Raw genomic sequence first — 60,948 nt, forward strand, 5'->3', positions numbered from 1 at the left:
ACCTGGAACACCTCCTCCACTCTTTATTCCTTAATGTGATTTTCTTCAAGTCTGTTTCCCTCACATTTTTTCTCACTCTTCTCTCTCAGTTGGCACTCAACACTATTTAACCTTTGCATTTGGATCTTCATTTTCTCTGTCAAAGTGCTCATAATTTTTGCCTCCCATCCTTGGTTGTGAAGGCCATGCAAAAGACTGCATATTAGCAGACTGCACAGAGCACACAGTGTAACTGGCTGACATGAAAGTTATACGGGCTTCAGCAAAGCATGAAACAAAGCACTGAGATGCTCCACCTGCACAAGGCACATTACATACTTTGCACATTACACACTTTTGTTGATGTAACAACATCAGTCCAAGGAGAAGGTTCAACCACTGTGAGACCTGAACTCCATCTTTCAGCACTGCTGCAGAGCAGTCAGTTGCTGCCAGCTCTGTTGACATGGGTACTTAGTGATCTGCTTTAACACTGCCTGAACTAAGAGTTTTGCTTTTTTCCTTTTAAAGATTTTATATCTTTGCCTCTTCTTGCTTTTCCTCTTGAATACCTAATCTACTAATGAATCATAGAATCATAAAGGTTAGTAAAGAACTCCAAGATCGAGTCCAATCTTTGACCAAATTCCACCATATCCACAAAACCATAGCTCTATGTGCCATGCCCAGTTTTTTCTTGAACACTTCCAAAGATGGTGACTTGCTCTCTAGACACCCTCACCAGCTCCCTTGCCCATCTCTAGATATGGTCTAGCACCTCAATGTCTTTCCCAGAGTGAGGGCCCCAAAACTGGACGCAGAATTTGTGGTGTGCCCTGAGCAGTGCCAAGTACATGGGGACAATCACTCTCCTGGTCCTGCTGGCCACACTACTTTTGATACAGGTCAGGACGCCATTGGCCTTCTTGCCCTCTTGGGCACACACTGGCTCATGTCCAGTCAGCTGTTAAATAGCATCCACAGGTCATTGTCACTGAATAACTTTTCAGCAGCTCTTCTCCAGCCTGGAGCATTCCATGGGCTTGTTGTGATCAAATGGCAGGACCCAACATTAGCCTTGCTGAACGTTTTATCAGCGGCCTTGGCCCGTCTATTAAACCTACCCAGATCCCTTAGCAAAGCCTTCCCACCTTCCAACAAATCAACACTTCCACCAATGTAGTTGCATCCACGAAATTACAGAGGGTGCAAGGCGATCCTGTGCTGCAGGGGCACAGCTGCTTCACAGCTGCTGCTCTGGTTGTAGCACAGACTGGAGAGGAATCTCATCTCCAGCATCTGGAACACCTCCTTTCTCTCCTCCACTGACCTTGGTGCCTGCAGAGTTGTTCCTCTCACATGTTCTGACTCCCCACTCATCTGGCTACAATTCTATCTGCACAAGAACTTTATTTTTCCCCTCTTAAATATGCTAACATAGGGGTGTTACCATTTCTAATTGGCCCAGCCTTGGTCAGCCGCATGTCTGTCTTGGAGCTGGCTGGCATTGACTCTGCTGAGCATAGAGAAAGCTTCTGACAGCTTCTCACAGAAACCATCATTGCTGCTCCCCTGCTCCCAAAACCTGGCCACAAAAACAAAACACAAAAACATAGCAGGCAAGTACAGAAACTGAGACAGAACTATTAAAAAAATAAAATAAATATTTATATTTGGCATGTAAAATTAAGTTATTTGTATCTCCATGGTAGCTAATTGCTACCCTCCACTTGATTGATGACAGGTTTACTGTCACAGATATTTTTTAGTTTTACTTGTAACTAATTTTGTGAAACATAAGTATTGCATTCAGACCTCTAATCACTTATTATGAATTTGTAGAGATATAATTTGAAAACAAGCCTATAAGAGTTTTCCCCTTATTTTAAATGCAGTTAATATAGCAGATCTGAAAAACTGTTTTTTCTGCATTTGTACTGTTGATTGCGGTAATAATAAAACTAATTGCCTGTAATCCAGTAAAGTATAATTACACCTAGCTTGATTTGGACAAAGATGTAGATATTTCATAATTAGATCACATTAAGCATTATATGAATAATTCATAAGAAAATATGATTAATGAGATCATTTTGTAGACTTAGTTAAAACAAATATTCCAACTGAGTTATGGGCACACTGTGTGAGATTCACATTATCTGACTTTATCTGTCTAACAAATAGTAATCTAGGTCTACGTTAGTGTCTTAACAGAGTCTCCATCACTAATGAAGAGTAGTCAACAACACATGAAACTGGTCACATGAAAGAGAAATTACTGGTCAAGTCTCTTGTTCAGTTTAAGACAGCCTTAATTAGCACATCTGCACTGTAAAAGCATCCAGTCAAACTTGGCACCAGCATTAAGCAACATTCTCCAGAGCCTGTGTAATGCTCATCAAGAACCTGAAAAGTATTACTTGACTGGTCTATAGAAATCATAGGATGTTTTAGATTCATCTGTTCAGTATTTGATAAGTGCTTATTATCACAATTAAAATTAAGTAAAGAATCATCCGTTATATACTCAATTTGAGTATGATAACTGATATTAGTGATCATAATGTAGGGTCAAAAGAAGCAGCTATTTTCAAAGGAGCCTTTGTTTTTAAGATAAGATTCTTTACATGAGGTATGTAATACAAGATACTTTGCTATAAAACTTGTAAAACTCAAGTTTTTTAAGCACATTTTAATATAAAGTTGTCTCTGTGTCTAAAGAAATAAGGTGTTTGCTTGCTTCTGTTAAAGTTCTAAAGGAAAATAATTACAAGGTGTGGGGTTTTTAGATTTTATTTTCTAAATAAAGTAGATGACACTAACATTATTTTAAGGACAACTAATTTTAAAGTTTTTGATCTCTTGATTATATATTGAATCAGTTTCTAAGGATGTTAGAAAGGTGACAGAAGATATGGCAATATGCTAAGTCTGTGGAAGCATAATAAACATAATATTAGGTACAGATGAGGTAGGAATAACAACTTAAATAGGCAAAGGGGTCAGCTGCAGTATTTTGGCTGGAACTTTTGCTTTCAAAAATGTATGTCTATAATTTCTTTTCTCCATAGCTGTAAAAATTAAATCCCTCTTCCAACCCCACAACACATTTCTGATTCCTTTACTCTTTATTGAATGATTTATTTTTTATGCTTTGCTTAACTTAAAAAAAAAAATCAGTTAATGCAGTTGAAAAAAAATGGGGCTTTTTTTCAAATATTGTTAAAAATATCTGGGGGGGATGATTTGCACTTCTTACAGGAAGAGAATACAAGGTTTTCTGCTTTTGTCATTAGCTATAGATAATCATAAAATCATTCAGTTTAGAAATTTTTTTTGTTTATTTTGCATGGATGTTCAGCTGTTTAGAAAGTCTGAGCATAAGTAGGTCTGTCATATTCAAATGTGTGGAAAGTGAAGAAAATCTGTTATTACCATTACTGAGGAGGGTGAGAGAAGAAGCCTGTAGCCTCTTTATAAGCAGCCCTAGAGCTGAAATAGATGAGAGCTTTGAGATGGAATTTGGCTTGGAAATAATTCTCATTTAAAAGAAGTACCTTGCTTTCAGACAAAATTGGTTTTGACTTTGCCGAGATATAAGGTTTTGAATATTGAATACTGACTACAGTGATAAGGTTTTAAGCCTTTCTTTCACCTTCTTCCTTCCTTCCCTCAGTACATGAAATTTTCCTTCCATATGACCACTGAAAGTGTAAAATATTTCTACAGTAAGCAGTGAAATATCTTATATTGCTTCAGATTGGAAGTATCTCCTGTTTATTTCCCAGATATTAAATTGCCAAAACCAGTTTTGATATTTCTGGTGGTTTGGTTTATTTATTGTTTGTTATAACATTTACAATTTACATTCTTCACCTCTTTACTGTCATCAAGGAATAACTCTCTTTTATCCAAAATGCCTCTTTAGTTCCAAAACCTGTCAATTCTGTATCACATGTGTCTAATTTGCAGGAGTGTAAACATTGACAAAATTGCAACTCATACTAGTATTATATGATCTCAACTGCAAGACCTCTTTTCTCCAGAGACTTTTATTTCTCTCACATAATCCTAGATTGGCTTCCAATTATCCTTCTAAATCAATATAGCTATTGCAGCAAACTCTGGCAGCCTTGGTTAACTCTCAATCATTAAGAGTAAAGCACTCCTATTAAGTGATTTCATAACTGATAACACTCTTGCTATACAACAGGGAGATAGGTTAGATTCAAATTACAGTTTCAGAGGGCTGAAAAAAGTGACCTTTCCTGTTCATTCTTTATTGTATCAAGACTTCTCTGTGTGAATCAGTTAGGACAAGACAGCATTTTATAAGTTTCTCTTGCATGAGAAACTTTAAAAGTCTGACGTCTTTCCAATTGAGGACCCGAGATTACCTCATATTGACTGGACTTGTCGTTTTCCTCTTAATCAGATTTACCATTTGTCAAGAACTTTGAGAACTTTTACTTTCATTGATTACTTCATTTAAAGTCTTCTAGCATAACTTTTTGGGACTGCAGTATTGTAGCTGCTGCAGCCACTAAGTTATCCATCTTTTACACATTTTGCAGAGTATTTGCTCTTTTTCTTCCAAATGTGCATTTTCCTTTAAATAAACAAAAAATTAGTTGATTTTAATTAATTAAGCATACTATGCCTAAAGATTCAAATGAAGACTTTCAAATAGAGACTAAATTAGATGGACAAAATCACAGCACAAAAGTTATAATCTGAATTTCTGTCAATATATAGGATTTTTTAAATTAAATATGAAATATAATGTCAAAGTGACTTTTTTTTTGAAAACCATTAAAATTTTAAATAATTTTAGATATAAGGTTATTTTTTCAGATAATCAAATGCCAATAAAGTCTGAGGCTAAACTCTAGAGTCTTCCAGACAAGCAGATGACTGTGGGTCATTTAAATTTTTTCAAGGTTCCCTGCTGTGGTGCTTGTTTAAGATGTGTTCATTGAACTGCAAGACAATTAGTGTAGGCAATAATTTGCACAAGAGCTTTTCTCTAAAAGGCGTTAACAGATGGTTAAGAAAAAACTGTAGTTGGACACTCCTCACATCACTGATTTATGACATTAGACTAAAGATTTGGTTCCCTCAGTTCAGTACATAATACTGAGGCAGAGAAAAGCAGTCCCACATCTACCCCTTTCCTCGTCTCAGTCATCAGGGTAAACAGGTCCTGCTCCTCTTGAAAGCATAGGTCCTTTCCAGTCCACAAGGAATTCAGGGAGCAGCACAGAGAAACTAACAAATATTTGCCTACTTTTGCTCTGAAGCATCAATACACACACAAGTCTTGGTTGCTTTTTTAAACTAGACTTATTTGACATAAGACTCAAGTGAATATTCTCTGGGTAAACAGAATAGCCATTGCAACTTCCCTCTCTGCTTCCCTGGTAACATGTTCTTTTTGTTACTCTTTTTAACTACAACAATCTGTTAAGGACAGGATCTTCAAAAGCACATAGGTGCTTAATTCACTTTGTTAGTTAAAAGAGACACCTAAATATGACTGAGGGGTCTGAGCCAATGTTTGCTTCTTTTCCCTTATTCCTACCCTGCATTGCATGCTGTCATTCCAAAACCTTATCCTGGGGGTGAAATTATAGACATAACTGATACAAAAAATAATAGTTAGATTTTTACATTTAAAATTCCCATAATGGCTTCTATTCTGAAATAAATAATGATTAATGATTTAAATAATTTAGTGGGAAAAGGCAACACCCTTTTTAGGACTCATAGTGAAAAGAAACAAACTTACTGTGAAAATTAATGGGCCTATTTTGGCTCAGAAAACTAAACTTGTTTAAGTTTTAATGGTGCTGAGACCTCTAATTAGTCATTACCTTCACAATATGTCCTACTTAAATACCATATCTTTCATAATCATCAAAGATCTGAATTTGACTAGCTCACAGTCTTCTGAAAGAATTCTGCAACTATTTTTATAAATTTTCCTCTCTGCTAAGTGTGTCTTCTGTGAAGTACAGACAGGAAGACTGTGAAAATAATTGATAGATTTGTGCTGCTAATGCATTAACTAACAGCTGAGTACAGCAGAAAGTCATTTTGGATAAGGACTCATATGCTTAATGAGTTTTTTAACTTTTCTTTACAATACCTTATACTAAGAAGTTATTCCTTTGTCTCAGTGCAGTGCCAACTGGTGTGCCTAAAATAGCTCTGTCTAAATCTACCTTTCATTCTACTTGAACGCAAAACACATATATATACATATAGTATATGTGTGTGTGTATATATATATATATATATATACAGACTCATATACATGCATTATACACCTCTTAGTCACTCATTTTAGCAGATATAAAGTAAATTAAAGGGTGTTCTCACGACATTTATTGATATGGACATATTCTTTTGAAATTATTATTTATATTGTAATATCTCCCTCCCCTTGTTCTCACTTCTATTTTGTAAGAAATGTCATACTTACAAAACACTTGTCATACTTCAAGCCATCTGCCTGGGATTATATACTTTTATTTTATGATGATGTATTTCATGTTACATTAAAGTATTTACTTAAAAAATATAAAGTAAATTATAAAAAATAAGAGGAAGGAGGATAATCAACATCTCCTACTATTTATGCAATTATCCGCGAGAGTACCACTTTATTTCTAAATGACAATACAAATATTTCAGACAAAGAGGGGTAGCTGAGTCTAGGAGAATTCACAAATATCTCTTCCATACATAATCATCGGTTTCTGGGCATAAGAACCAAGGATGGTATTCAGGTGTCATGATGTGACCTTGGCCCAACACTGGGCACCCACAATAATCCTTCACTCACCCTCCCCTGCCACAGCTGCGCAGCAGAGAGAAAAGAAATTTAACAAAGATTTCATGAGTGAGATAAGGACCAGAAGAAACACTTCAAGGGCAAAACAGGCTCAACTTTAAGGTTGCAAGGTGAATGTATTACTAACAGAAGCAGAGGAGGATAATGAGAAGGAAAATAAGCCCTTAAAACACCTTTTCCCCCCCAGCCCTTCCTTCCTTCCCACCAACAGCACAGGGCGTGGGGGTTTTGGTCATCACCAAGATTTTCTTCTGCTTCTCTAGGGGACAAGTCTTTCTCCTGTGAGAAGGGGTCCCTCCCATGGGAGACAGTTTTCCATGGTATTCTGCGGTGTGGGTCCACTCTCACGAGTGGTTGCCATATCACGCCTGCTGCAAACTTGAGTCCCCCCCACAGGCACACAGTTCTCCTAAAACTGCTGCAGTGTGGGTCACTCTTCCACAGGGTACAGTCTTCCAAGAACAGGCTGCTCCAGCCTGGAACCAGGACTCCTCTCTCCACTGGGTCTCCCACTGGATCACAGCTTCCTCCAGGCATCCACCCACTCTAGCCTGGGCATGTCTTCCATGGGCTGTAGGTGGATCACTGCATCCCCTGTGGATCCCCATGGCCTGCAGGGACACAGCTGCTTCACCACAGTCTCACCACATCCTGCAGAGGAATCTCTGCCCCTGCACCTGGAGCACCTCCTCCCCATGCTTCTCCACTGACCTTGGTGTCTCCATGTTGTTTCCCTCACATGTTGTCATATGCTCTTCTTCTCTGAGTAGAAGAAAAAACTGGGTGTCCTTTGTTTCAATCTTTTTCCTGAATACGTCATCACAGAGGCATTACCAGCTTCTCTCATTGGCTCAGTTTTGGCCAGCACCATGTGCATCTTCAGAGCCATCAAGGATTGGCACTGTTGGGTATAGTGCAAATTTCCAGCATCTTCTCACAGCAGCCACTTCTGTGCCTCCTCCCACTACCAAAAACAGGCCATGCAAAACCAATACATCAGGACAAGCAAAAGTTTTAAATCTCTTGTGGCTAACAGAGTATAGGTGGGTTTTGGTCCTTCACAAATGTTTTGAAGTCTGCCTTTTGCAGTGAATAGTTATTTTGTTTTGTGCAATTGTATCAGCTGGACCTTCCATAAAATCTTCTGTAATAAAGAAGGAAAAGTGGGCCAAAATTTTCTGAAAGAAAAAAAAAAAAGGAGGCATACAGAGAAGTAAATTTATGATGCCTAAAAGAGGGAAAAACCTTAAAGGATGAGTGGGAGCTGCCCTTTGAAGTATAAAGCTGTGGCATGATCAAAAGCTCACTGTAGGTAATGGAAAGATTTCTATTGACTTCATTGGCCTTTGAATGCAGTAAAGTTTAGAGGAAAACAACAAATTTTTCTCTTTTTTCCAATCAGCTCCTTAGCTGAGCTAGTTTCAGTCACACTAAGCAAAAAATATCAGGAATGGAATCAGGAATGAAGTTAGAAATAATTGACTTCATTTGAAAAAAAAAATGGGCAAAAGTAATTAATTTGTTTTAAAACCAAAAAAGCATAATTTTCAAAAGGAATTTAAATAGTTTAAATGTTCTGTATGCTATTCCAAATATCCAGATATTAATAATTTACTATACATTTTCTGGGAGAAAAATAGAAAAAAATTGCATAATTTTTGCATTTTTTCTGTATGAGTTTTACAGATTTTTATAACACACCTTTTCAATTTTTTTTTTCTTTCAAGATGCATTGCCTCTTTCTTCTTTCTAAAACTTTTCTTGTAAGATACAAAGTACACTTATTGATTTTAATGTCCTAATGAAAATAAATATTGTCGCTTCATTTTCATGACAGAGTTTGGGTCTGGATGACTCCTCCCATTTATTTCTCAGACGACCTTTTCAATTCATTTAGAGAAACATACTGGACAAGGCCTTTTAAAGATAACTTATAGCCATAATACCATTGTACTCTTTACAAATATTTAAAGTTGTAAAGAAAGTTTTTGTGCAAAGAATTTTTTATTGGAAATACTTGTGCCATAACCCACAGTTGCTGTTTAACACTTACATGGTCCTTCCCCTTGGCTCTGCTGTTATGAAAGTGTTTGAACAAGGCCCTAGATTTGGTCAATTTTTAAGGTTCATAATTATCACCAGTACCAACAGCTAGACAAGAATGATCTTGAGATAATTCATTTTGTAATTTCCATTTTAGAAAGTAGCATCTGATATTCCCCTAGAATAACTTTGTTACAAGCAAAAGGATATTTATATATCTGCACATGTACTGAATATGACTATGGTTGTCAAGTGTGACTTTTTCTTAGGTTTTTTTTTTTTCATGGAAGTCATGCTATTGTATAGTCAATATTTTTACACTACAAAATGCAGCAACTCTGTCTTTGGTCTTTTTAAAAAAAGATTATAGAAATATTTAAAAAAAAATCAGAGATTAAAAAAAATATTCAACTTGCAAGTCATGAAAAATGAACAATCACCATATTCGGGATCAGCCCAGCAAAAATTAGTGTGTTGTTTAGGCTTAGCAGCATTTAGTCCATGACTATGTAATTCTGCTAAACTATCCTTTCACTCTAGCTATACCTGACTGATGGCATGGGCTAATATGTCCTAGCTACAAACAATTTTGTGGGTTTTTTTAATGGGACTGGATTTCTTTTCTCTTTTATTTGTACTGCTTTAATTTAATTTATATTCCAACACTTTTAAAAGTTCCACCAATTCCTCCAATTCTGAAGCCATATATGCAGTTGCAGAAAGAATAAATATGAATTTTTCAGTCTGTAAACTTTCCAGAGCTTCAAGTTTGAAATATTTGCTTTTTTATATACTATTTTTTTCACAACTAAATGCAATGTCCTTTTATCTTCCATTCCATGGAAATATGACTCTCTCATCAATTTGCTTTTAGCTGGTTTCTTCTGCTGTCTTCAGTACTCCATTAGATCATTAAATATTTAAATACAATAACTCAGCTGGTTGAGGTTTCTTTGTTTCACAAGATATTTTGTATAAAAACTATGTAGTTACAGGGAAGAGAAAAAAAACTGGTTGGACAAAATTAAAATCCTAGTCCTGAATTTATACCACGATAGGCAGTAGGTAATTCAAAGGAAAGAAAAATGTTTTAGATATCTCAATCATGAGAAAATAAGCTTCATTCAGAGATTATATTTATTCTAAAGGAGAGAATACAAGGGAAAGTAAAATAAAAACATGAAGCAAGAACCACTTGGGGTTTCTGAAGCATGAAGCATCAAACATGGCAGCTGTCAGTCCATGTCAGGTCCGGACAATTGAGCTGCAGTTAGTTGCCTGACAAGAGTCAGTCAGGAGACAAAGAACCAGCCTGTTATCCTGACTAGTGGTTTATTCTTTGTATATAAAATCCATCACTTCTTGACTTGGTGACATTTTTTCTTTTTCTTTGTGCCACTTGATGGCAGTTGCACCTCTAAGGGTTTCACTCATATTCTTGTTGTAGCTTTTCTGATTTTGGGGTTTGGTTTATTTTTTTGTATTACGTCACTCTTTCAGACATAATCCATACTTTCTGACTCCTGTGCTTGATTTTATTTTTTTCCTTACTCTAGTCCTCCTTGCTCCTTGTCTTCTTTGGTACCTTCTTATTCCTTATTCCAGGAACAGGGACAGTCACTCCAACAATGCCTTTTCCTTCAGTTCAGCAAACTTTTGTTCCTAGAATCTTACCACAATATACTTGTTAAGTATAATTAATAATAAATACTGTTGAACTGACCTAATAATTTGCTTTAATAACTTGTTTACTTTCTCTATTTCTTGTATTGTAGGGGGCAGGGGTGGGGTGGGGGCAGGGGGGCGGGGGTTGGGTTTGTTTTGGTGGTGGTTTTTTGATTGCTTTGTTGTTTTCTTCTGGGGGGAGGTTGCTTGTTTGTTCGTTATGTCATTGATGTTGTTGGGGTTTTTGGTGGTTTTATTTTCCCTTTAGGTTTTCATTTATTTTCCTCTTGGAGTTTTTTGGAGTCTGCTTTTGATGCTCTGAATTATTAAAGATCCTATGTCAACAGTTTTCCTGGTGCCTGCAGTATTATTTTCTTGTTCTTTGACAGGTTTTCTCACAGTCCTCTTTCAGCAATCTCAGGCAAAACTATCCACTTTTCGCATAGTAGAGATGGGCCTTGGCTCCTTGGTACTAAGTTGGCCAAGAATTGTGGAATCAAGATTATGCAGTGCGTTTATGGAGAGAAAGAGGTTTATGGTTCTCCTGCATCCTAAGGTCAATAGTATCAATGTTCAAAGTAGAGAAAAATTTTCTCAGACTGTCTTAAGCATCTTGAGTTTGCATGAAGCAGTTTCGGTGCTCACAAGCAAGAGTTTTCTCCTACTTGGCCTTGGGGCTTAAAACATTTTTCATTCATATTTGTTTCCTGATAAAGAGTTGCATACTAGAACACAAAAAATCTGTTCTTTATTATGCGAGCTATTCTTTGTTATGCAGTTGCTTAGGTTTACTACACTATACAAGGTTTTTCTTACCTTAAGATGGAGTAGACTGGGTAGCAGTCACTTGTCTACTAAACCATTACTAGGTAAAACTGTTTCAGATCAATGTAAATACACACAAATTCCAAGATCGTACACTTTCATATTGATATAAGAGGCATATAGCCTTTTAACCCTAACGGCAAAAAAGCTCTTGGACTGGATTAAGATCAAGAGATTTAGTATGTTGGTCATTTCCTCCTCTTATATTTCTATTCATTTATTGTCAACAGAATCTAACAACTATTTGTCGTTTACCCTGTCTTCTACTTATCTAAAGTTTTCATAGCAGTGGGAAAAACACAATAAAAAAACAAGGGAAAGTGAATGAGTTTGAAGAAGTGAAGAAGTTAAACCATATTACTAACTTTATTCAGATGTTTTTCTTACTGTACACAACAAGAATGCAAAAAAATTGTGGGGAGTTAGGAGAAGTTATTTATGGTAAGCAAAAATATTTTAACATAAAATTAAATAATATATTTACAGCAAGTGCACTTTAAATGCATTAATTTAGATAGATTATTTTTACTAATTTAGTTTAATTGGCTTCATATGTAACTTGTAGTATCTGCATATACAAACAAATTATAAAGCACATGGATATGATATACACATCTCAAAGATGGAAAATTTTGCTGTGTGAAGTAGAACATGAACTTGTTTAATTCAGACAGGATGTGATAACATGATAATCAATCATACCCAGGCAAAGACCAAGTACCTTCTTAACATTTAGCCTTCAGTGCTTATACATAAAGGTCACTGCATAATATATATTTTCTCCTACAATTCTTAATTCTAGTCAGATATTAATAACATTATTATTATTAAATATTTAATAGCAACTCTAGAGTGATCATTGTAGTGGAAGACAGAGCTAATAGAACAAATGGAACTAAACAAGTTTTCAAAACTTCAAACTATGTAAAACCTGAAATGGTAGTCTTAAATGATTGATCATTTTAAGTTACAGGTTTCTTTTGAAGAGTAAGCATTTAATGATTTAGGGAAAATATGTATTTTCAAGTGAGTTAATTTGTGGAATGGAATGGTGAAATTAATGGTATTCATTCCAACATAAAAATAACTATCACTAAAATAAATGCAGCATTGTTCCACTGATTGCAATACATGATAAATACATAATTTCTCATGGTTTTAACATCTTTATTTTTATCTCATACATGTATTATATGACTACAGAATATCCATGTTAATCAAAATTTGAGTCTGGTGCAAGGAAATCTGTTTTGATTTATATGATGAGGAGGAGTTGAGGACTTTGGGCTTGTCTAGTTAGCAGGCTGAGGGGAGACCTCAGTGCTCTCTGCAGCTTCCTAAGGAGGGGAAGTGAAGAGGGCTGAGCTCTCCTCCATGGGATCTAGGGAGAGAACACATGGGAATGACTCAAAACTGCACCAGAGGAAGTTTAGGCTGAATGTTAGGAAACATTTCTTTACAGATGGGGTGGTCATGCTCTGGAACAGGCTTCCTAAGGAGTTGGTCATGCCCCAAGCCTGTCAGTGTTTAAGAGGCATTTGGGTAACGTTTCACCTTTTGTTCCAACCTGAATTGGTCAGGCAGCTAGACTGGATCATCACTGTATGATCAATCCACTCTATTCTATTTTCTATGTCCAAAGAAAGAATCTATTTTATCCATATTAATATTTTTTTTCATTCCTCCCATGTATTTGTGTTTCATTTCCCAAATGGAATCAATTCGGTTGTTTTTTTTTAATTTGTAAGATATTCTTAATATTTATTATGTCTCTGACTTTGAATTAAGGTTACAAATGCCTGAAGAAGAAAGCAGCATTTTCAAAGTTGAGACAAATTGATATTCACTGTTCAGTCAGATCCTTGAAATACTTCAGTGTCCATAATCTACTTGATCTAAATGGAGAATTCAATCAGTAAATTATTGCCAGGCTATTGCTAGTATTTATTTATTTATTCAACTTTTTTAATCTAAGTCTTTATCTGAAAGAGCAGTTCTAACTTGTGAGAACATCATGCTTAAAACACTCTTACCTTTCACTTTCTGATAGACCAGAATCTTGCATGGAATTTGCCCAGATTTTCCAGGAAAAAGAAAACAACAAGAATGTTGCTTCCTTAACATTTTCTTGTTCCCAATGGTTTCTTTGCTTTTATTTCAGTGCATTCTTTCCCTCTTAGCTAAAATATCTGGTAGGAACAAAAACAGTGTCAAGATTCTGCATACTTGAAGAAATGTGCCTGTTTAACCAAATAAAATTGATTCAGTAATAAATCTTCCAGGGAGATTGACACTCTCACTCTAAGGGCTTCAGAAGACAATCTTCAAGAGACACAGAACGATTCAACTACAGTTAACACTAAGAAACAGAAATTAAGCAGTTTCTATGCTCATCTTTTGGAAATACCACCTTAAAATACTCTAATATTTAACAATATATTTCATTTTGGTCCTCTCAAAAATATCACTTAATTCATTACTTGACCAGCTTTGGTTTATTTTCTCCTAGCAAAGGACATTTACAGAAGATTTTATTTCCCTCTATAAAGCAGCAACCTCATATAATCAGTTTTTATTATCCTATTTTTTAGCTAAAATAATCTGGGTAAAGATTAATTCTTTTTATTGCATTGTGCTTAGCATCATTTAGTCTCAGAAATTATGTATTTATATGTGTTTAGTAGGATAGCCTTTCTGCAATACATCAGTGGCAGACACTCCTGCTGCTGAGAATGTAAGCTCTGCAAATACAGGATTGGCAGTGCAAGTAACAGAGCTGCACACAGCACAAAAGCCCCTGTGGTTTGCAGTGCCACAGCTAATTTCCTTTCCCATTTTAATTCACTTTCCACAGCAGCTTCCCTTTCTATAGTTTTTTAATGCTTTCACCATTTTGTCCAAAAAGTCAATTTACATCTTAAATTTATAAATAATTTTAAATTTATAAATAATTTTTAAGATTATGTGGTACTTATTTTCCTGACTATATTCATGACCAGCAGATTTATCTGTGAACAATAACCTGTTATCTTCTCCTAACATATCAGAAATCAGTAAAAGAAGTTTTATGATGTACCATACACAAAACTTCAAATTTATTTGCTATGGAACTTTGTCACATTTTTAATTGAACAGATCTACTTTCTATATGCTTATTAATGATTATTAAGGTTAAATATTCATTTTTATAATGTTTCATATTTTAAATATTATGTTGGTCTCAGAACTGCAAAATAGGTAACAAAAAAACTGTCACATTTAAATACATAATCAATTGCAATTTGCTGTATTGTTCTCAATTCAAGTTTTTTGTGTCAAGAATAGCAGCAAATCTTTATACTGATGCAAACAAAAAATGAGCTGCAGACACTTTGTTAAACCTGAAGATTTCTCCGTATCATGCTAAGAACTGAAGTTTTAAAAAAATGTTTAGAGGCTGTGGATCATGCTGACAGTTAGACATTAGTCATGAAGTACAGTAATAGAAAAGATTTTGGAATAGCTCCAGTTCTAAAGACCAAGGGATGATTGAATATAAGATGATAAGTAATCAATAAAAAAGCTTGTCTTGAAAAATAAGTCTTTCAATCCTAAAGAGGGGGTACCAGAAAAAAGGCCTGTTCCTATCATGGATTATCATGAAACTGGTAGGTTTATTAAAAAACCAATTGGAGACAGAGAAATCATTCTAAAGGCATACAAACTTGAATTACATATAAGCTATATAACCTTATTTTTATATAACCATATATTATTTTAAAAAACCCAAAAGTTTTAGGCTTTGGAATAGGTTACCCAGGGAGGTGGTAGAGTCACCACCCCTGGAGGTATTTCAGAGGCATCTGGATCTGGTGCTGGGTGATATGTTTTACTGATTTAGGAGTTACAGTGGTAGTGCTCGGGTTGATGGTAGGACTTGATGATCTTAAAGGTCTCTTCCAACCTTGCTGATTCTATGATATTAACCCCAAATTGCTACAAAATTATTAGAAGATATTGTGTGCGCTGGCCTAGAACTCAAGAGTTATATCAAGTTATGAAGCCAACTGTGTTAGCTGCCAACAAATTGAAAAGTAATAAAATTACAGTCTGGGAAAAAAGAAAAAATGCCTTTCATCAGATACCAGCTATTAGAACCCAATGATGTTACCTTCTCTGCAGAAAACTTTCAGGTTCAATTACTGGGGAAAATACAATAAACACAATCCATGTTTCTCATCTTTGATTTCTTATCTTCTGTGAAACCTGGGCATTTACAAATAGAAAGAGACAACGTGTCTTTGATTTGAACAAAACTATAATCAGTAAGCAAAAATGATTCCTAGATTGGGTCTAAAAGATATCTGAGTGATTAGTCAAGATGAAATATGAAACCCTTCAGTGGGTTTTTACTGGTGAAGCCGTACGGTGATGGTGAAAGAAAAAGACCAAAAAACATTTCTTAGATACAATTTCCATTTGTTGCTGGCTTGACTGAAGGGCAAAATGAAGTACCATACCTCCCAGGACTGACAGCAAAATTTTAATATTGCTTGACTGCACTAAGAATTATCTATCACAGGAAGAGGAGGCTAGAGTCATCAATGACATCTACAGTTACAAAGACATACAGCAAGCAAATACAACAAATTATAATTTCACTGGGGGAACTTGAATTAAAATGTAGTATTTTTTTAGATCTATTTTTGTGGCCAAACTGTGTAAATATAACACTTAGCCCATAACCTAAAACCTAGAAAAAATATGAGTAGATTCTCATGAAAATGACCAATATGAATTCCAAATCTTTGTATTCTGCAGAAGTCAGATATGTTAGCTAGAATTATTGCAGAAGTAACAGATATATGGAAACTGGAATTTGTGGTTTGTATTTTTTGTATATACAGAGCTATGTTCCAGAACTGTTTAATTTCTACTCTCTAATACCTTGTTTTAGTTTTAAAGTGGCTCAGGTACTAATACCTTTATATCTAGCTAATAATTATAATTTATTTATATTTCACTACTTTACTGGCCTATTTAAACTTTCAGTAAAAGAACTTAAAATATTTGTGAGACTTTCTATTAAAACTTAGATATTAAATAAAAATAAGGAAATTCTGCTATGCATAAATACAGAGCAGAAAAAAAATCATAAATATAGTTTATTATATATTTTAATATATAATTTTTAATATATATTTTTTCCCTTTGTTTATAGCCAAAGGAGGGTTTGGAAATCCCAAGAAGTTGGGGGAAAGTAAAAACCACAGATATCATAACTCTGAACAATTAGTGAATTTTTAATTCCTTTTCTGTTTTACACACTGAAGCATCTGTGCTGCAATATTTGAAATGGATCCCTGGTCATTCTGTTTTGACACGAGGAGTGTAAGAGTCACTTTACTCTGTTTTTATTCTTTATTTTCTCTTTATCCACTTTCCTTTAGCTAGTATCATTAAAAGGTCTGCTGTTTGGACTAGGGAATTTGCTTTCAGAGATGATATCTCCTCACTTTGTCAAATGAACTATTGTCCAGCCATCCCATTTTCTTAGGGAGGGTTCCCTGGGTGTAACACAACATTTATAACCTTGAAAGAAATGTCTTCCCTTTCATCAGCAATCTAGGAAAATGTCACCTATGCTCCTATTCCTTTCTCATTACCTCACTCCTAGAGTCCTGTTCAATTGCTGTTGTGGCAAAGAGGACATTCCTACAGTTTTCAGACTTATGGTATGTCATATTTCTCCACTGCTTTCTTGGAATGGAGTTCTTTCATCATCTTCCAAGTATCATGTCTCCAGTAGGTGCAATTTGAATTCCAAATTCTAATAGAATTTTGAGTTATGTGAGTCTTGATTTCAAACAGGGCTATTTCAATACTCTTGATTGAAAAAAAAAATAAATAGAAAGGACCTGCACAAAGATGTTCAGTAAGAAAAAGGTAATAAGCAACCTAATCCTAAATAATCAGACCAAATTGTTAAACAATGTTACAGCTACAATTGAAAGGAGTTACATTGTACTAAGGCATTTTACTTCACATTTAAAAATTAGTCTCTTGTTTTGTTTTTGTTTGGTTTTGTGTTTTTCTTATTGCTTATTTTTCAATGAGACATCAGGAGCTTCTTAACTCATAACACATATGTGCTTTTGTTTAATTGGTGTTGAAAATCTGGTTATGCCCATGAGTGCAAATATATTATCAAGAAAAATGTCATCTGGAGCTCCCTTTTGAGACAGTCCTTAAAGTCAATTAATTGCCTTATAAAGGTATTGACAATGATATCTTAAAAAAAAGTCCCTGTAGATACTACCTAATGAGGCTGTGACCCTTTCATTGTGTCTTCTCTGTGAGTCATAAGACCCTCTCAGACCACTGATTACCAGAGAGCTCCTCTCTAGAGGTAAATACATATACATGAATTGAAACAGACACAGCAGTAAAAGGAAAGGGCCCTAAGAATATGTGTCTGTTGTATTCAACACTTCACATGCCTGTTAGGTGCATATGTTTTCCATGGTGAATAATATGGGCATTATTAATATTTCACTGTTCTTTCTTGATTTAGAGTTGAGAGCAAACAAATTAGTGTTATGTAAAGAAGATAAAGAGAATTTGAATGTTTGGTTTATACACTCCAAGCTGTGGTACATTCTAGGATTTAGGCAATCTGTAACCTGAAGGACTGTAGGCAAACTGAAATGAACAAATAAAAGAAATCTACTGAGGCTTCACACTCAGAGTATATTTGACTAGTTAGATATGACATGATGGTTCAATATTCAAAATTGTTTTATTTAAAGAGAGATAGTACGTCACAGTTCAGGTGAAGATCCTTCCTTCACTAATTTTTAAAATATTGGAAAAATACAAAATATATTCTTATATTTTATAGGAAATTATGCATTTCTGGTCTATAAATGAAATAATTAGCAGAAGTCTGTACATAATGTAAAAAGTTCTACAGACAAGTTTTCAACATATTTAAATTTTCTGCTGGACTTTTTCAGTGGACTGTATGACCTCTCAGAGTCCTTTATATCCTTCTTTTATTTTTCTTAATTGCATTTTATTTCTGTGCCACACAGACTGGAAAATCTATATGAATTTACACCCTGAATCAAAGAATTAGAAATACTTTCAACTTAAAATATTATTGAATATATTTATGTGCTGGTTTACAAGAACTGTTCTTTTCAATAAGAAAAGTACAGGCTCTTGTTCTGTTCCTAAAAGGCTTGATTTGATAAGGAAGACTGCACTCTTCTCTGAAACTGGAAAACTTTCAAAAATATTTAATCTTGAGCATCCAATATTTAAGTTACTTAATATTCACACATAGAGAATGATATCTTCATTTGAAAAATGCTGATTATTAGCAGTATTTTCCCTCTACCAATTTTAGAAGGATTTTAGGAAAAAAAAGACCCAAACCCTAAGAAATTTAAATTCAACTGATAGCCATAATTTAATGAGTAGCCCAGAACAAGATATTTCACTGTGGTCTAATTATGACAAAATGCTTACTGCTAGACAAAGACATGTTCTTGAGTTTTATTGATCACTATACAGGTCTCTACACATTTACTATCTCACAAGAAGACTAATAGACAAAGAGTGCAAAAAACTACCCAAGTAAGACTGTAACCCCAGACAGCTTGTCAGACACCACTTTCAGTTAAGGCTTCTCTTTGGGTGACATCTATTCTCTAAACTACATTGACCCAGGCTTATAGTAAAATGTTGCTATGCTACTCTAAAATATCTACTCTCTCTTGTTTGTTACTTAAGTCCTGAACTTCAAGAATAATCTGACACAACTGACCGCAGAAACATGAAAATAATCCTTTAAATACTTGGAGAGGGCCTTCAAGAAAGCTGGAGAGGGACTTTTTACAAGGCCAGAAAGTGACAGGAAAAGGGTTAATGGCTTCAGAATTAAAGAGGGCAAGTGTAGAGTAGCTATTGAGCGGAAATCCATTTCTGTGAGGGTCATGGGGCAGGGGAAAAGTTTCACCTGAGAAGCTGTAGACTCCCCAGCTATGGAAATATTCAAGGCCAGGTTGGATGGTTCTTTGACCAAGATGGTCTAGTGGAAGGGCATGAAATCTCCATGGCAAAGGGATTTGAACTAGCTGACTGTTAAAGTCTGTGGTTCTATGATTCTCTATGAGGTATTTCATAGCTTGTTGGCTGTGTTTGGGCAGGGTTTATGATGGTGAATTCTCACCCCACTCCTGTTTCAAAGATATTGTCTGAACTGATACAAAGGAGCAACTGATACAAAGGAGCAACAATCAAATCACAAAGGTGCTCTAGATTAACTCTGAAGGTGGAAAGATCTCATTGAGAAAGTGAAAGAAAATGTAATGTCAGGAAATTATCAAGCTTATAAATCAAGGGAAGGGAAGGTAATGGAAAGAAAAGCATAATAAAATCTTGAAATTTTTAAGAATGTTGAATTATCTTTGAGAGTGCTAGACCAATATAGGTAAAACCCACCATTTTGACACAGAGTAGATGACCCTTTGAGTTTCCTTGTAGTCTTATTTGCATACCCATAGAATTTATGACTTCTGGAAAGAAATAGTATAGCCTCAATTAGTATTCATATGGACAATGTTACTTTCAGACAATGATGTTTTGCAAATTAAGATCAGTTTGACTCCAGTCACTGGAAGTGGTCACATATTTTTTCTGTGGGTTTTGTCCTGAGAGTACAATATATACTTGATCATCCCAAACAAGCAGGCAGATTTTAAAAAAATTATTTTGCATAAAGCTTTTTAGGCTTAAAAGTCCTTGGGTATTTGGCACTTCCTATAACTCTATTAACTAGAGATATAAATGTTTAAAGTATACACATAATTTGATCACATTTCAGCCAGGAATACTATATCAGAAAGCTGATTTGTCAGTTACAGTAAGGAAAAGGATATAATGTTCAAATCTGTTCTCTGAGATGGAGGCTTCCACATCAAGGTAGAGCTTTTTTATAAAAACAATGTAGTCAAGGTAGTTGCTGTTTTATAAAAATATGTTCTTACACTTCTGTACATATGGGTCTACAAAACAAATTTCAGAACAGCACAATGAGGCTGATAGACTTTTTATCCTGTTTGTAGTGCACAGTTTTCAAAGCCTTCCCAAGAGATCCCAAACTTTACTGGTTAATAGCTCACAGTTTACTTACTCTGAGCTGATTACATTCTGGTTTATAGTTACCAATTAGAGAAACCAATTACAGTTCCAAACTGTGTCAACAGTGTTTGACCTAATTTGATGCCAGTTAATCAGTTACATAAACAAATTCTGTTTATAGAACAAATTGAATTTGAGTTAAAGAATATACAATATAAACTCTCTACCATACTTTAGACATAAAAAATGTAATCAAGTATATTATTTAGAATGAGTTTATTGAAATGTAAAGGAGACCCTTGGAAAGAAAGCATTCTTGGAGAAGCAAACAGCTTATCACAGTAGCTACTTTCTTATAATCTGATGAGAATCTTTAGCGTTGAGCTGTTTTGTAAAAAAAAGTGAATTTCCCCTTCAGCTCTTTCATGTTTTATTCCTATAGATTTAATATTAGTATTTAAAAAGCTGATTGTAGCCTTAGAACTAGGAGGTGTATGGGTAACCATCTGCCAAATATGTGAGGTATTAGAAAAATTCTTAATTTTTTTCATTTTAGGACCATGATGTCGTGGTTGACCAAATTACATTTTAAAATTCATGGCAGCTGAAGACTTTCACAAATACCTTAAGTTTTTAGAAGCACGGAAAAGTTAAAAAGCCCACACACATTTGTTTCTCTTGGATACCAAATATTAGCTATTAACTCACAGAAAACTAAAATCAGAAAAGGCAAAAAAGAGGTGCATGGCATAGGTTTTGTACAGGGGCTTATAGTGTAATTGCCACATATATTTCCTGGATTCTAGATGTTCAGTCTTTGCTAATGAATATATTTTATACTTCAGTGATCTCTTTTTATCCCTTCCCCAAAGCTCCTCTCTTTTTATATATTATGACTTTCTAGTAGAATGCAGGATATTGTTGTGAGATATATGCTCACACACACACTCAAAAACAAACAAACAAACAAACAAACCTCAGTCTCTTTTCTAAGGCCTGAGACAAAACCCATTGTATTTGATGGAAAACCGTGAGACTTAAAGGCTTTTATTCCAGTGTCAAGTGGGATCTTAGCTGCATGCCTAGAACAAGTACTCTCTGAACCATTTAATAATGTCTCATCATCTTGCTTATTTACTCAGCATAAAGTTATTAATCATATTCTTCATGTAGTGACAAAACTTACTTTCTGAACTGATTCCAGAGGATGAGAAGCCATGACATTTAAACAAGGAATTTCTTGTCTTGTAGTAGCAGTGCCATTTAGTTCTGTGGACAAAATTATTTCCACTTGTTTCAAGGATTTTGCAATGAACTCTACCCTTCTTTATTCTTTTCAAGTTCCACTAACTGGGATATATTATTTTTATTGCCATCACTGAGGAAAGAATCATGAGTTTATTTGTCACAACCATAAAGTCAGTAAACAAAGACAAGTTAGTAAAGGATGGTTCTGATTTGTTTTCCTTTCAGCCCACTCAGGAGAAAACAATGAGATATATTTTCACAAAAATTCAAGGTTTACATGTTTAAAAATTTAAGGTTTACATTACAATATATAGCCTGGCTGAATGCAACAAAATATGATATGCAGAGCACCTTCTTACTCATCTAGAACTTTATGCTGGTTTTGACTATGATAGAGTAAAATTCTTCATGGTAACTGTTATGGATCTGTGTTTTAGATCTGTGCTGGAAATAGTGTTAATAACACAGGGATATTTTCATTATTGCTGAGCAGTGTTCACATAAACTCTCTTTTCTGCCTCCCACCCCACCTGCGCAGGGACTGGGTGTGCACAAGTTCAGAGGAGACACATCGAGGACAGCTGATCTCAAGTGACCAAAGGAATGTCCCAGACTGTATCACATCATGCTCAGCAAGTAACACTGGTGGAAGAAGGAGTGGTGGTGTTTGTCTACCTAAGCACTGCTAGCATGATGGAGCCTCGCTTTTTTTTTGAAATGGGTAAGCATCTGCCTGCCCACAGGAAGTGATGAATGAATTCCTTGTTTTGCTTGGCTTTCATGTGTGGATTTTGCCTTGCTTATTAAACTTCAGCTCAGCCCCCCAGTTTTCTCACTTTTAACATTCTAATTGTCGCCTTCATCCCACTGATAGGGAATGATTGAGCATTTGGGTGGGGCTTAGTTGCTGGCTGAGGTTAAATTAGAATAAATTGAAAAGGGTGCTGTAAGGAAAACCAGTGTAAAAAGGTGATCTCTATTACAGAATTAGGCTAATATCTGAGTGCAAACAAGTTGTTTAGAAAATTAACATTAAATCAGAGTCAAAATAAAGTGTATAAGTCAAAAATCTATACAGATGGAAAATGGAAAGAGATAGGTGGAACTTCAGGTGAGAGATTTTAATAGTTGTTGCCAATGCTACCCTTTACTTTCATAGTAAGTTTCTCAGACGATGTTTCTTACTACTCTCTTTCCCAACTGTCCTGCTTTTTTCTGACCACCATAACTGGACAGTTCACAAAAACCCTTGAGAGACCTTGAGTCATTGCAGCCATGATTAAGCTAGACTTCAGGTATTTAAAATGTGTACAAAATACCAAAATACCTTCTGCTGTGTTTCTATTCCTACATTATTTGTGTAGAATTTAATTTATGTAAATACATCTTATGACAAAGCTACCCATATGGTATGTAGATACCCTCCTGAAACAACATGAAACGCTAAAGGACTGTGACTTAATCATAGATTTTTACCCTAAGACTATAAGCAATCACCTCTAAAGGTAAAAGGAAATTCTGCTTCCTGTGTTGCCTTATGGTTCAAGAAAGATGTGCGAACTCCAACATTCTAATCATTCTAAACTTAACTACATACTTTGTTTCAGCATAGAGAGAGAGTCTTTCATCTGATTAAATGTTTCCTTCTCTCCAGTTTCAGGTCTTTCATACCATGGAATAGAGATGAACAGGGATAGGAATATATTCATATTCAAGCAGAAATTAAGCTTCTACTATTTACCACTTCCCATTTCTCCCTTTTTCTTATATGCACTCTGGTCCCTATTAACTCCTCTTTTAAATATGGAAAAATAGTTGTATATACCCATATGAGTAATATATAAAATATATATTAATCTATATAAAGAAATGTATACTAATTTAGTTTTGTTACAAGAAAATCAACTTATCATCTGACCTAAAAATCACCATTATTCTAATACATATTTGACATTGGTGATTTTTGAAATTATTAAAACTAATCTATTTTATTCAACTTACATTTTTAAAAGAGCTTTTACATATGTATAACATAGCTTGATCCCTGAAGCTGAAATCATAGTAATTTAGACATATTCAGTCTGGACATAGTAAAAATATATACTTGAAAAATAATACCTATATTACTAATAACAGAAGTCTGCAAATTTCCTTAAATATTGCCTATCATTGTACTTTTTTATTGTGCTGTAATTCTCATTACTGATATTGGAAGAATGTTGTTGCAAACTGAAGACCAAATTTATCTAACTCGATTTATTTATCCATCTTGTGCTGACTACAGGATTGTAATAAATGGGGGTTTGGTCTCCAAACATCATGTCCAGTGGTAATATTTACATATGTAAGGTTATCTCCCTTAATGGGACAGCACATCCATTTTTTTATGCTCAGTCTATCTGCACTACAGAGGTTGGATCATATATTCACATTTAAGTTACTGAAATTTGATAAAAGCAGGGTGACTGAAATCACTGTAAAAATCACACAACATAAGAAGAATGAGAAGTTTTGCTGTAGTCCCCTAAGTATTATTATCCTGAGCAACAGCAACATTCACTTTACCAGTATTGATCAAATTAGCTCAACTCTGAAGGATCCCTCAAGCTAAACAGGGGATTTCAGTATGTGGATTGAAGCAATAATAAAAACAAAATATACAGTAAAACCAAACCCTCAATTGCAACATTTTATAGTTATTTGGAAAGACGCCAGTAAGGATTCATGGTAAGAATTAGAGTCATCTTGATTTATTTGGCTTAGTTTCCTATAAGTGTCTCTAGACAGTAAACCTCAGTTTTCAGAGTATAAAGCAGTTAAGAGTAACAGCTTGCAAATGTTAAAGATTTTGTACTGCTTTCTCTCTGAGAATGCTGAACCTGGTTTCTATGCCTACCTATGATTGAATTGCATATTGTATACCAGATGATTTATTAACAGATATTTTTCTTAGAGAGGTGTCACGTAAATTTGTGCCTCAATACATTTTAGGATAATGATTTATCTAGTACATCTGCAACTTTAAATTTTAGAATTAAATTATAAATTTTCAGTGATCTTATATTTCAAAGGAGTTCAACCAAATGCAAATTTGCATACATGGCAAATGTATGTAATTAGTTTATATATTCATTTAACTAACTTAGGAATGTAGTTGATACACAAAACATTTCATGAAGCAGCTATCCCTGGAAGCCATTTCCAGACATATGAACACAAGAAAATTATCAAACACAGTCAGCATGAATTCACTAAGGGGGAGTCATGCTTTACCAATTCAATACAATTCTGTAAGGAAATGACTGCTTTGATACATGACATGTCACAGAAACAGCACTAGACAACTTTCCAAACCTGAAAGTTTTCATATAATCATATAATCATATAATTTTAGGATATGTTAGATTGAAGTGGTCATGTGCAGAACATCTGTTCCATCCAGCTACTCAGAAAGGGGCCAGCATACATCAGGTTGCTTGCAGCTCTGACCAGCTGAGTTATAAGCATCTTCAAAGATGGAGGTTCCACAGTTTCTTCAGCAGCCTGTCATGGTGTTAGACCACCCTCATGGAAAAAAACATCTCCAGATCTAATTGAAATTTCCTACATAGCATCATGTGTCTCCATTTCCCCTTGTCTGCACCTGCAAAGTTTTCCCCTCTATGCTTGACCACTGAGTACTGAAGCACAATTATATCACCTCCTACCTTAAACCCAGCTCTCAGCTTCTCCTCACACATCACATACTCCAGCTCCTGAGCATTCTGATGATCCTTGGTTGGATTTTCTCCAGTACATAAATATCCTTCTTGTACTGGGGAGTGCAAAACTATTCTCCCAAGTGCTGAATGGAGGGGAGAAATCCCCACCCTGAACCTGCTGGCATTACTTCAACTGGTTCATCTTGTGATGCTCAGGCAGAGTTTATCCTTTACCAAGCTACACCAGGGAGGCATGTTTAACTTGTCTACTGGGATTCCAGGTCCTTTACTGCAAAGAACAAAACAGGTAATGAAGGATCATCTTGGCTTCATAGAGCTAAATATAACCATTTGAGTTCTGCAACCTGTCCAATTTTTCACCTCACTAAATTTCTTTCAAAATAATAGATTTTTTTTTTTATTTTAGGGATAGTATGGGGTAAAATCTTATTATGATTTTTGCACTATTAACAAAAATACTATTCATTTCAGTAGGATAATCTGTATTACTACATTATGTATTAAACATACTGTTTATTATGAGTAGCAAAGAGAAATTAGAAACTTCCAGTAGCATTGGAGCTATCCAGAATCATGAAGATATTCACAAAGATGTGTCAGTAAGACTCAGAGGAAGAGTGTTACTGCCCTATTGCCCTTACAGAGGGCAATAGGTGCATTCACATCTTGGTGATTTTCTACTGTAATGCCCTTCATAGCAATTTAGACATCTGAATTATCTCAGGCTCATCTTTCTTCAGCCTGAAGTTGCTGAGAATCATAATAATATAAGTATTTTTTCCAACAACAGTGAAGAGCTGAGTTATGTGTATTAAGCTTATATACTTAATCTGTGCTAAGGCTACAGCAAGAAGTGAAAATATTCCCTGCTGCCTCTACACATTTGTAAAGTCTCAATAATGCTGTCATCTGAATAACTCTGCCCTACTTGAGTAATAGAAACCATTGTACCAACCATTAGAAGAAGCTCTCAAGGACATCTTATCAAGTTTTTTTCCTTTGGCTGGATCTTACTTGTCATTATTCCAGAGAAAGAGAAGGAAATGTATCCCTTGGCACCTGAATAGTGTCAGATGTCAATACATAGAACACCAGTCTCAGCATACACTGTGGATAAGGCCATTACTCTAGCAATCTCAGGATTACAATGTGGTTTTGTATCTCCGTCCCTGTACTGAGTGCTCTTAAGCAAAGGATGTAGAAATTTGCCAAATACAAAAAGAATAAATGAGCTCTAAATTCAGACGTTACTCCCTTTGATGACTGTGTAGCTCTCTTTGATGCTGATAACAATCACTTGCATACATGAAAGCCATCTTCATAGCTAGGAAGATTTTAGCTAGGCTTTGTGAATAAGCATTGTGAATGCAAAAGAGAACTAGAAAACGAAACCTAAGAGAACACCACCATGGAATTGGCAACAACTGTACTTGTAAAATGGACTTCTGATTCTTCATTTGGTCCCTCCTTAGCTTCTCCCTTCCCTTCCCTTCCCTTCCCTTCCCTTCCCTTCCCTTCCCTTCCCTTCCCTTCCCTTCCCTTCCCTTCCCTTCCCTTCCCTTCCCTTCCCTTCCCTTCCCTTCCCTTCCCTTCCCTTCCCTTCCCTTCCCTTCCCTTCCCTTCCCTTCCCTTCCCTTCCCTTCCCTTCCCTTCCCTTCCCTTCCCTTCCCTTCCCTTCCCTTCCCTTCCCTTCCCTTCCCTTCCCTTCCCTTCCCTTCCCTTCCCTTCCCTTCCCTTCCCTTCCCTTGTGTGATGTTCTGTTGTGTTAATAAATGTGGATACAAGTTGAAAATTAAAATGAAAACATTTTTTTTCTGTGCCCCAAGCAAAAGAAGTCATCAATCACAGTTCATTAAATATTGATGTAAGTGGTATTTTCAGACTTTGTATGTTACTTTGTGGCTACAGTCAGAGAAAAAAAAAATTACTGTAGGAAGAAGTCTCCATTATCATAAGTTTTCACCTAAATGTTTGCTTTTCTGACAATGAAGAAGATTTACAGCAAAGCTAGGAGGATTGTAGGTTAGATATACAGCTTTAATTCAGTTACTATATTGACATATACAGATTTTTTAAAGTGAATTTATATATGAAAGCAGGCTCATACATTTTTAAAATATGTTCCTGATTTATTTGCAACTTACTGAATGTACTTTATAAAAGTTTTACATTTAGAAGCCTATAAAATATGCATAATTTTTATTCTACTAAAGAAACTGCAACAAATATGGCACAAGGAAAATTTCGTGTGCTTTGCACATATCTGGCATTGCATAAGCAGTAGTATTGTGCAAGCTCAGACATAATAGCTCACCTTTTCCTTTTATTATCACTATTAAATGATTCTGCTTAGGACACAGACTGCAGTCACCTGCGTTACTGTCCAATCCTACTTCCAAAATATTGACATGAAAAGGAGAGCTGAAGGAATTGATAATGTACGAGAATCACTGTTAAATTGCTGTAAAATTGTTCTGATAGTCAGGATTTTACTATGGAGTTTGTTTGAAACCTTTACATACACATATCTTGACAACGTATAAAATCATTGTCTTTTCCACTTCATAATCTTCAAATAACAGTATGCTTGGGAGAAGTGAGAACTTCACCCAAAGAGCTGTGGTGAATGGCGTTATATTCAGTTAGTTGCCGGTCACTAATATATTCCCCAGGATCCAGTATTGGGGCCAGCCACATTAAATATCTTTATCAACTTCCTGAGTGAGGGCATAGAAGGCATCCACAGTCATTTTTCACACAATATGTGTGCACAAACAACATGCAACAACTAGCTGGGTGGAAGTGTCAACCTGAGGAGGGCAGGAAGGCTCTGCAGAGGTTTCTGGACAGGCTGCATTAATGGGCTGAGACCAATTGCATTGGATTCCACAAGGCCAAGTGCCAGGTCCTGCACTTGGGTCCAAACAACCCCATGCAGGTGTACAGGCTGGGGACAGAGAGGCTGGAACATGCCCCAGGAGAAAAGGACCTGGGAGTGCTGGGTGACAGCCAGCTGAACACGAGCAGCTGGATATCAGCCAGAGTGTGCCTGCGTGGCCAAGAAGGCCAGTGGCGGCCTGGCTTGTATCAGCAATTGTGTAACCAGAAGACAAGGGCTGTGATCACCCGCCTGTATTTGGTGAGGTCATATCTCAAATACTTTGTACCACTTTTGGGCCCCTCACTGCAAGAAAGACATTGAAACTCAGGTTTGTTGAAAGAGGAACAACAAAGTAAGAAGTCTCCAGACAACAGGTCTTACGAAGCCCAGCTAAGGTCTCTGGGGTTATTCAACCTGGAGAAAAGCAGGCTCAGGGGAGATTGTATCACTCTCTGCAACCACCTGAAAAGATGAAGTAGTGAACTGAATATCAGCCTCTTCTCCCAGGTAACAAGTGACAGGATGAGAGGAAATGTCCTCAACTTGTACCAGGGTAGGTTTTGATCAGATATTAGGAAAAAAATTTTTCACTGAAAGTTTGGTTAAGGTTTGTAGTGGGACACCAAGGAAGGTGGTCACCTTTCCTAGAAGTATTCAAGATATGACATGTTGTGCTTAGAGCTATGGTTTACTTGACAAGGTGATGCTCAGTGAAAAGTTTCACTCTATGATCTTACTTTTCCAACCTTTCCAAAGATTCAATGATTCTAGATGATTCAATGATTCTACATGATTCAATGATTCTACATGAAATATAACTGACTTGTTTTAGAAAAATGTGTCAAAAGCCCTGAAATCTAAGAGGTTTTATGGCAACATCAAAAGACTGTTTATTCAAAGCAAACTCAAATCACATTATCACAAGAAATACTAAAATTTGAAGAAACAATTATTGGATTATTCAAAAAATCACTTCCAGTTAGGAGATCCCTTAATTGATTTTAATAAGAACATCCATATAATTCCTATTGAAAAAGAAAGAACCAACCCAAATCTATTTTGTTGCAATAAAACAAATCTTGGCAAAAGTCCCTTTTGAAACTTACAAAGACTGTGCTGCAGAATGCAATATTTTAATAGAGATATTCATTCTCATTGGCTCAAGAAATAATTTCTCCATGGTGCAGCATAAGACCCAGCATGTTTTTATGATTCAGTCCCAGTAACACTATATCCCTGTTAGCATGATTAATCAGCCCAAACAGAATACAGCCTGGTTTTAACTCTCCTGCTGCTTGCTGCAGAGCTGAATCAGTCAGCGCCAGTTAAGGAAGTCTGCACTTCCCTCTGTTGCACAGTATGGACATGACCTGTGACTCTGCTATGATGATATAATATTATTTCCAAGCCACTATCTAATTATCTTTCACACATACCATTTATTTGTTCACAGTGGAGGGCATTTCACTGTAAGGATTGATCAGGAACTTCACTGTGTGGTAGTTTTCCAGTAGCAGATACCTTTTGGTTAAGGAATAAAAAAACCCACATATTATCTCATGGATTCATCTCTTAATATTTTGCCTTCAATTAAACCAGGGAAAGAGAAAGTTCAAAATTCTTAATATATAACTTTGGAAACTATTGAATGTAACGTTGCTGTTTCCTGCTTAAGGGTAATGTGTTTGTTTTTGCTCCAGATCACCAGCTGAGATTTCACTGCTTTTGATCATAATTGTTTTCTTTCCTCTCCCCTTTCAGATAAGTAATGGAAGTAAATAGGCAGAGCTTTGGGCTCTTTTGGCACTGCATAACTTCTGAGAGCAACTGTTTTTAAATGCAATAGTTAAATATATTACTCTAGGGCTGACTCAATAAAGGTCTTTGTCTTGTTGGTTTTGTTTTGTTTTTAATAGGGTAAATCAAAAAAAGAATAAACATGGGAACAATTCAGGAAAATGGAACTTAAAATTTGCCATCTATCCGGTGATTAATACTGATGTTCCTATTTTAATCAATAGAAACAATTAAATACCTCTGGATGGTTATCCATTTTATCCTAAAATAGGCAAACAAGATAAAGCATGTATCAGTCACTGTAGGTACTGGAACTGCTTAAGACACTCTTATACATCACCTGACTAAATAAGAGTGTTGTTCAGCTGAGATGTCTGGGAGCAATGTGAGATGTTCAATACATACAATCTTAGAATCATAGAATAGTTTGGGTTAGAAAGGATCTTGAAGATTTTTTAGTTCCAAACCCTATGCCACAGGCAGGGATACCTTCTAATAGATCAAGCTGTTCAAAGCCCCATTCAACTTGGCCTTGAACACTTTCAGGGACGGGACATCCACAACTCCTCTGGGCATCCTGTTCTAGTGCTTCATGGCCCTCACAGTTAAGATTTTCCTCCTAATAGCTAATCCAAACCTGCCTTCTGTCAGTATTAAAGCCATTAACCCTTACATGTCTTTGTGGAAAGTCCCTCTCCACCTCTTGTAGCCCCCTTTAGGTACTGGAAGGTGCTATAAGGTCTCCCCAGAGCTTTCTCTTCCCCAGGCTGAACAACCCAACTCTCTCAACTTGTCTTCACAGAAAAGGTCGTCCAGACGTCTGGTCATCTTTGTGGCCCTCCTCTGAACTTGCTCCAACAGGTTCACATATTTCTTGTGTTGAGGATCCCAAAGCTGAAGTAGAGGGACAGAATCACAGCCTTTGATCTCCTGACACACTGCTTTTGAAACAGCTCTGAATACAGTTGGCATTATAGGCTGCAAGTGCACATCGCCAGGTCATGTTGACCTTCTTGTTAACCAACACCCCCAAATTTTTCTCTTCAGAGCTGCTTTCAATTCATTCTCTGTCCAGCTTGTGCTTGGATTGTGCAAACCCCTGTGCAGAATCTTGCACTTGGCCTTTTCCAACTCACCTCTCATGCCTGTCCAGGTCCCTCTGGATACCTACCCCTCCCTCCAGTGTGTCAACCTCACCACAGAGGTTGTGTCAATAAACCACTGAAATTTAAAAATAAACCAGTGCCGAAGATGCACTCAATCCCCGTGTCCATATTTCTAACAAATGTTAAACAGTGCTGATTCCAATGCCCAGCCCTAAGGAGCACCACTGCTGCGCAACAGCTCCACTCAGCTTTTGCCCAAGATGAATCTGTTTCACACATGACCATATTTCATAGCTGATCACACCATCTTTATCTTGACCCATGAGTTTTTTCATCTTATTTTCTCCTTTTGTCTTGTTGGGGAGTGGGAATGAGAGAGCAGCTGGGTAGATTTTGGCACTTAGGCTAGCTACACATCACATTTATGCATGATGACATACCTTAGCATTATTAACTATGTGAATTTCAGCAGGTCTCATTGGGCAGAGATAGCTTCATATACATTTTGTGCTAAGAGTCATTTACAGAGAGAACACACTACCAGTGTAAGAATTACAATATCTGATGTGGTCTAAGAATTATTGTTGTCAAGGGATGACACAGAAAAATGGCAAGAGTATTATGTATTTAATTATTTGGGGGTTTCATTTCATCTTCATTTTTATCCTGAAGTAAATTTGTGCAAGCACAGATGGATTAAAAGCAAATTGCAAAATAACAAAAAAGAGTAAAAAAATAATTATGCAAATAACACAATTTCTAAGCTTCAGGCAGATTGTTTAGTGCAGCTTTGTAAAACTGAGCTCTCAGAAGTAGAGACTTGGGAAACCCTGCTCTGACTGACAGAGCAAGTCAGTCAGGAAGGCCCAGGAGATCAAAAATACTGTCTGAGGTTTTAGTAGTACAAGACTCATAAAATTCTAATCATACTCTGGAGACAAACAACAAAGGCTGACTCTGTTTCTCTTACTAAGGATACTATAGATGTTTTGTTAAGATCTAGAGGTATCAGTAAGAACAGGAAACCTATCACCAAATACATAAGGAGCTGTTGAGACAACCCCTTCATCCTGAAGAATATAAGAATGCAAGAAGAGCAAAAAAAAAAAAACCAACAAAACCCACACAGATTTTCTTTTGTTTGGATCAGACTTTAAACATAATAATATATTTTTGTATCAAATATTTGTAATTCATCTGCTAAAGAAACTTTTTTTTTGATCGTGAAAATTCAACTAAATGAAATTTTCACGAGCTGAAAGAGTTATTTTCTCTGCCAAAAAATTATGTAACTGTAATAACATTCCCTTCCTCACAAAAGCATGCTAAAAACTGGAGTCATACTAAGTGACTGTGCTCAGTGTGATACATTGTGAAACACAACTATGTTGAGCACAATATGCTGAAAGTGTGATTTCTTTTTAACTACAGATCACTATGGAATTGTCTTAAATATTAGTCCTCTGCTGCTGCACAAAATTCACGATCAGCTCAGTTGCAGATTGGTTCTGGTTAGCTATCACCAAGCAGTTATCACTTATTTTTTCTCAGTCATAGTCTTGTGAAAAAGAAAGTGGAACAAAATTTTCTGATGAGCTGGGAAAGTGCTGAAATCTAGAAAATTAAATTCTCATTTTAAAAGGCAGAAAAGAACAAAAGTACACTTGGAGGAGCTTTCAATCTGTTCCTGGTTAGAACTGTGTTATGAACTAAAACAAAGTAAACACTTAAAAGGATAAGAAACTGTTAATTTTTAGAGCTGACATTTTGAACTTTCTTAGCAGCAAAATAGGAGCCCTACTTCATCCATTCAAGTACTTTTAACAGGCTTCATGTCATAACAAGTAACCACAGAGCTAAATAGAGTTTTACATAAAACCTTAAAGTCTTTGTCACATTTATGAATTTTTCCTTACAGAACCCCCCTCCATTTACTGGATTTAAGAAGACTAAAATCTAGACCACTACACAATGTTATATTTACTCCCCAGCTAGGAGATTGCTCTACCTGACCACATCAGAAGCGATTCTGCGTGGTAAAAATCAATACTTAGGAGAAATGTCAAAAATGGATATCTTGATTCAGTATGAAATATATTTGGGGAGAAGTTTCAGTCCGGGTGGTGATCTCCCAAGCCTTAAGAAAAATCTCATCCCCTGTGCAGAAGTGTATTTGAAGAAAGAATATTTTGCATCAATTGTAACTATACAAGAAACCAAACAGCTTCTTAGTTTGTTGAACCAGGTGGATCAGAACCAAAGTACGTGTACTTTTAAGAGTTTGCTTTTTTTATTTGTTTCAGGACAACTATCTCAGCAGAGTCCTCTGTACATAATCTGCAATATATTGTAATCTTGAAATTAATGTTTATTCAACTTGTGATCTCAGGCTGTCTGGAGTTATATTCCATGGAACTGGGAGAAGTGGCTCCCCCTCAAAGGGACTAGAGCCACAACAAAAAATTGCAGAGGCAGTGGGATGCTCCCAGCTGTACTGCACAGGCTAATATTAGGAAGACATATGTGATTTTGTTTAAACAGTTGTTTTGTTACAATAAATATTATCAGGATATTTTTGATATGCAGAACAAAGGGGAAAGGTATGCCTGAAATTAATTTCTTCCAGACTTTATAGCCATATGCTTTCCTAATTAAGTTGTTTAAATTACTATCTTTTTTTTTGTATTTATGTGTTTTTCAGTGGCTCATAATTGTTTAACTTTGCCCCCAAATGGTACAATAGCAGTTATTTGTAAATTAAGAATTCTCTGAGTGCAGCTTCAGTGGAGATGTATTCTTCTTTCTACAGGAAGGACTTTCTGATGATGAATCCTAAAACTTACTGAATTGGATCAGTGGGCTGGTCTAATCTTCCCCTATGTGGATTTCTATTATTGAATATCAGAGCTTATTTAGGAAGACATATATAAATTTTAATATAATTTTACATTGATTATAGTTTATAGTACAGACCATTCTACTTCACAGTCTCTCTCTCAACCCTTTCCAAACATAAAGTGACTGTGAGATGGAGAAACAGACTGTCTCATTTACATTAGGTATAGTCTTCTGCTGATTTTATATAAATTCTCTTATTTCATGCAGTGATTTAAAGGAGTGACAGCAGTATGTGATGTATAATACATGATATTTTGGTATTTCTTCCAGAAAGCATCTTTAAGTACTCTGTAAATCATCTTGCTTTGGAGTTTCCCAGATATCGCAGAGGCAAAAATATTTTGATTAGAGTATATTAGGAAATGTGTCTTCACAAACATTTTACAAACTGAGTACAGGTTGTAAGGCTACACTTGCATGGTAAGGACATCACAAGTCATGACATAATATAATTTAAAATGTCAGGCAAAGGTCTGCTGCTGATAACTATTTTATTTCAAATACAAAAAGGATTATATCTTCTGCCCCCATTTTAAACCCCTCTGTGCCACATCCCCATGTCTTTATCAACCGTGTAAATGACTTGCTCTCCCAATATTGATTTGAAGATTTTTTTAAAAGCCTGTTGATCCTTTTTTGCTCTTCTACTTCTAACTTCATAAAGTCACTATTTCCTGTTTGTCATTTGTGCTGGTTTTGGTTGGGGTAGAGTTAATTTTCTTCACAATAGTTGGTATAGGGTTGGTATTTGGATTGTGCTGAACAAAGTATCAACAGGGTTGATAATATAGAGATGTTTTTGTTTTTGCTGAGCAGGACTTACACAGACACAAGGCCTTTTCTTCTTTTCTTACAGCAACACTGTCAAGGAGGTTGTGAGTGCATGGGAGGTTGGGAGGAGACTTAGCCAGAACAGGTGACTCAAACTGACCAAAAATGTATTCCAGACTGTATGACATCATGCTCAGTATATAAAGTGGGGAGAAGAGGAAGAAGTAGGGGGATGTTTGGGGTGGTGACATTTGTCTTCCCAAGTCACTGCTACATGCAATGGGCACTCCTGAGATGGTTGAACATCTGCCTGCCCATTGGAAGCAGTGAATTAATTCTTTGTTTTTCTTTGCTTGTGTGCAAAACTTTTTCTTTTCCAATTAATATGTCTTTATCTCAATGTACACATTCTCTTTTATCCTTGCAATACTCTCTACGATCCTGCTGGTGGGGAAGTGAGAAGTAGCTGTGCAGTGCTTGGTTGCCAGCTGGGATGAAACCATGATAGCCTATTCACAGCAAGTAAAATTGCCAAGGTTATTTACTTCAGGAACTTTCTGTCCACAGACGGGTCCATGAGGTCTCATAGCACATAATTTACAAATTATACCATTACACTGGTATTTATATTCACTGAGGATAATGCTTTCAAAAGCTTTCTGGAGTGCCCATGAAAGGTGCAATTTACATCCAAACACTTATGTGTCATTAGTATTCTCTGACAAATAATCCCATTAATGCTAGAGGATATAGGAGGGAAGGATTCACTTTAGCTGACAAATTCCCAGAACCAGCAATCTAAAATGTAAGGAAAACTGAAAGCTGGCAAAACAGATAGTGATGTTATCAACTTGTTTCATGGCCAAAGCACTGCTGATTGTCTGCAGAACAAAATAGCCACCCTATGTATAGCACATTCTGGGTGAATATTATTCAGTCAAGGGTAAAAAACAAATTATCTCTTCTGTCTTTAAGACAGGGTCAGATATTAGGTGTGGGATATAAAAATCTGAGTCAACCACTATTACCATGCCAAACTTCTTGGAAATACAAAAGAAACACTGTTGTAACAGACAGAAGAAATGTAGCTCAACCCTCAAAAGGTTGGCATGCGAAAGAAAAGGGAAGAGAAGTTTGATCTGAAAATGATGAAAAAGTGTCATTGGAACTCTGATTGCTTTTAAAAGTTGGCTTTTCAAAGAAAGGAAATAAAAGTATAAGAACTAGAGAAACTAAAAATTTGAACAAAATAATGTAATCAATGTATGTAAAATTTAAGACCATTTAAGACAATTAAAATTATTTTTGTCCTAAGTAAATTTATAAAGGAGTAGATTTTGTACCAATTTTAAATAAAGACCTAAATGACCTGATGGAGAATACCATATCTAATGACAAATGCCATGATGAAGTAGAAAAGTTAAATTCACAATACTAGAAGAAAATCCATATAGATAATTTTATACCAAGGTAGATTTTTTTTGAGTGACCAATAGATGTGGTTTGCCTTTAAAAAAAAAAAAATTAAAAGCCCTATACAATTCTAAAAATTAAGAAATTAGAATATTTATGTATTTATTATCATCATTCTCCAGAGATGGTAAGTTACTGAAATATAAGACAGTTGAACCAAAGGCTTTTACCCCATTTTGAATCAAGCCACCATCATTAAGAATGAAGAAATGAAGAAATGAAAAATCTGTTTTCTGTATATCACCTACAGATCAAAGTCTGAAAAAAGAGCATCTCTTATACAAGATTAAAACACTGCTGTTGAAAAAAAGAAACAAACAACCAAAACAAACAAAAAAAAAGAAAAAACCACACACAAATTCTTCCAAAACTTTAAAAACTACCAACTCAAAAATCACACCCCCAAACCCTTCCAAGTACCTCTCAGTATCATTGTCTGTGTCTGCTTCTGTTCATTTAGAAGGTCAAACCTAAAGGTTTTGCTTTCCAAATGTTCTGCCCAAAGCTTTCCTCAAGGTCTCTCCTTAACACCATTGTTAATGCCATAATGGAGTTGAAAAAAGCTTCCTATTTTGACAGAAAAGTGTGTTGTTGTTCAGCTGAAGCTCTAATAAAAGTCAAAAACCAGAACTGCTGAATATTTTTTATTTTCTGTGCTAAAGGCAGATCCTTATAAGTAAATAAAATAATTCTTGGAACCTTAGATACTTATGTGTTATATGTGTATGTATATTTATAGATAGAAAATAATATTTCTATGTGATATATAAATCTGAGAAGATTTCAGCAGATATATCTAACTTCTCTTGAGAGGTGAATTCCAGCACATTATTTCATTATTGATTGTCTAGCTGTGTGAAGTCAAAATAGGTTTCAAACTATACTTCCACTACAGAATTTGCTCTTTAATGACGGCAATAGTCCATCTTTGCTGTTTGCCTGTATAAAGTGAATATCAATCTAATTCAGGTCAGCAAATAACAGTTATAGCAGAATATTTCATCTTTATATGAATACATTTGTGCAGTTTTCTAGAGTAGGATCTACTGGATACCACTATATGCTTCTATTCACTGTCTCTCTATACTAATTTTTCAGCTGAGAAACTGAACAGTACTAATTAGGCTGCATAGGTCTCTCTTTGCCTCTTTGTTCAGTTTGGGCCCTTGTAGGGAAGTTAGAAGCTCTTTTATTTGTTCTTAAAACTTTAGAGGCAACTGTTGCGGTGTGATGTCATGACTTCCCTCAGTTTCCCCTGATTCTCCCTGAAATTTCCTTCCCCAGGTGGGAGTCAGTCACCTCTCCTTTTCCCCACCCTTGACCCCTGCTGGGCACTGTCTATCAAACCAGAAATTCCAAGGAGAGCATCGCAATTGGCAGGTTCAAAGGATGCTCTCCACCCCCTGGGGGGCCATTGGCCCACCCAGGTGTCCCTCTCACCTGAGACCCCCTCCCCTCATACCTGGTTGGTGCTCCCTGGGTCCCCTCCCCTGCCCATCTCCCCAGGTAAAAGGACAAACAGACGCGGTCCGGGGTTCTGTTGGAGAGTTCTCTTGGGAGTGTTCAGTGAAGTTATTGCAAGATTCAGAGGCTGTGCCACCAAAATAAAAACTCTGGACTAAAATCTCTCCATCACGATCCACTCCTTTCTTCACCTCGCCTCAAAGGTTTCTCCAGCTCGGGAAGGCCTGAGGAGTGACCCCCTGAACAGCAAGCTCCAGCCCTCAAGCTCTAGAGCTCGGGGCATGCCTGGACTTGTCTCCACGTGCCCAGCTGTGTCCACAGGTACTGAATAACATCTCTGGGGAGGAAGGACCACAGGTGCCGCTATTTGGTCAGCAGCCGAGGCTAGACAGACCAAGGCAGTCCCGTCACTAATATTGGTACCACTCCAATAGGCAACATTATGAATTACATCAAGACATGTACAAAAGCCATGTTGCCTGAAAATTATTGAAAGATTTTCTTAATACCAAACTGAACATATACTACACTACAATTTCAAGCACGACTCCACTTTAATACACTGCTTTTTGTATCTAATAAAGGAGTAATCATATTTTACAGCTCTCACTAAAACCACACAACTCCTCAAGAACAAGAAAAAAAGATTAAATTGCACTCATTTAGAAAATGAAATTTTGAAATAATGACATAAATAATCTTTGAAAAACAACCATAATCTTAATAAAAAAAGTTTCTCAACAGCTTATATCTTAGCTGTAAGAGGTCTAATGAACAGAGAAAATAGCATAGCATTTTAAATCTGCACAGGATGAAGTTGTTCCAAACAAATAATTCATTGATCTCTTACTAATGCCAATAAATATATTACCATTTGTCTAAGGAAGCGCAACTGATTGAATGGATTTGAGTGCGAAGTGTGGCAGAAGAAGAATGTTCATATTAGCATATTATTTTGGTCTGTGCAGTGACTATTGTTAGCTTGATGACAAAAAAAGGTAAAAATCCAAACATGATGGTTTTTGAGAGTTCATATAATAATTTAATGGATTCTCTTCAGAACAAAGAAAAACAATTTACCTGTTCTGGGAATTACTTCTAACCCATTTTCAAGGATCTGTGATAAGCAATGAATATTGCACTAGTTCATTTAAAAAAATGTAAAAAAATAATAATTCTTTAAAGCATTAAGGAAATAACTGTCAGGAACATTTCCAGCTTTCCTACACTAATAGGCAGCTGTTCTATATATATACTATAGGAAGTTTGAGTTGGTATGAGAGAGAAACAACCATCTACTTGTTCTGACAGGTACATTGGCCTATGTGACTGAAGGGAGAACACAGTTCCCATTGCTCACTCGTTTCAATAATATGGGTGGGTAATAACTCATATCTCACAACTTTTACTCAAGTAAAAATGCAAAAAGTCTGTAGAAGAGTGATAAGACATAGATTTAATGAAGGGATTGACTGAAAGAATTTTCTCTGAAGAAAAAAAACAGGTGATTTTTGGTGGGAATCTGAGATACTCATGGAGCTGATCATACCAGAAAATTTATAGAAAGTGAATGTTCAATGCTTATTCCTGTACTGGTAGTGTAAATATCACAAGAAACTAGCAGAAGGTAATGTCAAAGCATGTGAATGAAAATTACATTTCATGAAATATGTAGCTGATCTGCAGCACCCTTGCTGTGGAAAGCTGTGAACACTTAACACTGGCATAAATTCAGAAGGGGACAGAAAAAATTCATAGTTATTGAACTAGTTCAGAAATTTCTTGAGGTGTAGATTTCCAATCAGTAAGGGAATATAGTGGGGATACTATTTTTACTTTTCTCTGTAAATTTTCTTCGAGCTTTCACTATTAACTACTATTTAAGGCGAGATACTCATTAGATATTTGGTACGTTTTATACTTACTTTCCCTTAGACTAATTACAATCAATACAGATTTCCTTCTTAATTTGGATAAAGTTCAGATGATTTCCATGATCAGTGAATAATAACATTATCTTTTTAATAATTACTAATTTTGTCTGCATGTGGACACAAAATTAATATGGAATTCATTCTGCGTAGTATGATCCCACTGATAAATGCAAACTGCTTTCAAATATCTTCCTGCATTTAATGTTACAAAGGATGTAACTTGCAGAAAAAGGCCCAGAAGTTATACTGCTTTTATGCTGTTGATGTCCTACGGAAGTGTGCCATATACCTGCTGTCAGTCTTTTGACCAACTTCTCATGGTAGAAAATTTTGTTTCTTTTATATTTATAGATTAAGGCCATTAACATTTGCTTTTATGTGTACATGTTCTAAAGGAATTTATTCTTAAATTCCAGATACACTGAAAAATATTTTTAAATTATATCATGTCAGGTGTGGACCAAGAGTTAAAACTGTGGAAGAAGAGACAGAAGGAAATGCATGAAAACAAAACCGAACACCTGACCTCAAATAAGAGAGAATAAAAATTTGGAGATAAAAGGAAAAATAAATAAAATGCAATCTTTCTTTATCAAGGATAGATCACAACAGGGAAACTCATATGTTATTAGATAACTGCTTTTGTACAAACAAAAATTATTAAAACTTTTAGGACTTCTAAGAATTCTTGTGGGTTGCCTACACTAGCAACTGAGCACACACACAGAGGCGTTCAGTCTGTCCCTCAGTCACTCACTTTACCTCTTCCCTCAGTAGGAACGAGGAGAGAACAGAAAGCTCAAAAGTGAAGAAAAAGGACTCCTGATTATAGATAAGATAGTTTAATAAATGAAGGAAATAAGAGGTGGGGGGAAGTCATGCAAAGGCAACTGCTCAACACCTCCTGCATGAATATCGATGCCCAGCCAGGCTGACTAATGGCTAACTTGGAAGAAAGCCCCAACTCTCTCTCACTCGTTGCTCAGCAAGTTCAGGTCAGGTCTGTTGGGCCAGCTGTTTTGTCTGTGTTGCCTCTCAGCTTCTTACCTGCTCACCCTAGGGGGCAGGCAGAGAGAGCCACAGAAAGCTATGACCATGTGCTCGCACTGCACAGCATTAGATGAAACATGAGTGCATTACCCGCACTCAGTCAAAAGTCCAAATCACAGCGTCCTAAAAGTGTCTATGAAAAATGGTTAACTTCATAGCAGCTAAACCTCAGCCAGGCCCAGTACAGCCATGGTTCATAAGAAAATATAATTTAAACCAGAAATGTGTAGGAACTAAAACTGAATAAATACTTTTCTCTGAAGGAGGGGAAATGAGTTACACTGAAGGTCAGTGTCATCTTGAAAGGAAATGAGTGATAGGCAGGCTTTCAGGTGTGAGTATGGTGACTCATGGCTGAGTAGGCTAGTAATGATCTGGAAACACTAATGAAGACGTGGGAAACACCTTTGAAAAAGAGAATATTCCCTCAGAGAGGAGAAAGCAAAGCAAGGCAAAGCAAGGTAAAGCAGAGCAAGGCAAAGGAATCCAAATTATATTGCTGATTCAGGGTAATAAAAATAGATGTAATGTGAACTCTTGTCACATTAAGGAGCTAAAATACCTTAGTCATTTTAATCAAGCAAAGTGGATTTTTGTCCATAAAGGTATCAGCAAGATAAACACAAGGGAGGATAAAATCCCTTTGTCTGATTTTCTGTCCTTATGTTATCTATGCTAAGAAGTTGTCACTGGAACATGTATAAAAATTAATAATAGTCATAATAGCCTATCCATAACATATATACACACCTATGAAGCTCTGGAACAATCTTTCAGGAGGATGGTTATGAAATGCAAAGAAAACCAACTACTTTTATAAAGGATTCTATTAATTACAATGAGAACTACATAAAAAGCAACTAAAAAAATTGTTTCAACAACTGGGGAATACAATTAGAATACTTCTTCCAGAGCCCTATTCTCAGCTATTACAAATAAATATAATTTTGATAATGCTAACTAATATATGTAAATTGCTGTGTAAATCAAAAGAATTACTTACAATGCCTACTTCAACAATTTCCCCTGAAAATAGCTTTTTTAATGAAAAGAAGACTAAATAATTATTTTTCCACACATCTGCAGTACTTTTTGCTCATGCAAATTGAAACAGTGATTATTCCTTCCTGTCTAGCCTCTCACTGTACTAAAATCACAAAATATTTTAATTCATAATGCAATTTAATTATCTATTTTTAGTCTCAAAACAGCAACCACAGTGTCTACATTACTTAACACACCAACAAATGTATTGGATTTTTTGGTTCAGGCTGCAAGTACATATTCTTTTAATGGCATATGCCATTGCCATCTGAATAGCCAAATAGGAGGGCCTTCATGTTTTCAACAAACAGCTCATTTAAGTCAGTTTGTTTTGTATAAGCTTTACCTGAGTTTGTGTTCCATGGTTCAGAGAGATGACTTTGTTTATTTTCTAATGTAATAATATCATCACTGTTAGATGTGATGAAATAAATATCATACGTTTCATGGAATTTGTAATCAAAAAGTCATTAAGATGCATTTCTGTTAAAAAAACCAAAATAACCAGTGAGTATTAACATAGAAGAAAGAGTGGGTCTTTTCTGATTAAACCCCTTTCCATACAAAATATCCCAATGTATTTAACATTAGTTCTGTCAGAATTGTTGTTACTATTCGTGAGTGACAAAATTTCATCTGTAGAGATTAAGTAAATGTTTAAGGATCGAATTTTTTCTCAACCTGATTCAATATCTTATATGGTTCTTTAATGTCTGTCAAAGCTGCAGAGGTATTAAGACTGAAATAAACCTTCTGTTTTGCTACAGAGCACAGTAACACCATAAAGGAAATTATGTTTGATAAACTATAAGGTATTTTCTCTGAATTAAATATATTCCAATATATTTGTTTATTATGCAATTAGATGTAACCCTTGTAATCATACATACATTTCAAAATTTTTCAGTTTTCCAATGAAAAAAGTTTGTGAACCAGTGGCTGAATTTATTTTGTACAATATGATGCAAAATATAAAGAGAAATCTTCAATAACTGATGCTAAATCAAGTCTTCTTTCTAAGCAAATGACTTCAATCTTTAATGAAAAATGAGATGAATAATACCTGATGATGAGCAAAGATAAGCAATCTTTCAGTGTTGGTTCCTTCAGTTCCAGAGGGTTTTTTTATGATCAATACTGTCCTCAAGAGAAAAATCTATTTTTATTTGTTCAAGTTGGAATTTCACGTGCAGCCATTGCAAATGACCAGGCAACAACCAGGGAGAAATACAATTCTCAAATACTACTTAGTAATATATAAAATTAATCTTCTACATAGATCTTCTATTACCATAATTTCATTATTTACTCTACAAATATTTCTGCTTTAAATTTGTGCAATTGATCTGCACATGCTCCTGAGAGTCATGAAGAAAAAAAATGTACATTTTAGGAAACCAGTGATCAATACAGGCCTAACAATGAAAAAGGTAATCAATATTTTCTTTGAATTTTTCAATTTAATACTTACAGTATGCTTATTATAAATAAAATATACAAATATTAAACATTACTGAAAAAGACCATGTGCAATTCAGGATAAGTGACTGAGCTGTTTGGTTACTGCGAATTAATGCCGTAGTTTGAATGTAGTCAGATGACAACTTTCTTGAACAGGGAATCTGTAGCTAAGAGCATTTTATTTTATTGTCCTTTTAAGAAAAATGAGAAGAAAACTGTTTCCACAAGAAAAAAAATCAGATAAACAGAATAACATTACAATAATAAGACTTCTGATTTACATTGATGTGTATACAAAAACAATATAAATTATAGATAATTCAGTAATTTCTTGGAATTAATTGGTGGAAAAAAATATTTATACAGACAGTAGAGAACAACAGACTCTCCTTTTGATTCTGACAAGAGGGAAGATTTCCACTGTGTCAAAGGTGAGATATATGACTATAAATCTAGAATGAAAGAGTTCTTCATTCTCAGGAAGGGAAAGACGACCTATAGTAGCTGCAGATTTGGACAGCACATTTATCAGTAGACTAAAAGTAAAAATAAACTATATGAAACATTTTGGGAATAAAACAATATAGAAAACAGTAATTTAAAATCACATCTTTTAAAATAATGTTATTATTAGTTGTACAATTGTTGATTAAAGAAGCTGAAGAGAAGGCAGAGAAGTGCACAAGGAAAATAGGTAATTCATGTGCTCTCAATTGACCTGAAATTTGACATAGAGATATATAAAACGTGACAATGATTTCATATTATTAGAGTTTACTATATGACTTTCTATAATGTGTTGAAGTTAGAAGGACAAGACTCAAAGAGTTACAATGAATGGAATGGAATGGAAGGCAGTAAAGGGAAAATACTATTGAAGTACAGTTTTATGAGTGGAAGACATAACATGCTTAATAGGTACTAAACAAAAAAAATGGTCCATACGTAGTTTACAATGTTATTTAGAATCAGTATTCACTGTAAAATAAATGCCCACAGAAAAGCAAAAGCTTGCTATTATCTGAGTAGAAAAATTAATGTTGCTGAAATGGTTACATGTGGTTAACCTAGAATGATAAAAATAATCAATTTCTAAAAATTTTTAGGTACATTTCTTCAGTTTAGTAAGGCTAATAAAGATCATTCTTGTGTAGTGAGAGATCTGTCTAAAAAAACTTAGAGCCATTTGACTTTTAAGTTCAAGGATGCATAGAAACCAGGTAGGATTATTGAAGATAAGTAAAGCATGAAAATACTGTCCAACATCAAATGAAGGTAAAATGAGGAAATGCAGAGCAGTCATTTGAATTTCCTACACATGGCAAATTAATAAACACACATTCCTCAAGAAACAATTTTCAAAATCCAAGTTAAATAATCATAGAATTTAGAAATTTCAAGAAAAAAGGATATTGAAGTAAGCTTATTTACTTACCTTATCTGCTAAGATAATTAACTTATTTACAAAATAAACAATTGAATATAATATTTATATATGTATTTAATGGAATCACAGACTATATAAAATTATGAAAGGGATAATGAAGACCTCATTAAAATATTCCCAAAAAGGAACATTTTACAAAGATCCATATTCTGTGTTCTATATTATATAAATATTCCATATTTAGTGAGTACCTCTGGGAGTTCTTTTGGATCTTGTACTGTTTAATGTTCTCATTAATAGCTTGATGCATTACAGAGTACCCATATTCAAAGTTGGTGATGATCCCCTGGAAAATGAATAGGGGAAGTGGAAGGGAGACTGTGAGGGCTGCTAGTACTCTTATTGCTAAAAAAATTTGGTCAAGTAAGTAAAATTTCTAAACAAATATCAAAAATCCCTCTAAGGATTTAGATTTGAAGTTGCTGTTGCCTCATTGTTGCTAGAAGAGACTGGATAAGCATCAGCATTACATAAGGTCTTGTGCCTGTACAGAAGTGTAGGCTGAATATCAATTACCAATTAACAATGTTCTTAAGAAAAAAGTTAAGAAAAAAAGACCAAAAAAATGGCTAAGGAATAGCTCTTTCAGACTTTCAAAGTAATGTTCTATTCTGCCCCAAGGAGATCTTAAGTGGAGTACTTACGTATCCAATACAACATGTCAACAAAGATGCAGATCAACTGAAAAAATATGAAGTAGTTCAACAAATGTGATTACAAATAAAGAAGAAAGGTCTGCTAAACAGAGAGAATTGTCTCTTAACTTTGAAAAAGGCAGGCTGAAGAAAGAAAATAATGTAGTATTTAAATATGGTAACATTTGCCAGAAAAGAAGGTGATAATTTTTTGGCTGTGCTTTTTTAAACCAGGTAATAAACAATGACTTTAAGAAAGGAGATTTTGGACAGAATTTTATAGTATGTTGTTTTAAAAAGCTTTAATATCTATATTTTACATTTTTAAAGAAGTTATATATATTGTTCTCACTGAAGAATATGGAACTGAGTGAGTTTCTGCTGTGTTTCCTCTCCAACTGCCTATAACATGACAATGATATGCAATCACAAACGTAAAAGCGGAGGGGAAAGAAATGCCTACTTAAAAAATTGTAAGAACTTTGTCCCAATAAAAAATTTTATCAAATCAACTTCAGAAAGTGTGGCCCCCTGAGTAAGGCTGGCTGGGCTAGAAGTCTAGGGAGAGCATGAACTAACATTCCTGTTGATTTGGATTGAGTATTAATGCACAAGTTAATAAAGATATTACTCTTTACTCACTTTTAGGCTGCTAATCAATGCACCTTTATCCTTTGCCATAAATCAGTTACCAAAACAAATGGTCTTCTGTAAAAAAAAGTTTCCATTATTATCAATTCTAAGTAAGATTTTTAAGAACTGATTTCTGTGTATTATAAAAAATATTAACATTTACAGTAAAATTCCTTTGAAATAAAATTTCAGTGATTTCACTTTATAACATCCAATCAGAGTAAGACATTAACCTTGAATTAAATTCCAACTTTAAAATTTGTGAAACTTTACATTTTAACAAGTATTATGGGTGTTTTCTTCTTTGTTTAATTTTTTTCTGTGTAGAATCAATTCTTAAGGGATAATAATTGTCTAAAGCCAGAAAACTATGAAAAGACATTTCAAAAAAAAAAAAAAGAAAAAGAAAAATATCCTCTTCATCTATTCAAAAATTGAATACAATTAAATGAAGTGTCTTTTTTCTGTGCTATAATGCAGCAGCACATGATTAGGTATTCATAATTCACTTTGCTTCTAAATTAATGTGGCACTTACTTTGTTCTACTAGTTAAAAAAAATGCTTTAGACCTGAAAACTATGGGACAAGACATTAATTAACTTACTTCATCATACAAATATTATTCAAGATACCCCATTTTTGCTCTGTTTTGCTTAATTTTTTTTCAATAGTAAGTATGGGGACTTTCTCACCTGTAGAAAATATTTAGAGAACATACTTTATTATTTTTTTAAATTTACACCCAAACATCTGAGGCCCTTCCAGACAATCCTCCATTTCTAACTCCCTTTTAACTTCTTGGAAAAGCAAGACAAAGCAAAGCAAAAGGAATGAAGGTATTCCAAGAGACAGAGCAAGAATGTAGTGTGGTTTTAAAACAACCTACCTGGAATTAAAGTCAATATTATTGCTGTATCTCTGCAATGGAATTTGGAGAAGAGATACTCATGAAAATACCTGATCAAAAAGGCTCTGCATGAAAAACATACCTACACCAAAAGCACTTACTGGCTTCAGCAATGACATTTTTCTTTATTTCATTATGCAGATCACTTTTCAAAATTAAATTAAATTGTGATGTGACTTTAAAATTATATTTCCAAATTTAGGTGGAGTTTTATTTTGTTTTCTGTATTTTCTAATTCCCAAGGCTTTCTTTAATTTTGCAAGCAAAACACTGTCCTCTTACACAGTATAGCTACACATACTTACATTTTAGAAATTAAAAAAAGAGTAGTGTTTCTTTGATGATCATTTAAATTTAGCCTGTCCTGAGACTCAGCTGTATTCAGCAACAAAATGCTAGAGGATAATTCTATCCTCTGACAAAATTTCACAAATACATCAAATAAGACACAAAATTATAGTAGTTATTAATGATATTAATTGCTTTGAGTATTATGTTGCCACAATTAGAGTATTGTGTTGTCAAATACTATTTAATATTATAAAAATATGGGCATATACATGTCTTTGTATATAGACATACCTACATATATATACCTACATAATCTTTATGTCTGTTTTGGTACTGTGTCTGTCTTTTCCCAAATACCTGATCTTTGTATCCCCCATTGCTTATTTTAATTTGTAATTGTTATTGTGTGATTTGGTTTAGTTGATTTTTATTATATAGTTTTCTCTTCAAGCAGCTCACTAAAAAACTACTAGAGTTCCAGAATAACTGCATACCTTGTAAGGAAAAATCCTCGCTCATTTTAAAAAAAAATTCTCATCAATACTATAGAATACTGTTCCTTGAAATGGTCTTATCATGAAGTCATAACTTCTGTCATGATCTATTCTCTTAATGGAATTGCTTTTGTTTTCTTTTGTGCTTTGTTTTATCATATGTCTTAGCATGAAAAATGTGACTTGTTTGCTGATAGAAAATCTCACACACTGAGTATGGATTCTGAAAATTTTTTCACGGTTTTCAGCAATTCATCTCATGTTTTCTATTTTATCAGAAGATGTGGCATGTTTCCGTATGTCCCTGATCCAGGTTGGAATATCAGAGGCAATAATGTAGATGCTAAATCTAGTTGGGGGGAGCATGTCTCTTTGTTCTAGTACTGCAGTAATACTCACCAATACTGAAGCCAGCTATTGGAAACTTAGCACATACAGCTTCTCCTTAGAGTATGTAATGTATTTTCATGCAAGAACATAAGCAAAATTCATTTCACATCTGCTTTTTTCCTAGAGAATATCAGCACAGGGATAAGAATTAAGATAATTATTGTAATTGAAACAAATAATTTCTGTTGATCTGATCTGAAACATTTTCATGTCAAATACATGGTGATGGTAAATTTGCTCACAGAACGGGACTGAGCAATCAAAACTCAAGTAAATTTTCTTCAGCATGCAGCACCTCAATTAAGGTCAATGTGGCATATTTAGCTTTAATTTAAAAGGTTCAGAGCTTTTATACATTTAAATTGTATCTATCTAATGGCTGGATGTTCCCTACCAAAATCTGAAGAAAGTAAAATTTCAAGAATGTCCTATGCAAGCCTTTTTATCTGTTTATCTATTGTACACATAAGTAGTATTTCAGCATCCAACAGGAGGACTCCTTTTGTGAGGGAATAAAAGATGTTTTATTTTTCATCAAAATCTTTTTATTTCCTGTCAAAAAGTTAGATCCTGGGAAAGTTTGTTTAATTTCACTTGGAAAAGCCTAAGTGCTTTTACTTCTAGTATGTGTTCCAGAAATGGAATTTTTTTTATTTGATTAAACATAAAACAGATCTCAATAAAGATTTTTCTCATGCAGCCAGTATGCCTAGGAAGATTTGTGAGTCATTGGACCATTTGGTTTTATTCATCAGTTAACTGATTAAGGGTCTAAGTTAAGAAAAATATAATAGGAATTCTATGAAGGAATGTGACTCCAACACAGGTGAAGAAGCAACCGGGAGTCTCTTTTACTGCATCAATTTCCCCATTGCAGCCTCTCAAGACAAAACTGCAGAGATGCTGAAGACCTCTGCGTGAAAGCCAGCATGAAGCAATAGGGGTCAATCTCATATTCCCTTTCTGAATGACCGGTCCTAATTCATAACATGTAATTTCTTTTCCCAATGCTACAAACAAAGGAAAAAGAAATCCTTTATAAAATGTAATTTTACATTTTTTTGTCAGCACACTGTAAACATAATTCTTTTTACTGTGAGTCACCAGATGTTATGAGTCAGTAATTTATATATGAACTTTCTGGTCTTATTATATTATTTTATATTAAGCTGTATTATGATCTATTCTATTCTATTCTATTCTATTCTATTCCATTCCCTTCCATTCTATTCTCATGTAATTCCAGAGATAGGATTTTTTTTTTTTTTTTGCTGTTCCTAAAATTACTTAAATTCAAGGTTAAACCCCAGAGAGTAGCAAATCAGAAAATAATATACATATACTCTTCAGTTTTCTCTTGTTTTATTCCATTACGGTCATGGTAGCAATTGTTCCACTGTGTACATTTTCCTTCCTTTTTTATATCCTACTTTTCATAAATAAATAAAAAAATATTGCCACTCAGAAATCTAGAGCCTTAGAGATCACATTTATTAAAAGGACAGGATTTAGTGATTTTACTGGATCTCACTGCTTTTATTTTAAAATGTCACCTGCTGTTTTCAAGTTACAGTTGCACAATTGAACTACATTGCAGGTTCCCTGGTCAAACAAATTGAAAGGAGAACAGGTTACCATAGAAACAGCATCAGGACAAGCCTGTGATATTGTTAAAAGAAAGCAAGGGTTGGCAAAATGAGCAGCACTTGAATCACAAAACCAGATGAAATGCTGAAGAATCCCTTCACTTGAGAAAGGGCAAGTGTTTAAGGATCAGTCATCTGAGCTGCTCATCAGAGATTCACAATGTGGCAAATAAGTCCCTTCAGACTCTTTTACAAATCTTCCAAGCACAGGCCAAAATTTATTTGTAAAGTAAATAGAAGTCTAGACTGAAAAGAAAATGAAAAATATTTTTCAAGGTTTTAAGTGTGAATGGTAGAGCCAGTTAAGCAACGAGGAAAAGAAAACTCACACAATCCCCAGAGTTGTGACTGAAAAATGTTTAAAAATGGGGCATAAAAAGAGAGAAAAGGAACAGTGAGACTGATGAAATGTAACAGAAGAATAAAACTGAATATATTTATAGGAAATGGTCAGAGAAGAAAATGAAGTAAGAATGCTTGCCAAATATTTAATAGCATTCCTGCTTCAGAAGATTTTGAGTAAAAATGATGGAACTGTGCTCTCCATATGAGTATGTCCTAAGATGAGCAAATGAGTAGTCAGGTAAAATGAAGCCTAGCAGAGGCTATCTCAGATGTACTACCCTGAGCCTATCTTCCAATTTAAAAAAAGTTCCATGATGTCATAAACTCTACAGATGACAAGGCTCTGCATGTGACAAGTGCAGTCATGATCACAGTTTTGGCAGTATCGTATGTCACACTTTTGGCTTCGATGTATCCAGAGTCCACAGAGGCTACAGATGTTCCTTGGGTCAGATGTTGTGATTATTCTTGACATGAAAAAATGTGGTATGTGTTATTTTTGGAAGGGGTTACTGTTACTTATAAAGAAAGTAACAAACTGCAGTAGTCAGAATAAAGATTTGCATTGACTATATGACTGCACTGTTAACATCTCTTTGTATTTTCACTAATTTTTGCTTTAAAATACATAGCCAAATTATTAACATATTTTTTTACTATCATTATCGTGGGTAGAAGATAGAAGATCTATCTAGAAGATGTGTGAAAGAAAATATTTAGCTCCTGTTTGGATCATGTAATTTATAATCCCCCCAAACTCAAAAAGCAACTTATTTTGTCAATGAATAGTGAAGCTTCCAGGATACCTTTAAATATTTCTGATTATTTTAAAAAAATTTCTATGGGCCATATTTCAGAAATCAAAAGAAGTACTTTCCTACTGCATCTGATAACCAATAAACGTGACAAGAAACATAGTCTGGCACACCAACCAAGATCAAAGGACAGCAATGTCATTTCATTGGACAGCATTCTTAAAATTAGTCAAGGAGCTATCTTCTTTAAGCACTAAAACAGTATAATATTATTTTTTAAAGTTAAGTTTTGTTTGCAGTGATGAGGTGTCAATAATCGTTAGTGTTGTACATTTAGGTTCTCATTTTATCGTGGACAAAGCATCCATCATGAATTTGAGATGTGGGACAACAATAGGTCTGATTATTTTCAATTTTTAATGTCAGTAAATTTGCTTTTACAATAGATTATGTAGCATTTTGATTGTTTGCTTTCAGAAATGTCTAGCTTTACTGACTCTTTGTCCCATATACAAATTTTAGGGAAACTAAAAATAATGAGGTAGAAGTCGCATATTCCATAACACTTGGGTAAAACAGTGCTCTGAGAATTATGTGAGAAGAGAAACAGAGGCTGCCTCTTTCTGTTACTGAGCTAGGTGACAGCTTCCTTGGCTCTAAATCAGTGAGGAATGACCTAGATGACTGAGAGAGCAAAGAAAGCTTGCTGAAGGAAGCTGCTTTAACCTCCACACCAGTCTGAAATTGAGGTTTTTGTGGAAACACAATGATTTTCTGACTTGTGAATATGCTCAAACAAACCTTCCAACTTAAAGCTTCCATTTTCAAATAGAGGGTTCCATACTTCTAGGACAGACAAAATAGGTGCATGCAAGAATTCTGCATTGTTTTATTATGCTGTTATTTTTTACCTAGTTAATTATTTTTTTCTCTTATGTTGTTAAGAGTTTTCTACTAAAGCTAAAAGGAAGGAGATTAGCTGAGTTGATTACATGATTACATCATGGTGCTAATAACACCAAGGCTTTTGAGTTCAATCTCCATGTATGCCATTCATTTAAGAATTGCATTTTCTGATTCTTGTGGGTCCCTTTCAACTCAGAAGATTCTGTAATGTCTGTAATAAAGCAGGGGAAGAGAAACAGAGAAACTATATGGAGAGAGATTCATTGGGATAAATATGTTCTGTATTTCAGTGCACTAAAGTTATATGTATATCCTTTTAGAGTTATGTTTTCATGTTACAAAGAAGCAATTTTATGCAGCACCCACCATAGACAGCCATGTGCATATTGGAGCCTTTACCTCTGGTGTTCCTGGAGATCTCTGAAGAGAAAACACTTGGATAACAGGTGACTCTCTCATTCCTGGGCATGAACGCCGTGAAAAGGCACAATACTAAAAAAAAAACCAAAAACAAAACAAACCACAAACCAAGCCCCTCCCCCGCAAAAAACCAAAAAAAAAAAACAACCCCAAACAACAACAACAAAATAAAACACCCAAACAAACAACAACAACAACAAAAAACCCAACTCAAAAAACCAACAAACTCAAAAACCCTCTTGTGTTGGGATAGTTTCTCACAAAATTTTCAATAATTTTACTTTTGTTTGATGTACTGATGTCAGTAGATTGAAGTGCTGCTTAATTATCTATGACAAGGAGAGAAAAAAATGAAAAAAACATAAGGAAAATGCTAAAAGTAGAGAACTGTAGTGAAAAAAACACTTCAGCCTAAATAAGCTGAATACCTTCAAATTATGTGAATGAAAAAACATCAGGAAGGAGAAATTTGACCCAAAATACAGATTTTACATTGTTCTAAGCATTTCTAAGTTCCTCTTCAAAGCAGAGATCACTTTTGCATTTTTGTACCACTCTGGAAATAACAGAAATCAAAGGTGACAGTCAAGAGACACCTAAGCTCACAGTATATTCAGCAAAACTACATTAGCTTTGCAATCAGCTATGGGAAACCTGTCAATGGAGTGATTTATATGATTGATTAAAATTCTATGGTGACTGTGCTGTAACCTAGGCATGTCAAGGTAGTGGATGTCAATTTGATTCCACATGATTCTGCTGAAGACTAGCAGCAAATTTCCTTTCTACATGAGTATCACTAAATTAATTCTCATTTCCTTCAGGTAGGACATGGAACCAAAGAGTATTTCCTGCCCCCTAAGTGTGACTGTGAACACTGATTTACAGAGATGTGAGTAGGAGAGATATTTTTTTCTGAGAACTACTCCTTTCTTTAGGATGGAAACACAGGTTCACAATCTGAAACTCCACAGAACTGATTTGCTCCATAGTTTTGGAATAACCTCTGAGATATATAATCACTAGTTTCACATATTTGGTGTATTAACTACATCCTGCCTGAATACCAATCAGTGCGAAAGATATATAGTCTATTCAGGACTGAGATTATGTATGTGTGTGTGTGTGTGTGTGTGTGTGTGTGTGTGTGTATACACATATATGTTTTTTAAGCCTAAGGAAAAGTGCTTGGTTTTAATTCTTTTTATTTTAAAGTTTGTTAAACTATTTTCTTTACAATAACTCTGAGAATATATCTATATCTTGAAATTCAGACTAGGGGGAGAGAGATTATCCCGAAGAGAATCTGATAGGGACATACACACATACATTTGTTAAAGTTCTTAAGTGTCAACAATATTTTCGTTTGCATGGTAAATTATTATTACCATTTTTTTGTCAACAAAACAATTTGGAGGTACAGCCTCTCTTAGCAATCATTCTGGGTTCAGAGATGTCTGACAATTTGGACAAGGAAAAGAGAAAACTTTTGAGTTCAGGAGCAAGTCATACCATATTCAAGGTGTAACTATTGCAACATTTGTTAACCTGCTACAACTTTTTATAAAATTTAATTCATAAAACATATTCAGTGTTGAATATTAAATGATGAAACATTTCTTGATGTTAGATGTCATAATAGTTCAGATAATATGGGTAGGGATTTCATGTAAATGTACTATTCCTTAACAGTATTCTAACAAAATAACATCAATGATGGGTAGATCCATTATACTTTGAGTAAATACCCATTCCTTTGTAGTCCAATTCATTTCAAGGGGATAACATACAGAACACTACTCTTTTCAGCTTAAATAAAATTACCATCATAAAAGTTTACACAATGTCTACAGAGGCTGATGAGAATGAACATCAAGAAGTTTCAATTATTGGAACTTTTGGGGCTTGCTATTTTCTCACTATTTTCTGACTGAAAAGCAGAAATTGCTGTGGCAAAAATTAAATTGTCGCGGTTTGACCAGGCAGTGAGTTTCTGGGATAGTTTTGGTCAAACTAATCAGTGGCTAGATTTGAAAATTGGCATGGCCACTGGGGACCTGGATATGCCTCTCAGAACACACAGGGGTTAAAAGCAGAGGATTCCAAGAGGGACTTTCTCTTTCGAGTCCAGTGGTGAGTCGAATCTGACCTCCTCCCCTGCCCAGCTGCATCTGGGTGGGGAGGGGGAGGCCGTGCAGCCTGTGAGAAGGGAGGCTGGAGCCCTGCAAGGTGCAGGGGTGGAGGAGATCTGGGATGGTTCGGGCAGACCCCGGAGAGAGTGATAGAGACTGTGCTGGCTTGAAATTTGATATCTTGTGCTGGCACCATGGCCAGGAGAAGAAGTGGGGGGGCAAGGTGCCCAGCCACCGAAGACTGCGGCTGAGGTTTTAACCCCGTTGATGCTGAGACAATGGAAGCTGTAAAAACACTGATTGTCCCTAGCTGAGAATTGAGAGGGGACGGAGGATGGGCCAGTGAGAAGAAGGCTTGAGTAAGTGATGAAATGTCAGCAGATGAGAAGTGCCCTAGATGGAGGAGATGATTAGAGTGGCCTTTGGCTGGACTTTCTCTTATACGGCCATGGGACGGAACTAATTTCTTCCTGTAATTTAGAGACTGCACCTTGGGGGAGGCGGTTGGCCAGAAGCCAAAGGAGTGACAAAGCTGTTGTGAGAAGAAGTAGAGGGAGCAGAGACTGATGGGGAGGGTGTGGTGGAGCCCTCTGACTTCAGCGGAGAAGGATCTCTGTTCCTGAGAACCTCAGGCCCCAGGGGGTGAAATAGAGGGGGGACAGGTGTCCCAATGGTGAGAGGCTGTCACTTCTTGGAACTGGGCAATGCATTCTTAAAAGGACCTGAGAAGAAGTTTGGATCCATGGACGGTGGTGAGAGCACTGGACATGGAAGGAAGATGGTCACCACGGCAGATTCTCTCCGGGCGGTTGCTGCGTGTGACATGGAAGCACAGGAGGTTCCAACTGTGTTTCCTGGGGAGGCCCATGGTGCAAGAGGGAGACTCCTCTCTCTCCTGATGAACTGGGAGGAGGTTGTGTGAAGGATGGTATTGGACTGAGAATTGAGTGTTAGAGGGGTGGTAGCTGGACTGGGAATTACAGTCTTGTCATATGGTGTGATGGTGTTAGAGGGGTGCGGGGAGGAGGAGTGTTTTGGAGGTTTTCCATTGTGGATTGTTGTGTGGTCTTTTTCTTTTTTTTTCCCTCGTCTTTATGTTGTAGATCAATAAAGTGGTCCCCACCCCCCTTCCCCCCCCCCCACCCCCACCATTCCCAAGTGGGAGCCTGCTTTGTTCTGTTTCTGGGTCACATCTCACAGTAACCATTTTGGAAATATACCTTTCATGGGGGCACTGGCACTGTGCCAGGGTCAATACATGACACTTACATTTATTGACACACTAATAAAGTAAGAATGAATTTTTAGCTATAGAATCCATTTTATATACATACACTTATTTACCAAAATAATAATTTTTGCATGCAGACATGTTCTTTTATGTCAATGTTTCAACTACAAGGCCCAGTTGTTTCAAATTCTTTAGGCTGCAAACTTTTAAGTTTTCATAGTAAAAGAATTTTGGGATTCAATAAATTCGTGCCCATTTTAAAGTAGCAGATATTGTGTTCATATGACAACAATAGTGAAATGAGAGTAGAAAAAATTTTTGCAATTCTGTGCTATTTTCCTCTATATTCAGTCACTTACACAAGCTGAAGTTATAGTTTTTATCTTTTGAGAAGGGAAACAAATATGAAAGAAGAAAAGCACAGAAGATCTATACCAGCAGAAATGTCTCTTCACTATAATTTCTAGTTCAAAAGAAGCATTCCTTTAAATTATGCCTTTACTGAGCTCCCTAATTAGCTATATTTTAAAAGTTGCTGAAATAAAGAACATATCATCTAATAAAACATCTTGAATCATTAAGGAAGAATGTAATGTAATAATTTATTTTTAATACCTACTCCTAAATGAAAGCAGCTGTTTCCACTTCAGTTAAAATTAAATGTTTAGAATTAATTTGTTAAAAGTAGGTAGAACTTTAAGTGTCTCATCATCAAGAATTTGATTAGTATTTTTTTTTAGCACTGATAATAAAAGATACACTTGTGATTCCTGTGAAGTCCTCATTTAATATTGAAGTCTCTCATTTAAAAACCTTCATTTAGTATACAATTTGAAAGTGTTTCTAAGAGCTTCCATGCTGGATTATCTATTTGTAATTTTAACCATTATTTGATAATATTCAAATTCATAATACTGGTAGTGTTCCCTGACTGTCTTTAGCTTCTGCTCAAGATAGTCATGTGTTGCCTATGCACCAAGTTCTTGTCTGTGTAATGGAAGGTTTATGTTAATCAAGTAATATTTTCATGTATTAGTATTAACTATATTAACTAATTATCATTTTAGTATACATATTTAGTATTATCTAAAGATCTTGTTAGATATCTTCATCAGTTTGGAAACTTTATTGATTGAAACAATGAAAATAAAGCTTCAGTAATAGGAAAATTAGGGAAAAAAGGTTACTGAATGCTTTCACAGAACAGTCCAAATGAGGCACTGAGATAAAAAAAAGGATGTCTGTTGTAGGGCCAGTACATTGTATGGTTGCTCTCATAAGTGTGGCTTCCATAAAAATTACAACCAAGAGTACAAGATGAGGCAGAAACAATAGTCATAAACGTTCCTTTCATGGCAATGCAACAGTACTTCTACAGACAGCAGGGCAGCACAAAATTTTTGCTTGACCACCTCTGCCCACCTATGAGATAATCTGGCAACTTCACTCTGAAGAAAAGGGGAAATGACACAGATCAACAAGGTTAGATACATCCTTACATACCAAAGCCTGAAGGAACTCTATCAATGTCATTAACAGTCAATTTTGTGCCTATTCTACATTGACAAAATGAGACATGTTTTTCCAAGTATGTCTCAATACAGTCTTAATGCATTTTTTCCTACATTCTGGCTTACTTTTTACTTTAACATTTCTGAATTTCTCAGGAGACTTTGAAATGGATGTTGCATAGCAATATTATAAAAGAATAAAACACAAATGTTTTTATAGGTATATATAAAATATCTTTCTGATTACCTAATATTTTAATTTTTTTAGCAATGGTAATAATAGTTAACAAACTGTTTGCTTAAACCTATTCTCTTCAATCTACAGAAATACTTTTGAACATCCTTAGCGTTTCTAGTTGAAATATGTTAACAGATAGTATTTTTATACCTACCATGTTCTTATTTATTCACAAATTATGATGTTTTATACAACACTAAGGAATTAAATATTTGATTCAAATTGTGTAGAAATGAACCATAATACAGTGTTTGTAAGGAGTAAGCAGCTGTCAGTTTGGGACAGTCCAATGTTTCAATACACTGCTCTAATAGCCAGTTTGGGCTTTGAAATACTTTGATAATTTCAGTAATTCCCTTCACAGTGTGGCACCAGGAAGAGTTCTGTTAGTGGAACTACAAAAGTGATGAGGTGTCTATGAAAAATATAGAAGGAATCTAAATCTTAAGACAGGATTTTGAAAATGAAGACAGAGGGAGGGCAAGAATCAGGAATGATCAATTAATTATTAACCAAAGATGTTTCCCTGTGTAGAATTCTCTTTATATACATGCTCCCAGGACTGATGTGGCCAGCTCCCTCATCACCTTAGGATGAATCCCATCCAGTCCTATAGTCTTGTGAACATCTGAGTGGCTCAGGAGATCACCGACTACCCTCTCGTGCATTACAGGGGTTTATTCTGCCCCCCACAGCAGCTCAGGAGGTCACTGTCCTGAGGATAACCTGACTTACTGTTGAAGATTGAGACAAAGAAGGTATATCAAGTACCTCACCCTTTTCCTCATCTTTGGTGACTACTTTTCCCACCATGTCCAATAAAGAATGAATGATTTCCTTGGCCCTGTTTTGTTATTAATTTATAAAATTAACAGCATTTATAAAAATCCTCTTTATTATACTTCACAGAAATGGCCAGATTAAGTTTCAACTGAGCGTTCACCTTTCTAATTCACTATGTGACCTAAATAAACACTCTTTTTTTTTTCCCTTAAGAGTCTGATACTCTGATGGGGGTTTTTTTGTGTGTGTGTTTTTGTTTTTTTTTTAAAGAAACTAAAGCCTTTGCTACTTCATTCAAACCTGCAATTGTTTCTGTGTTTCTTCCTGGCAGAAAGGAAATAGTAGTCAGATCTGCGCTGTGTTTTGATCTAAGCAAACACTAGGTAAGGGTTTACTCAAAGACTTTATCTTCTGTGTCAATGCTTTGTGCATGGATGGCTCTCAATGTTTACTACATACATTTTGTGTTGACATGTATGCTTCAAGCAAACTCCAAACTCCAGCAATATTACTTTGTTTTTTGATTATATCATGGGCTCTGTGAGCGTTGGATTATCTAAAGTAAAACTGTGGGTTTTGGTTTTGCTTGAATACTTAGGTGGTTGCTTCTGCTTTATAGCTGTGTAAATGACTTTTCATTGGCCCAGATTTCTTAAATGTTGCAGTGGCTTAAAATTCAGTTCCACTAACATTTGCCTTTGAGAAAACGTCATTTGCAGTCAGCTCGTATACAGAATATCCACAGGAATACCATTTAAAAGGGTGCATAAACACAGTCAAGTAAACTGCTAATTTTATTCCAGAAAGTGTTCACCTAACATTTTTTGTGTTTTCAAAACCTCATTTCTTTTCACAAAAACCATATTTATCTTTTCACAAATGTACAAAAATATCAGTGGTCCTCCGTGACTTACTTACACTGACTTCTGCAACTCCACATTCTCTCACCCATTCCACAACATTCCCAAAGCTCCATTTTTTGCACATAGCATTATTCATTTATTATTTTCTTTGTTCTCTTTCATGGTCCACTGAAACTGTGGAGGAGTTAATGCATTTTTAGTTTCTCATGTAGTGAAATTTAGTCTTTGATGTTTTAAAGGATTTGATTTGCCCAATGGGCACTAGACAAATCAATCAAATTATTTTAAATACATGAATTTACCAGGGAACTAAAGAGACTTTAATGTTTGTCTTACCACTGTTTTCTGTGTTTCAGATTCAGTTTGATTTTTTGCCTTCACAGATGATATGGGAATGGGATCATTTTTCTGGGATTTTGGGGTTCTGCCTGCCTCTGTTGGGACAGGAACTCCAGCTGTCTGCCTGCTGCTCAGAAAGCCCAGACGGACCAGCAGTACACAGGCACAGCTCCTGTGGAGTGGCTGTGAGCTAGCGAGAATGCACTCTGCGCACGCTGACCATCTGCTCTCGCTCTGTGAGCAGAGGTGCAGTGGACATCAAGGGTGGGCAGCAGGTGTTACAGCTTTCTCCAGGATAAGTACAAGGGCTACAGTGCTGTGCAGAGTAAGCCCTTGGACTTACTGCAGGCAAGTCCATGAAAACCAGCAGCCTCTTCAGATAGTTTTGGCTGTCCAAGAAGCCAAATGGCGCCTATTGACCATAGGCTGCTAAAATATATTTTCATCAGTTTCATCTGCTACACTGATTTTCTGATGAAGAACCCCCCCTTACCTAACATAATCATTGCATTGATGCAATAATGGAGTTTTGGGTTGCTCCTCTGGAAAATTGCAATGCTCTATTTATTATATTCCACAAGATCAAACACTTTTTAATGACCCTGCTATGTTACTTGCAATTTGGATCTAATTGGGAAGATAGCTGTTCCCTTGTTTCACTATTTAAGTCTTAATAGAAAACTACCTTATGAACATTGAGATTTTGGATCTAACATGAAACTAAGGTAACTGCCTGAGGAATGGTACTAATTATATAATTATTAACCTAATTTAAGTGAAAAAATACAGGGCAGAATGAATAGAATAATTTTAGTTGCATCACTTTAGATCTCACTGGCTACATAATAGGGATGTAACTTGACTTAACTGATCAGAATTCATTATAACAGGTACATAGATAAGTCAGATTTTTTTACCTTTTAATTTTGTACCTCTCTATCTAATATGAAAGAACCTTGTCAGTTTAAACCAAAGGGAGATATATGTTACAGAACACAAGTGCTAATAGCTTTCGAAGAAGTACATAATGCTTTACTTCTCTGCTGAAACACTAAGGATTTAGTGGTAATATATTTTATAGAGATGCAAATACAAAAAGCTGAATAACCAGCCCAGTCTCATTCAGTTAGAATACTTAATTACTCAACAAAGAAAATACTGGACAAATTTAATTTTAGAAGCGTAGGTATTTGCACTATGACATCCAAAGGCTTGAGAGATTATCAATGGCTTCCCATCCCAAGAAAAAAGCACAAAACTACTAATTACTTGAGTCCAGATTCACTATGAGGATACTACAGACAATCTTTCATAAAAACAATTTCATAAAATTGTATACATCTTGTCTAAACAAAGATGTATACAATTTTAAAATGAAGTCTTTTCAAAGTTTCACATATTTGGGCTTACACTGGAAGGATTATCATAGCAAGGAAGAGGAAAAATTATAGAATTATGAGTGGTAGCTCACTCATAAATGGGAGGCATAATATTTTGAGATCTCCCTATATATGTTTTTTCCCTGCAAAAAAACTTGATTACAAACAAATAGAGACATCTTAAGTCCTGGGCTTTAGACTCACCAAGCCAAGAGTGTTGTCTTTAAAGTAGCAACAAAAGTTAGATTGAGAGAAAACA

At 35.4% G+C, this 60,948-nt stretch overlaps 1 long non-coding RNA gene across 1 annotated transcript; it reads left to right on the forward strand.

The window, feature by feature from the left end:
* Positions 1–50,511: 50,511 nt before the first annotated feature.
* LOC135295251 (uncharacterized) lies at positions 50,512–59,493 on the forward strand. The gene is made up of 6 exons (XR_010357287.1): positions 50,512–50,618; positions 52,114–52,239; positions 53,038–53,105; positions 57,999–58,083; positions 58,440–58,491; positions 59,328–59,493. It is a non-coding gene; the product is annotated as an uncharacterized LOC135295251 (long non-coding RNA).
* The last annotated feature ends 1,455 nt before the right edge of the window (positions 59,494–60,948 follow it).

Source organism: Passer domesticus, chromosome 2 (genome assembly GCF_036417665.1).
Source record: "Passer domesticus isolate bPasDom1 chromosome 2, bPasDom1.hap1, whole genome shotgun sequence".
NCBI classification, from domain to species: domain Eukaryota; kingdom Metazoa; phylum Chordata; class Aves; order Passeriformes; family Passeridae; genus Passer; species Passer domesticus.